This window comes from Platichthys flesus, chromosome 7, assembly GCF_949316205.1.
Source record: "Platichthys flesus chromosome 7, fPlaFle2.1, whole genome shotgun sequence".
Lineage (NCBI taxonomy): Eukaryota > Metazoa > Chordata > Actinopteri > Pleuronectiformes > Pleuronectidae > Platichthys > Platichthys flesus.
Genome location: NC_084951.1, coordinates 15,290,402 through 15,351,349, shown reverse-complemented (window position 1 = coordinate 15,351,349; position 60,948 = coordinate 15,290,402). Strand labels below are relative to the sequence as shown.

General features: G+C 43.3%; 6 protein-coding genes across 11 annotated transcripts in view; 2 read left to right on the top strand and 4 right to left on the bottom strand.

The window, feature by feature from the left end:
• Nucleotides 1-7,860: 7,860 nt before the first annotated feature.
• Nucleotides 7,861-22,608, top strand: LOC133956769 (vasopressin V2 receptor-like). Of its 2 annotated transcripts, XM_062392073.1 has the most exons (7): nt 7,861-8,248; nt 9,440-9,517; nt 16,166-16,551; nt 16,865-17,110; nt 17,316-17,465; nt 18,447-19,026; nt 20,788-22,608. In XM_062392073.1, the coding sequence occupies exons 3-7, from the start codon at nt 16,168-16,170 to the stop codon at nt 20,982-20,984; spliced, it is 1,557 nt and encodes a 518-aa protein (XP_062248057.1). In that variant the 5' UTR covers nt 7,861-8,248; nt 9,440-9,517; nt 16,166-16,167; the 3' UTR covers nt 20,985-22,608. The 2 variants fall into 2 exon arrangements, with proteins under 2 accessions (XP_062248057.1, XP_062248058.1); XM_062392074.1 differs by lacking the exon at nt 9,440-9,517.
• A 4,625-nt stretch (nt 22,609-27,233) lies between these two features.
• On the bottom strand, nt 27,234-32,954 carry ssr4 (signal sequence receptor, delta). The gene is made up of 6 exons (XM_062392086.1): nt 32,779-32,954; nt 32,438-32,556; nt 32,254-32,328; nt 28,542-28,631; nt 28,363-28,428; nt 27,234-27,628 (listed from the first exon to the last, which is right to left on the bottom strand). The coding sequence occupies exons 1-6, from the start codon at nt 32,825-32,827 to the stop codon at nt 27,524-27,526; spliced, it is 504 nt and encodes a 167-aa protein (XP_062248070.1). The 5' UTR covers nt 32,828-32,954; the 3' UTR covers nt 27,234-27,523.
• Nucleotides 32,955-33,980: 1,026 nt separating this feature from the next.
• arhgap4a (Rho GTPase activating protein 4a) lies at nt 33,981-43,609 on the bottom strand. Of its 2 annotated transcripts, none has more exons than XM_062392064.1 (22): nt 43,463-43,609; nt 41,850-41,939; nt 41,480-41,651; nt 41,210-41,372; nt 40,964-41,026; nt 40,712-40,840; nt 40,497-40,625; nt 40,099-40,320; nt 39,671-39,772; nt 38,658-38,834; nt 38,410-38,494; nt 38,200-38,227; nt 37,791-37,890; nt 37,624-37,684; nt 37,457-37,534; nt 37,221-37,349; nt 36,922-37,027; nt 35,750-35,980; nt 35,583-35,638; nt 35,275-35,503; nt 35,148-35,196; nt 33,981-34,674 (listed from the first exon to the last, which is right to left on the bottom strand). In XM_062392064.1, exons 2-22 carry the CDS (start codon nt 41,914-41,916, stop codon nt 34,501-34,503), a joined length of 2,550 nt encoding a protein of 849 aa, XP_062248048.1. In that variant the 5' UTR covers nt 41,917-41,939; nt 43,463-43,609; the 3' UTR covers nt 33,981-34,500. The 2 variants fall into 2 exon arrangements, with proteins under 2 accessions (XP_062248048.1, XP_062248049.1); XM_062392065.1 differs by lacking the exon at nt 43,463-43,609 and adding an exon at nt 42,481-42,735.
• A 1,814-nt stretch (nt 43,610-45,423) lies between these two features.
• On the bottom strand, nt 45,424-48,142 carry naa10 (N-alpha-acetyltransferase 10, NatA catalytic subuni). Of its 4 annotated transcripts, none has more exons than XM_062392083.1 (8): nt 47,944-48,142; nt 47,681-47,779; nt 47,530-47,588; nt 47,399-47,444; nt 47,181-47,295; nt 47,003-47,051; nt 46,116-46,200; nt 45,424-45,969 (listed from the first exon to the last, which is right to left on the bottom strand). In XM_062392083.1, the coding sequence occupies exons 1-8, from the start codon at nt 47,962-47,964 to the stop codon at nt 45,787-45,789; spliced, it is 657 nt and encodes a 218-aa protein (XP_062248067.1). In that variant the 5' UTR covers nt 47,965-48,142; the 3' UTR covers nt 45,424-45,786. The 4 variants fall into 4 exon arrangements, with proteins under 4 accessions (XP_062248067.1, XP_062248068.1, XP_062248065.1 ...); XM_062392084.1 differs by having other exon boundaries at nt 47,003-47,047; nt 47,180-47,295; nt 47,944-48,141; XM_062392081.1 differs by having other exon boundaries at nt 45,424-45,978; nt 47,944-48,141.
• A 701-nt stretch (nt 48,143-48,843) lies between these two features.
• zgc:158263 (ceramide kinase family protein) lies at nt 48,844-55,926 on the top strand. The gene is made up of 13 exons (XM_062392072.1): nt 48,844-49,202; nt 50,148-50,243; nt 50,482-50,619; nt 50,758-50,886; nt 51,067-51,130; nt 51,209-51,354; nt 51,440-51,514; nt 52,053-52,205; nt 52,901-53,006; nt 53,617-53,711; nt 54,773-54,969; nt 55,048-55,367; nt 55,477-55,926. Exons 1-13 carry the CDS (start codon nt 49,079-49,081, stop codon nt 55,556-55,558), a joined length of 1,725 nt encoding a protein of 574 aa, XP_062248056.1. The 5' UTR covers nt 48,844-49,078; the 3' UTR covers nt 55,559-55,926.
• Nucleotides 55,927-57,669: 1,743 nt separating this feature from the next.
• The window catches only part of LOC133956770 (glucose-6-phosphate 1-dehydrogenase-like), a 4,855-nt gene continuing 1,576 nt past the window's right edge, over nt 57,670-60,948 (bottom strand). Inside the window, exons 4-12 of the mRNA XM_062392075.1 lie at nt 60,842-60,948; nt 60,602-60,760; nt 59,899-60,024; nt 59,702-59,795; nt 59,418-59,604; nt 59,057-59,292; nt 58,279-58,355; nt 58,101-58,193; nt 57,670-57,845 (exon numbers count right to left, since the gene is read on the bottom strand). The exon at nt 60,842-60,948 is cut by the window's right edge and continues 111 nt beyond it. Of these exons, the coding sequence (XP_062248059.1) occupies nt 57,755-57,845; nt 58,101-58,193; nt 58,279-58,355; nt 59,057-59,292; nt 59,418-59,604; nt 59,702-59,795; nt 59,899-60,024; nt 60,602-60,760; nt 60,842-60,948 (1,170 nt within the window). The 3' untranslated portion in view covers nt 57,670-57,754. The remainder of the gene's footprint in view (nt 57,846-58,100; nt 58,194-58,278; nt 58,356-59,056; nt 59,293-59,417; nt 59,605-59,701; nt 59,796-59,898; nt 60,025-60,601; nt 60,761-60,841) is intronic.

Genomic DNA, 60,948 nt, shown 5'->3' with positions numbered 1-60,948 from the left:
ACCTGTGGCTACTTATTTCCATTAGGCACGTCACGTTTGCCTCATTCTCTTTTGAAGTATAACCTCCACTGGTTTCTCTCTCAGTCCAATGCAGCGTTCCGGCCAACCTTAGATTTACACTGCCTGCCACATGAGGCTGGTTTGCAGGTTTATGTCATTATAAATCACAGTGGTGGAATAACCAGGAGCAATCCCCTGAGCACAAACCCCTCTCTTAGAAGAGCTCAGACATCACTTATGGTGTTTCGAGAGTTACTAAATGAAATTACATGCGGGGGGACATATCGTGACGTGACAGTACATGATGGACAGGCCTAGGTCTCAGTGTGGGGGAAGCCTGGGTGTTTCCCTGCAGTGGAAACCCACTCAGCGACACGTGGACGCAAGCACACAGATTCGATCGATCAAGCCAGGACTAGGAACAACACTGACATGTAAACACACCACAAGAGGCTCCCCTTTTCTCCCTCTCTCTCCCCACACAGGGACTAATTCACCCTTCTTATCCCCCCCCCCCCCCCCACTCTCCCTCTTCCTCGCTCCCTCTCTCTTCCTGACTCGCACGCCGCTCTCTGCTGCCCCTGACACTGCACTCATTCAACCGCCATCTACCTTTTTTCCACCTCCACAGATAAATAAACACCATCACCGTAATCATCATTAGCACCTTGACGTCAGTGTGTACGGGGAATTGTGCGTGATAAGTGCGTACGTATGTAGAAAGCATGCACACCTTGGATTGGAGCTTTTCCCCAGTGAAGCTCTGGTTTCTTGACACGACCTAAACAAAGGGTCATTTTGATAGAAAACCAAGCACCTTTGGGGTACCATGAATGTGTGTTTTGTGAGTGTGTGTGTGTGTTCACATGTGGGCCACGTGCCATCCTCCACCTCCAGTCCTCATGCGCTGAAACATGCACACATGATTTCCAACCTGGCTTTACTCCGCCAGGATACTGTTTATGTTGCGTCCGTTCACCATAACACTCGGTTCGGAAGGTTTGTTTTTCTCCTCAGGCTTTTCTCTTTGTCTGACTCCTTGTGCTCACTTAGTGAAATTGATACGCCGCCATTGTCTGTGTGTTTTCTTTTCTCCTTTCTTTCCAGCCGAAGCATCTTTCCCTTCCAGTTTTTGACACGCTGTCTCACTCTGTCCATCTTTTGGGGTTTACGGAGGGAAGGCTCCGGTGCTCAGGGGAGATTTGTATAAACAAATAGCTGCAGCTCGTGAATCCACCTCTCTGTCATCCTTCTCTTGACTCACGGCTGTTGGTGAATGCTGAACACCTGCACTGCATCCAGATGTGAAGGTACAAATGGCCAGACTACCTGCTATAGGCGACCTCACAGCAGCACTGAGCTAATCTCCTCCCTGTTACCCCCTTCTCCTGTGTATACACCCTCCCTTTCACCTCCAAGTATCAATCAAGTGGAAAGCACACAGCCGACTACACATGGCAGCTTAATTATATTTTGCCTCGAGCACCAGAAACCAACTATTACTCCTTTGCTGGGATAGCACCTGACCCTGACCTGTTTGTTGTGTGTTTGTGGTAATTCGATTAAAGATGGATTTATTTGGGACTGTGCACCTCGTGAAACCCGATATCAATATAACTTCAAGCTTGATTTTGATGCAGGCCACCGCCGCAGAACAAACCCCGTAACATTAGGCTGTAATGAAACAATGTATACATAACATACATGTAAAAACAGACACAAAGGCAAGAGGGGGTCGACAGACATGCCAGTGGCTCCGCTGAGGCTGATGGAAACCTCTTCAGTTTGGCAGGTAGGTTATTTGGTCGTGGGTGATGTGATATTTGACCTGATGACGGCCCAGGATAAGAAATGAAAGGATGTTCCGTGATGTTACAACTCATCCTGAGGGGCACGGGAATGTCATGACCATCCATCAAATGGTACTCAAGACATCTCAGCAGTAAGTAAAAAAAAAGTTTAAAGAAATGTCATGATACATCATCTGAGGACTATAAATGTATCTGTATATGTTTATTCATATGCATATGTACATGTATGCGAAGGATGTATAAGATAGAATAGAAAATTCAACAGAGCGAAACACACACAAGACAGCTCCACTTTGCTCTTCCATTAACACAGTAATGCAGTAATAACTAGAATAGCATTCAGACGGTAGAGATGTTTGTGGTTCGATTCCTGGCTCCTCCAGTTTGCATTCCAAAGTGTCCTGAGGTAAGACACTTTACCCCAAATTGCCTCTCTGCAGTTTGGTGTGGGCTAGAAAAAGTGCTGGGTATAAAAGCACTGTATGACTGTGTGCATGAGAGGACAAATGATAGTTGTTCTGTGAAGTGCTTTGAGTGGTCAATAACCATTTGCCATTACCTTTTACCGCACATTCAAATCTACAAGATCTATACCCCATAGGACAGACTCAGAGATATCAGACACTTACATATGCTTATTTTTTAATCAAGATGAGTCAATTGTTATCTCACAAAGCTAAAGAAAGTCAAAAAATGAATCCTGAGTAACCCCCCCCGTGACCGATTTCATGCCAACATTTTATGGGTTCCCTCTCAGCCCATCCCTCCAATAAGTTTCGTGGAAATCTGTTCAGCGGCTTTTGACAAACAACCAAAGGGGAGAAATCACAATCTTCTCAGCGACAGCAACAATGTCAACAGGACCTTGATGATCACAGAAAAAGAAAAGTCATCGTTCAATGGACGAGCCAGTCGAGACAGCGTACCAGCAGCTGACCGAGCCCCTGAAGAGGAATGTGAACCAATGTGTTCGTTCATTTAAACACATTCAGAGAAACAGATCCACCATAAAGACGAAATACGTGGTCACGGTTCTACATCCTCTGTGGGATACACACACACACACACACACACACTCTGCAGGTTACGAGCCCAGTTGCCGTAGGAGTTGTTGGCTGACTTTGAGAAAGTGGAAGAAGTGCAAAAGGGCAAAAATTTGTCAGCGCTGCCAGTTTATCCCAGAGACCCCGAAGAGCACAGAGTACTATTCACCACATCTGCATCTCCATCTGCATGCTCACTACTCACACTCACACTATTCTAAACAAACTTCCAGGAAAACATGCGCCATGCTGCTCACTCGTGTACACACTCTGTGTACACACACACACACGACCACACTGCCTCCCACATCCATCAGGTTGTGTGCGTACGGTTTGTTGTTTCTGGACGACCAAGGCACCACAGGCACAATGTTCCTGATCCGTGCACTTTACTCCGTCGTGATGTCACTGGCGTCAATCAGATCTTGTTTTCTCTCTCACCGAAAACTGACAGAGGCGCCGCCCCCTCCAAAATGTACCTTTGCCCCCTTTCCTCCGCTTCCTCCTACAATCCCTCTAATTCCTTCTCCTCATGGTGTCTGTTTTTTCTTTCTCCAGGATGTAGATACAGTATTTTCATTCCACTGCAGCACATTTATCTTTTATGCTTGAATTACAGCCTACCCTGTTTTTCCTGTTCTCAAAAAGTTTGTTTACTACCGAGGAGATGCAGGATCATTCAGTGCGTGTGTGCTGAGGAGAGGAGGCAGGAACACACTCAGGCGGAGAGTTTTGAAAGTTAGTTTTTGCTTCAGCCTCCCCTGATAGATGGTTCAAATGGCACATCCCCGAACACAACTCTCTTTAGTGGATCAAAACTAAACATCTTCAAAGCAACTTCATGTTAACGTTACAAACCGGGAAAACCCTCAAATGTTTAACTGGATTGACATTCGCTGATTTTCTCTCTTTTTTCTCTTAGTTGTTTATGCCTCCCCTCTTATCTGTACCTTTGCAGTGTTTGCCGTGGACACACAGAATACACCAGCCACCTGTCAGAGCCCCTTTAAAGCAGTCAGGGCGCTCTGATGGATGAGCAGAAAAAAAAAGGGAAATAAAATCAGTGAGGGGCCACAAAGAGAAGAAGAAACAGATCAGTCTTCTTTCCCCCTTGTTTTTTTACAGCTACTCAGCAGCTTTAATATATTTGACTGTTTATTGCACCTGCCTTAAGAAAATATATATCCTACACCAAAGTTTTCCTATGACGATTTCTTACGGTATTTCATTATGAGTCTGTGAGGGATGAGGGTCTTTGCCGTGGATGATTGTGCAGGAATGTTTTGAAACTGAAAACTGAAAAGACACAAATGGAATCACGAAGGAAAACACCACGGCATGTGATGCTCTCATCGATCTTTGTCTCTGAAATGGTTCGAATATTTTGAAGGCGATCGATTTCGGCGGCCGACATGTGCAGAGCAAAAAAAAAAGAACAGCATCAGACATACAGCCTGGGTAGCAGGTATTCGTAGCAAGTAATCCATTCAAAATGCTTGGATCCCTCCAATCCCCAGGCCTGCTGTCTGGCTCCGAAATCACACGTGCATACTTTTGTTCTGTCTGTGTTTTTCATGGTGTAACTGCTCCTGCATGCCCATAAAAATATGCAGTTGGCTGTAGCTGGCCACAGGTCGGGATCACGTTCATGCAGCGCTGCTCTGTGTAACTTTTATCCTCTTTTCAACCACCTGAAAACCTCATGTGATCCATCTGTGTGCGTGAAGGCCGCTGGATCCGATTTGTCTTTGCGAGCTTCCATTAACATCCAACTTGGCAGCGGGAATCACACGTCTGCCATTCAGCTTATTCATCTCCGTCCTCCTCAGCTATTAGAATGACAGAGCACTCACAGATAATAGGCTGTGTTCCTCCATGAAAAGTGGCCGCGGCTATCGCACTGTGACCATATGCAGAGATTGCCAGGATATGATGGATTAACTCACTCGCTCCACGCTTAACGCTTTGCAAATTCGTAAACAGATTACGTTACGGACAATCTGTCTTTTGAAGCTAGCGAAAAGGTAAACAACACACATACTCATGAGGCCTGCGCTCTCGAGCGGCCGGGACTTTTTGTTTACAGGGATCATCTAGTCGCTGAAAGGCCACAATCTAGATCATAAGCACAGCTCTGCGTCCTGCCAAAGTGCTCCATTAATAAACATATCTGCACTGCCCCACATTCATCAACACCTGTAGTAAGCTACATTTTGAAACATTTGATCAGCTCTCATAGTTTAGTCTAGCCAGCGCTGCACTTTTACTTTGAAAGGGAGGAAAAACACAAGAACTTTAAAAGGCAATGTTGACATTCAAAATTCAATAGAGCACACATTTTCAGGCAGTGCTCCTTCAAATGAAGGAAGCGAATTGAACTATGTTTGTGATTCTCACAACATTAAAAAATTAATTGAATAGGTAATTAATGGTGTCACAGCGCAGTGCAACAGCTCTCTGTTAACGAACAATGAAAACTGTTCCCATTAGCAGCCAGTGTGACAACAAACTGCTTCTGGAGAGAAATAAATTCCACTTTCATCGTAGTGGAGTGGAGGCAGAGAAGAAAGGCATATATCGCACGTGAAACTTTCATGAATGAAACTAAAAAGGCAAGCTACTGCACCGCTCAAGGGAGGGGAGGAAATGTACGTGTTAAAAGTAATTTGGGTTCAAACTAAGCACTTATCTCCTGCGGTACATATACTTTCATCCAATTAAAGAATATTTCATCGCTGTGGCTTCGTGTTAATATTACCTTTACGCCCCAAATCAAGTGGAACGTGTATTTTTCACAGTCAGTGATGGGTTTGCAAACGTGAGTCATGCCTGTAGCCGCTCATGGAAAACCTCTCTGAGAATTATGACAGTAATGGGGCCTTTGATAGAAATAAAACAGCACTTTATTGGCAAAGTAATCTCCAACTGTATCTTTTGCTGGTTATTAAGAATTCACTCAAAGTTGAAATCCCACATTCTTCCTCTGTCTGTTATTCACAGTTCGACTGAGAGTTAATGTTTCTCTCAGATGTTCCTTAACTTCTGTTTGCCAGTTTTGTCCGACCAGGTGTTGTTCTGCGCTCGCTGCGTTTTCAGCCCGAGGTTTGACCCAGTTCAGGTTGTCCAGCAGGAAGACATATGGCTCTGTCGGACTTTCTGTTCCTTTTGAGTGAAACTCAGTTAAGCCTCGTCCATGCCCTTCGAGGTCGATGGTAGCCATGTTTACCGACATGAAAAGTGAGCTTGATTGAGTTACCGCTTTTGGATTCAGTGCGAAGTATTCCAGGACACTCTCCATCTTTCTCTTCTCCAGGCAGAGGAGTGCAGCGCTTTGTTGTTGTTTTTTTAATCGCCGGTGCCACAGTTCCACGAGACATACATCTGTGAGGAGAGTCTCTGAAAGGTCTTTGCAGACGAGACTCTCCCTCTCAAAGCAAAACAGCTGTCAGTTTTATTTCTGGCACAATACGAGGAGCTAGAAATAAGCCACAACATGTGGGAGAATGTCCGGCAAGAAAGCTCATGGGAAAAGTAAGGTTGTCATACATTGAGATATTTTAAGTCTCTGCATTCCAGGCCTTGGTGCCACTCTGTGACTCAACATGACACGCAAGATATTATCTACCTGATCAAACCCTGAAAATGGTTTGTTTTGTTCCATAACCTCAAGACCTAAGGTCATTTTATAATTCCTGCCATTTCTCTCAGTTGCACCTGCAGCCTCCCTTCCCTCTTCTCTTGCACATCAGTTGTCTGACCTAAGCTGTTAAACGAACAAAGTGGATTAATTTTGCTGCTTCACTGCTTCGTGTGACAAAATGTCCTCCAGGACCGGAGGAGTCAGGATAATCACATTAGAGTGATTCTCAGGGAGCTTAGGGCCCCACCTCCTCAGCTGCGGGACCAAACGGTTCCACTGATCTGATGAGAACCTGGCGCCGCGGGAGGTGTCGGCCAGGTTCGCTGACATCATGGGACAACTCCGACTGCACCAGGGATCAATGGCTTTGGGCTAGACAAACAGAGAGTGGCCCATGGGTGCAGCACGCTTTCAGTGTTTGTGTGTGTCGGTGCTGCAGGGGTGGGGGGGCACTGCATGTACATGTAATGTACTTAAAATGTACTTAGAATGTAGAACTACAGCTTCCTTGTTGGCTGCAGCCTGTAGGGAAAAAAATAAGAGGCTGCTGCAATTTACTTTTGGGTATATCATCACTATGTATTTGCGTGTTTGGCAGGATTTTTGTCAGCGTGTCTTCGGAGTGTGTGCATGTATTTATGAATTCACTCACTGTGTTTGCACCTGGGAGTGTTTGCGTGCATGCCATCTGTATTTTCTTACCGTCACGTGTGTGAGAGTCTTGACGTGAAACCCAGAAGACAGCATGTGTGTCTTTTTTCTTTCTTTCTTACACTAACCTCTGCTCTGTGTGTAGCCAAGGGCGTGACCTGCAGTCGTCCTGCTGACTCAGCCAATCGGCATTCCTGGATAGGTGGAAGTGCAGCAGCCCTTGTTCGTTGCTAACAAAGGAGATGCAAGGAGGAGAGAGCAAAACAGAAGAAAGCTGTGAATAAAAACACGAGTTGTGTGTATCGATGACTTACACACGGCATAATCATTACAGGGAGGGGATGTGCTTCTCTGTTTCTCTCTCTCTCTCTCAAACACACACACAAACACACGCAAAGGCACACAAACATGCATAAACTTCAAAACAAGTTTCCACATACATATGGACATGCACACTCACTCTACATAATACTTTCTCTTTACCTATCTGTTTATCTCTCTCTCTCTCTCTCACTCTCTCTCTCTCTGTGTCCTCTCTCACACACACAAACATGCACACACTTCATAGGTATGTATAACACCCTGCCTTCACTCCTGGCTTCACGCTCCACCCTCAGCCCTAGAGGACAGGCTGGTTGACCCAGGAGGAGGAGATAGAGGGGAAGGGAGGGAGGGGAGTAAGGTGGGAGGTAAGAGCAGACGGAGCTCAAATTCATTTCTGCTGGTGTTGGGGGCACAGCACGTTGCAAGAGCCTAACGTGACGCACGGGGAGCCGGGACACACACACGCCGGACGGCTATCGAATGGATTACCCCCCTGACACAGGCCTTTGAACTGCAACCCAGCAAGAACAATCCAGTCAGCAGATGCAGTGAGGAGCTGTTCAAACCCTTCAGAACTTCTCTGACACTTTGACCAAAAGAGGGGGAAAGTAGCTTTGATTAAGTAGCTTTGTTTTTTTTTTTTTACGAGTCTTGCCTGATTCATTCAGATTCACTGCGCAGAGGGACTTGGACTGTCAGAGCTGCTAATGGGAATATTTGTTCTGGGTTAACATTGGACATCACCTGTCACTCTGCCGTGCCACTGGAGTGGATCAGACGTAAGTAAACACGTTTTGTTGACCGTGTTGTCATTGTTTCATTTGCTGACAGAAGCCAGTGTCTTCTAATACAAAACCCTTCCATGTGTCCTCTCATCACTGAAAACACTAAGTTGGTTCAGTAGGAACACTGTGCGTCAACAGCTTTGTTTTACTGATCAATGTGGGACATCTGTGTGTTTGTATAGTATCTCATGTCCACATTGGTCACACAATTAGCCAATAAAAATCTAATAAAAATGTATTTGTACACCAACCACACACAGAAAGACGTGTAGTGAAAGGCTTTTCTAGGACTTTCCTTGACAAGAAGAAAAGATAAGATAAAAATATAAAAATACAATATGAGGAAGGAAGGAAGAGAAACATACAAATATATATAAAGTGCAGGTATTTGCAGTTAATGTGAAACCGTGGGCTGGGCATCATCATACTGAGGTAGGTGTTAGAAATAGAAAGAATAGAAAGGATATGGGATATTAAGAAATGACTGCATCAGGGAGAACAGTTCATTATTTGGGTGGCTGAGATCTTTTAACATCTACCTGGCTTCTGTGTACAACACTTTATTATTTTACCTGTTTATTTATAGGCTACATAATTGTTTCTACTGAATCTACTCCTAATCAGAAAAAACATTGTGCTAAATAATTGCCATTCATCAATTAATTCATGAATGGCATATCCTTTTATCTCATTAGAAAGAAATATAAGTGTGTAATTGTCTTTTTTCTTAGTTTTCAACAAAGGTGAAATGGAGACAAAAACAGTATAAAAAGTATTTCGGACTCTATCAGTAAACCTGTTTTGTAAAGAGGAACTTTGTATATTTGTATATTGTTGAATAAGTGTTAGGATTAAAAAAAAATCGTATATTACTTCACATCTGTTGAGCTTAAATAATTAAATTTCAACTCTAGTTTATTTTTGTGAATGAAAGACGTAACACTTTAGATCCAGTACAGATACTGACAGTGTTCTAACCATGCCCGTCTATCCTGATCTCAACATATGAAGGCTCAAACATGTTAACATATACAGTGTGTCTGGCTCAGACGGCAGGGTTGCTTCACTGGAAACGTTTCATGACATTAAGCAGAGGTGGATCTGTCCGGCTGCTAATGTAATCTGCTGTAGCGTATGATGTTCATGGACCCGGCTGGTGACGGCTGTTAATGCTTTGTCCCACAGTCACCAAGAGGAGACGCAAAACACGACCACGAGAGTTAAGGACACGCGTGAGAAAGCTTACCATGCACTGAGAACAAGGTGAGAGGAGACAGGGGCCGAAACACTATACTCACCTTGGGGGTGCTCTTCTTTGAAATGCACGTGTGTGTGTGTGTGTGTGTGTGTGTGTGTGTGTTTCTTTGGCAATGAATGTGCCCTTATTTATTTTTTTAAACCCAATTCAAAGGTCTGCAGATAATTAAAAACAGAGATTTGTGGTCCCTGCAGGCCGGCTGTGTTTTTATAGCAAACACACGTCTTTATCTTCAAAGCTCACTGATTAATTGCGTGACTTTTAAAATATTTGTATGACACAGCAGCTCGTTCTTTAGCATATAAGCAGAGATAAATAGAGGCAGCCTAACAGCGAAGCCATGGGCCGAGTTGAGCGGAAGCCTTAAACTGGACCGTCGCAGTGGCTTGTCCGGACACTTCCTGCCAACGTCATAGCAATGAAACAATTAAATAAACTCACCAGGTGGACAGTTGAATCAACAAATCACCGCTTGGCACAACCCTTTTGGTGATTGAGAGCACAAAGCTGTTTGTCTCGACCAAAGTGCTTTAAATGAGTTTTCCATTAATCATACAATTCTTCTTTTTTGTTTTTCTTCTTGCTGAGCATTTGGCACCGTCCACAACACGCTCAAAATGACTTCCTTGATTGTTGCCCCCATCAGGAAAAATCATCATCATCATCATTGCTATTATTTCCATGGTCAATTAAGCCTGGTCTCTAACAATCATTTCACCGGGTCCGTTTCCTCATGTGGCACGGATCTGAGCGCACTGACTCTGAACCTCCGGGCTGGTCCTGGCTGGGGCGGTGGCACAGTTTCCAGCCGTCAGGAGGAATACTCTGAGCTTTGTGTCAGATGCGTGAAGACGAGGAGGACGAAGAAGAAGCAGTATGGCCTGTTTTTGTTTGGGGCAGATTCTTATGGGCAGTTTGCTGGTTAATGATACATAACCAGAAAAACAGTCACTGGTCTCCTAAACAGGCTTTATCAGTGCTGATAAGGGGACTTGGACCCTCTTCCACTCCAGAGTATCCAGTGGCTGATGTATTATGGAAATAAACTCACGTTGGTATTTGTCAACATAACATTCAAAAAGCGCTGCAGCACGCACAACTGAAATGTGGGAAAGTAATGACTGTACTAGTTTGTGCAGTGAGGTGTGGTCCCACATGATTAACATTTAATGGGTTGTTTGGACAGTAATAAAACAAAGTGTTTACTTTTATTGCTCATAGGGGGTGCAGTCTGCGCTGAAGGCCAGGACCCGAAGTGACACATCCACTGAGAGAGACTCAAATAAATCATGGATACAGCGCCGTGAATCAGATTTTTAATGAGTACAGCAGGTTCCATCACACATTTAAAAGCATAAATATATGGCCGGTATCCACCTGTCATTGAAATGACTCATTCAGATGGTAAATTTATGAAGTGGTGCAAATGTGGAGGGGGATTTAATTTACCGACATATGGGCTTTGAAGAGGAAAGTGTGGTCGTATCCGCTTTATCATGCAGTCAAAATGGTGCATGGTCCAGCATGCACCAGCACATGACTCATAAAGACCCTTATTGTGCAAGGATCTATTGATTGGTATGTAAATAAAGTATTTTGCTGTGGAAAGAGCTCGTATAAATCACAGTGTGCCGATCTATTGTTTGAGTCATATTGTCATTCAGCTTAGATGCCAATTAGGCCACAGTGAATCATCAAAACCTGCTTAATGAGGATGATCATTAAAAACAAACTAAAATAATAAGCGTATCCTATATCCTATAACCTGTTTCCCAAGAGGTTTTTCATTCTTAGCGACAGAGGGGGTGGACGATTTGTTACAGGACAAAGAGAGGGTTGGAGTGGGTGGATGAATGTGAGAAAACATAGAGAAAGAGGAAGAAGAGCAGTTTACGGGGATAAATTAGTGACAGGTTTTGTGAGTGCTGTGTGCACAGGGCTGCTAATGAGGAGAGAGCGGTCCTCATTAATCAGATCAAGTCTGCTCAAAGGGAATTAATCAAAGCACTGACTTGAACACACAGATGGAGAGGGAAGTGCTAAGACTGACAAACACACTGATAAGGTGCTGTTTTTGTTGCCTAGAGAAACACATTTTAGTTCAGGATTCTTCAACCTGGACTCATCCATAACATTCCCAAATGATGAACAAGTTAAGTCTCATTCCTCTGGAATTTTCACCTGGATGATAAACCGAGATTATGAGAATTTCACACATGACGTGGTTTGTCGAAGCTAATGACCACAAACATGTGCGGACACTGAGAAGAGAGGGGTCTGACATGTTGACAGATGTGAATGGTTTGAAGCTGAAGTTTTCCAGCATACTTTTAACTACATGTTTCGCCCCCGAGGCTGTGTGGCCCTGTGTGCGGGGAAGAGCCACGCAGGGCAGAGAGGACATGAAGGATGGTTGAGGTTTGCTTCTGGAGAGGAGAGCGAGGGGAGGGATCGACTCCTTCATTAATCAGAGTGAAAGCTTTAAAGTAAAGAGAGGAAGCAGCATACTGCAGCAACTACTAAAAGCAGTATGTCCACAGTGCGTCCGGCGCGGAGAGATGGAATAATTTTAGCTTTACATTAAGGCGATCAGACGGACGGGAACACCATGTTGTGCTTGTGTTATTAAGATGAGAGCTAAGCAGAATATATTTTCAGAGTTGCGGGAATATAAAGAGATACATTAGACATCAGCAGACTCCTGCAGACAATATTGACCTCCTCCATGTATCCTTGGTTTCAGGAATTTCAGGAGCCGCCAGTGCCAGTAAGTTTTCGTGCTACCCTTGGGTCTCCTGAAGTTGAGCCACTGAGCAATTTGAAGATAATCCATGTTGATTTCTTGGATGCAGGCCCCATGCTAATGAGACATGAGCATATTTGGAGTAAATACCTCATGAGCTTCGGAGGTTCAGGCAAACAGAAGAAGAGACAGAGGAGTGATGGATGACAAGAACAGTCCTTTAGAAATCTCACACTCTTTCCCATGTGAGAAGATAAGTCAAAACCAAAGGTTCCTCCTACCAGTTAATAATCCTCTTATTACTTTTTATTGAACAGCATTGAGAGACATCATCTCAGCTTTACTGTAATGCCGCGTATTGTTTTCTTTGAGGAGGCCGTATTATAGCACCTTCCTAAGTCATTGTACTTCATCTGTTCTGAGAAACGCTGGAAAAAGGGATTTCACATTAAAAATTAATCACATGGGCATATATACATAATGAGATTATGTGGAAAGTATAAAGGACGGCAGAAGCACAAAGAATCCTCTCATGATTTATGCTGTAATTACAGAGAGGGGCACAAGGCTCCTCAGGACTCAACAAAGACAGGCCAGGAGATTCAGTGGTGGTAAAAGACCCCGTTGTCTAAAACTGTAATTGAATAACACTTGAACAAAAAAAAAAAAAAAAAAAAAGATACTAAGAAAGAATAGTATTACCTTTGTTCCGAAGGACCATCGTACATGGCAGAGGGGGGAGGATTCTAAAAACCCAGTAAAAGTAATAAAGCTTTGATTCGGTTCATCCATTTACGGCTGCATAGTGATCGCCTGGTGTGGCAGCGGAGACTCACTCAAACAAAAAGAGTGTTTTTCTGTCCTCTTAGAAACAGTTCTGCTCAGATTCACCTCCTTTCTCTCAGGGATGTACCTTCATGCTTGATGCAGAGGTCCAGCTGGCTCGGCCTGTCTTGCATTCATCTGAATACATTCCTCTGGCAAAGCCAGCATGTAAACGCCTGACAATGTGTTCAGCTGTGTTATCTCACGTGCCCAGCAGTGAGCACACTATTACTTGCAAATTGACTGTTGGGTCTCAGCAGAGCACGACCTTGTACTATCGTGTTAGTCCCACTCAATTGCTCAATACTATCACCAGAGTTTTAGTCCTATTTTTAGACATGGACATTTTCCAAAGAGTCATTCAGTGTTAAACTTGTGTACCTAAGCACTCCTTGTACATTAGTCATAATAATATACAAATGTGGTGTCAATCACCACACGCTCTGAGAACTAACCTAACAAAGGCCTCTTCAGAGCCATCAGGCCACCTCCTTCCTCCTAATCTTATCTTGCTCTTTTATTCTTTTACCTTTTCAGGCAGTTTTTTTCTTCTCCTGCCCTTTTCCCATACTGCCTTCATCACTCTCCTTTCGTCTCCATCCATTTTCCTCCTCTTCTACGTGCAGTGTATTTGACCTGGGCTGCCCACGGCATCCCAAGACTCTGCTCCTCAAATTGACATCTCAACTTTCTCTCTTCTCTTGAACCATTTATTTATAAGCATAGAAAAACAAACACAAAATTTATTGAGATTGACAGTGAGTGTGACTGAGAGAAAAGAAAAAAGAGAAGAATGCCTGGATGCATGAGAGACAGATGGAGAGGGGGGTGGTGGTGGTGGTGGGCGGTGGGGGGGGGGGGGGGGGGACAAAAACAGGGGGAAACAGGAATGTATGGGGGTAAGCATGGGATGAGAGTGATTATGAGAACGTTGGTGAAGGAATAAGAGGGGTGGGATCGAGGGGGAGAGCTGTCAAATCAACCTTGAGAAAATATGGCAGAGGAAATAAACCACGCTGGTTTTGGCGTCAATAAGAACTGGGAGCTTTGCGAGACGGACAAACGGGCACACTGACGGCTTGATAGAAACATTTTGAGACACCATGAAACACAACAACATTCACATTGCAACAGGATTCATAGAAAGTGTTTTTTTTTTGGGGGGGCTTTCTATGTTTTGGCAGTTTCCCAATAGACTCGGATTCTAGATACCCTGTTTTCACTCGTGAGTCCTCTGCAGTTGTTACTTTACAAAGGGGCCGCTATGGCCTTAGCTGACTTTTCCACTTTGCTGCCATCCGATCTCAAGGCAGACCGGCTTAAGAGAGTTTTTGTTTTCATGTTGCACAGAACATCATTTGCCAGCTCCTGAACCACAGCTGGTGCATTAGTTCATCGGAACGGCATCACAAGGTAATCCTAATGAGCTCGGGGAGTGTTAAAAGCCTGTCTTCGTCCTCCTCCTTTATTCTCAGCGGATCGTAAACATCTAAGAACTGACTCGGAAAGTCTAAAAGCTGAAGATATAAGAGGGACAGGGAACCGGTTCTTGCAGTCAATGCAGGGTACGATTTGTCTTAGTTGTCCACCAAAAAGAAATTGCTTTCTGCAGGGGAAGAGGAAAGGAGGATAAATTCGAGCTATCAAGGAGGCTGAGGTGTATTTGTCAATTGCCTCCCTCTAAGGGGAAGTTAGGTAAGAGAGATGACCTCTAGAGAGAGAAGCACCAGGGTGTAGGTCCACAGCACAGTTGTATTTGTGATGAGGTGACAGGGAGGTAGCAGAAGACCTCCTGAAGAATGTGGTAAAAGGGAGAGGACTCAAAATTCATTATAAAAAAAAAAAAACCCTCAACGACAGGGTTCAAAAAATTCGTTGCTGATTCCAAAGAAGTTGAATAACATACAGGCCAACAACTCCAAAGGGATGAGGCAGAAGTGAGGTCAAAAAACTTGTCAAAAGCAAAAGAGTATCGCACTTAGAGCAAAACCCTCAGCCCACAGCCCAAAAGCCCCTTTAATTTCAATCAAACTGCCCCAAATTTCACACAATTATAAATGTCAATCGTTTATATTTGCCAGATTTTTTCCTTCAAGATCCCTGAATAAGTCTCTGAGAAATCAGTTAAAATTGTAAAAAAAAAAAGCTTGAGGCGATAAGTAACGTGAAAAAACAATTATTGGTGCAGCCCTTAATCCGGATCCACACCAAAAATGTGTGGTTTCTTCCTTGACCCATACCACATCTTTCCACCAAGTTTCATGGTAATCTGTGCAGTCATTTTTGGGTCATCTTGCTGACAACAAACAAAGAAACAAACAACGAAGGGGACAGGGGTGAAAATATAAAGTATAAACACCTCGAATAATGTTTGCCTAAGTTAGTGGCACTGGAACTATGAGACAAAACTACACAGGGTTGTGAGCACAGAGAGTAACTTAACCAGGGGAGGGGAGACAAAGAGACAGAAAAAATACATCAGGGCTGGAAAGTGGGATCTGAAATGAGGGGAAAAGTCAATGGCACCACAATAAAACAGGATAAAGATAGAGATAGAGAGAATAATACTGCCAGCAACGGAAATAAATGAAAACATGACCTGCATGGGAGACAGAGCAGGACAGAGCACAGGGTCTGGCTCTCACTGCTTTCCCTCAGATTTAATGAAATTGCGCAACAGAAGCTATTTATAACAGTTGCTGTGAAGATGTGACAGATGCACTGAAAACAAAGAGGTTCTGTGATTCATCCCTTCGACAACACACGTCCTGAAAGGCCCGATGTGTTTGGTTTGTATTCTCAGTGGTACGATAATGAAAAACGCCCGAAAAGCTAAAAGGCTCAGCTGACACGCATGAGGGCGAATGGAGGGAGGGCAATAAAAGGATCAGACTGATATTACGATTATTCAGAACAAGTAAATTGCTTGTTGATTCAATCTGTGCTCTGCAAAATCCGAGTGTTGACTGTCTCATGATCCTGCAACCCGTTTGAGTCCTGCTGGCAAACAACGTCATGTTAACAAACCACAAAAAAACAGATTTTATGGCTTTCAACTGTAACACATTAACTGTTTGTGTTTCAGGAATGGAAAGCATCAGTGTGGACACAGACTGGGATGGGTTAGCTCTCTCCTCTCTGGTCACCACGGTAAGGAGCAGCCTCTCCTCCTCGCCCCTGCTCGTCTCCGAGCTGAACTCAGTCAACGCGTCCCACAGCGGGGGGTCCTTCTTCGGGATATTCCCTGACAATGCCTCCATCACCACACCTCACACCCTGCCCCAGCCCAGGACCAGGGACGTGGGCCTGGCCAGGGCGGAGATTGCGGTGCTTGGGCTGGTGCTGGCTTTCGCCACCCTGGGGAACAGCTTCGTGCTGTGGGTGCTGCTGAGGAGGAGGAAGCACAATGCACCCATGCACGTGTTCATGGTCAATCTGTGTGTGGCTGACCTGGTGGTGGCGCTCTTTCAGGTCAGTTCACAAAGTATTAGCTAAAGGAAAAAGAAAAGCAAGATTACAGGAGAGGGGCAAACTTTTGAAGTTTAAAAATTGTGTTTAACTGTATTAAAATGTAACATACACTGCAAAAAGACAATTAAAACAACTTAACTTAATATTTCTTTATGGCCATTATAAGGAATGGGTTGCTTAGTACAACAGTACGCCTCATTTAAGTGTTTTTGGACAACAGTGGCGGTAACATCAATAAAGGAGAAATGCTCTGCTATGTCAAGAGCTACATAATTATCATTATTTCATACCTGCCTTTGATCTGTGTGTTCAGGTTCTTCCCCAGCTGATATGGGACATCACCGAGAGGTTCCAGGGACCAGACGTGCTTTGCCGCGCCATCAAGTACTTGCAGATTGTGGGCATGTTTGCTTCGTCTTACATGATAGTTGCCATGACAGTAGACCGGCACCATGCCATCTGCTGCCCGTTGCAGGCCTACAGAGGGGGAGAGATGTCCCGCTGGAACACCCCTGTCATGGTGGCCTGGGCTCTGGCACTTGTCCTCAGCATACCGCAGGTAGGTAGGGGTCCGACGCACAAACACGTATATATGGGAAATGAGATCTCGGTGGGCATTCACACCCGGTGTTTCCACAGTAGAACTCAAGATGTGGGTCTGTTTTTAGCTCTATGAGGTCACTGAAGTTCAGCTCATCGGAGGAGGATGCTGACAGTCGTGTCTGTGGCTGTGCTGACCGCATTGCTTTTGTTCGGCCTGTCAGGTGTTCATCTTCTCTCGTGCGGAAATGGAGACTCCGGGAGACTTCGAGTGCTGGGGTCAGTTCGCTGAGCCGTGGGGGCTGAAGGCCTACGTCACCTGGATGGCTGTGGCTGTCTTCCTCCTGCCTGCCCTCATCATAACCATCTGTCAGGTAATACTGGTTGTGCTGGGCAGACTCTCTGCGTCATCCACTGAGACCACTGTCCAGGATCGCAGACTGTTACACAACATTGTACAATAAAGAAACGCGTGGCATGAATGAAATGCTGTTTTGTTTTCACGGAGGGGGCATTTGGCATTGTTTGATAACCCGTGGGGGAGTGTGGTCGGTGTTATGTAGCATCCCATGGCGTAGACGCATTCTGGGCGGCCTCCCATCAGCCCTGCTGGTCTATTTGGGGAAAGATATTTCCAGGGTCCAGCTATTTCCCCTAATTAACACAGCACTTGGAGGACCACTGCTGAGACGGGTGCTCAGAAAATCTGCCCACTGAGAAGCTACTGCCAGGAAGTGGAATGTACAAGATCTCTGCCAAACATAGAATACTGACCTTTTTTTAAATGATCAGATTTCAAGTCAAGACGACTCTTTGTCTGAAGTATCTACATACGGAAACCATTAAAATTCTATTTACTTTACTTGGATATCCTTGATGGAGTGAGAGCAATCTCATGAAGCTGTTTTTAAAAGCAAAAAATGGCAAAAGAGCAAAGTCTGGCAAAGAAAAAGGAAAAAAAAAAAGATCAAATTTAGTAGAATGAATCACCTATTACTACTTGATTCCAAATTATTGTTTTAGTTGCTCTGGAGACTGTGAAGAATTGTTTGGCTGCGATATATCTGTATGGCAGCCATTCATATTATAGCAGAGTAGTTGAATATATATGTTTAATAATGTTGTGTGTAAATGTCTGACTGGTTTATGGCTGATATTAAAGCCCAACACACATTCTCTACTTCGTACCAAATGTCCTGTCGCTGTTGCAGCTGAAACACTAAAAAAGATTGTCTGCAAAAGCAAAGCAAGGCGTCTGAGTCTGGGACAAATGTAAAACTCAATCATCAGGCCCTCAGCGTCTTGATTCACTCCTATTGCACTGTGTCATTCACAATTGTGTATTTCTCTTCCAGATAAGGATCTTCAGAGAGATTCACAACAACATCTACCTGAAGTCAGAGAGGATGGTGATGGCCGAGAATAAGAAGAGCAAAATCCTCTTCCGCTTCCACAGCTTCAAGAAGGAGGACGAGCGGGCGAAAGAGAGAGGAAGACGGGCATCCGGAGGGGGGGGCAGGGACGGGCGAGGGCCGCAGCCCTTGAAAGGTGTGAATAGCAGCCCTCACAATAACATGCTCGGCAGCCAAGCGGGAGAGTGTTACGATTATGCCCCACCTGCCATCCAGTACAACAGTTGTCGTGGTGAACAGGCGACAACAGCAACAACACAACAGCAGCAGCAGCAGCAAACAGTGAACAGCTCAGATTGCCAGGACTCCTACACCTCTTACGTGCTGGTGTCAGGCTCGCCCCGCTGCTCCCTTGACTACGTCCCCCCTCCCCGACCATCCACTCCACCTCCGAGCATCACCAGAGCCATGTCCAAGACCGTGAGGATGACTCTGGTCATTGTGCTGGTCTACACTATCTGTTGGTCCCCATTCTTCATCGTCCAGCTGTGGGCCGCCTGGGACCCCAACCCTCCTGACCAAGGTCAGTCACAAACAGGCTTCATCCATGTTAGCAGCCTGAGTCTTCTTTGGTCCATCTTTGCAACATTCCTGGTGCACATACTCACCCTGATAAAACAGCACAAACAGAAATCTGTGTTCTGAGCACGGCAAGTGAGTTTATTACCACTGCCAAGGAGGATACGTTTTGACCCCTGTCTGAGTGTTGGTTGATTGGTTTGTTTGTTTTTATAGCAGGATTACACAAAACCAACTGGAGGGATTTCCATGAAACTTGGTGGAAGGATGTGTTATGGGTCATTTTTGTCCAGATCTTGATCAGAGGCTGATCCAGGAATCTTTTCACTTTCAATATAATTTTTCCAGAGAATACTTCTTAGATCTTGATAAGAAAAAGTCACAAATTGACACAGACAGAGGATGTTGCACCGTGTTAAACCCCCTGACTAATTGTAATTTGTGAATATGGACTATACAAATAAAATCTGATTGATATTTAGGGAACTGCTATTTAGGACCGTGTGAAATCTGGTGTTGTGTGATTGAATTTAAGGAAACTGTTTGGCCAATGGTGCAGGTATTCCCACTGCTGAGTGCCATTCCAGTGTTTGTGGTTTTTCCCCAGATGTATCCACAGTCCAGTTCCAACATGTAATTGCTCTAAATGTGCAAACCCTGTCTGTTTCGACCATCCAGAAACAACAGCTAAAGGATCCGTCACAGCAGCCTCTGATCACTGCTGTTCTCCTTTTTTGTGGGTTTGAATACAGTGCGTGTCATTATTTCATAAGCACAAGCATCGTGTCGGATGGTGGGAACAGTGAGTCAAATAGAAGGTCAGAATAGCACAGGTTGTTTTAACTCACAGCGAGGAACCTCTGGATGATATCCTTTGACTCTGTACATTTTGGCACACAAACGGCATCTGATGATGTCTTTACTGGCAGCCAGGGATCGAGCTCCTGAGGCAAGTGAATCCTCAAGTGGTGGTTGATAGTATGGACCATGTGGGTGTCCTAGATCTGAAGCTAAAGATAAACACCCAGGGCCACTAAATAACCTGTTTATATCCCCGGATGGTTTTGAAACGTGGCCAGATGTTGCCATTCATTAACAATGATACGAGCCAGCAGCCTGCACACATAAAAAAAAATGATCATCAGACAAACACAGAGTGAGCCGCGTACACTCGCATGGACACAGAGACACACCCGGACATCTATAAACAGAGGGCACGTATATATGCACGTACAAGTGTGCATACACATGAATGATCCTTTCTGGCACACAAACAAACATACACACACACACACACACACACACACACACACACAAAGGGGGAGACAGAGAAGCAGGGAGAGTTGATTATAATCAAAGTTGTATTCCAAAAGGCTGTCTGTCCTTTTCAATTGTCCTCTATTGCCACAGAGAAATAATCATGTTTTGGTTAGAACATAAAAGACTTATTATTAGCCCCAAAAAAAGAAAACAGTAAAAGGAAGTATGTAGGATTTTGTCCCCTTGAGATATTTATGCCGCTGTCAAAGGAAATACAAAGAAAAACAATCCTAGTTAACCTAACCCTAGTGAATAGTTTATCTTCAAACTGAAGAATCGTGGATATTTAGGTTTGTTTAATAAGAGGAAAGAGAACAATGTGTTGTATAATGTTATGTGCTGGGAGACTGTTCCCCTATAGGTCACAAAAGCTGCACGTGAAAATTCTCATTTTATATGCACATGCATTTAAACGCACTTTTCATCTCTTGTGTGTTCACTGCAGGAGTGGCCTTCACCATCCTGATGCTGCTGGCCAATCTGAACTCGTGCACCAACCCGTGGATCTACACAGCCTTCTCCAGCAGCGTGTCCCGAGAGCTGCAGAACCTGCTGCACTGCTGGTCGCGACCCGGCCGCCGGGGCTCCCTGCCGGACGACTCCACCACAACACACACCTCCATCAAGGACAGCCAGTACTGACAGGGGCTGATGAGACAGCAACATGACATGTTTGAAAAGACACGCATGGCCGCACGTGTGCTCGTAGCAAGGACACCACCAACACCACCCCCAGCATCTCAGCCCTGACAGCAGAGAGCGCTGACCTCCACCAGATGTTTCCAGCAACAAAGGACAGCTGTACCGTCAACAGGATCCCTGCCTTAAATCACCTGTCCTCTCCCCCCCCCCCCCCCCCCAGCAGTAAAGGAGGGTGTCATTGAAGATGTCAACACCATTTTATGAGGGCAATGGAGAATATCCAGTGGAAGTCACCATCAAACAGCACCTGCAATACAAGATGCCCTTGACAGTAAAGACATGTTCAACTGTAGCTGCTTAGGATAGAGCCCTTTGCATTGCCTCACACCCTGGCCCTGTTCAGACAGAGCAGAGCAGCAGGAATGCAGAGGGTGGATCGCTGCATTGATGGCGGTTACGGCACGCCTAATGTACAAAGCTCTCGGTGGTGAGAAAACAAAGCAGCGGGCTGAAGGAAAAAAAAAGAGAAGAGCGAGACAGACAGAAGGGAAGACTGCTGTTGGACCGAGAACAGACAGGGGATGACACGGATGTTTCAGCTGCAGGAGTGGTCCTGAGAAAAAAGCTGTGGTCGAAATCTCATAATGTGAACGAACTTTGTTAAATCAAAGAAAGTGCGCTTGAGGCTGAATTCATATTCGCTCCGGACGAATCGGGAGTTCCGAGGAACAATAGTGATTTATGAGAGAGACGGACGGAGATTCACTCGTGAGAACAGTGCCCCCTCCCCCCCCCCCCCCCCCCCCCCCCTTGTGAGGAACTGGAGAACTGTGGACTGATGCAAATAAGGCATACACACACACACGCACACACACACACACACACACTCCCTCTCAAAGTAACAGACAGTGAGGGTTGAGCTCCTGGACATTTCAGGTTTCCACAACCAAGCAGGACAACAATTATGTGATTGTGTTTCATACAAACACGGCAGTGAGGTACATTAGATTACCGTCCTGTCGGTGCTCTCCTGACAGCTCGGGTCAACGCAACACCAACGCAACGCAGGAGACGCAGCACGGAAACAAACAACAGTGATTCAGCAGCATTCCAGTGATGAACAATGTACAGTATATTTATTGAAAATGTAAAGGCACATTAGATTATATGACATTTTGAGGTGAAAAGTTGAAAAGTTGAAATGTTGAATCATTCAATTGTTATGGCCGGACACCCATTTGAGGGGACGTCAATCCCAAGTTCTTTTTTTTTTGTAAAGCTGTACTGTAGAATCTTTTCAGGTCTTAAAAGTAGAGCTAATTCAAAGCTTCAGATACAGATATGCACGGACGTCTCAAGGTCAAAGAGACACTACTGCACCTCGTTCAGACTACATGTCGACTTAAGAAAAACTTAAAACAGTGAAAATACTCCCAGTTAAAGCAAAGTGCCTGTAAATGCCAGTGGACCTTTTTTTGTTAGAGGGGCCTCCCTCGCTGGATTAATCTTATTCAGAGACGAAGTCACCGCAGAGCAGGGATCACTGACTGTGTTATATTTCACCATGAGCCATGTGTTCTTCTCTCTTTCTATTTATTGTTGCATAAAAGAAACTACACACATATATCAGTTTCTGTTATTGCCTCACAGTCGCCTTTCTTGTGCATATAGAGCAGTGTGTTATGGCCCTAAACTGCATGACAGATAAAATAGTAATATAGATATATATATAGTTCTATTTGCTTGGATAAAAGTGTGATAATATAAGCTACTGCACAAACAATGGGTGTATATATATGTATGAAATGAAATTAGTCATCCCTTTAGTGCTGAGCCAGAGTAGCACATGTTTTTTTTCCGCGAGGCAGCAGTGTTATGAGAGTCTGCCGGACAATGCTTGGATGCTTTCAAGGTGTCTCAGGAATACTTGTCTGGTTCGAAGGAGAAGCCGCCTGAGCTTTTCCTCTGTGCAGCCCGGGTGTTTGGGCTGTCGGCACGCCACTGCGCGTTTGTTCCCCAGACACAAGCTTTGGACTTTGATTCTCCGCCAAATGGAGGGCCACGGCCACGTAGCGTCCCTTTTCTCACTTTGTAATATCAGGAAATAGATGAACTTCTCCCAAACCCTGTGGGTGTTCATGAATTTTCATCTTCCTGTCAGGAAGTTGAGAGGTCAGAGGATGATTCTTCTCCGCTCAGAGGGGCCAGACTTTCAGATCCATCCAGCCTTTCGGCTCTGTGGGAGAGGCCCAGCACACTCTGTCTGTGCGTTGCTCTGCCTGTAAAGCCATTAGTGCAGCATTACGATGGCTAAATAATGAATGAATTCAATATGGAGAGTTTTCTGGCACAAACACTTTTCAATATCCGCTAAAATTAGACCGATCATTGCAGAGAGTTCCCCCCGCGACTCTGTCTTGTTTCCCGAGGACAGAAGACCTGATAGTAGATATTATCTCTACCACCACCATCGCCCTCCCTACCTGTCAGAGCTTATGATGTACGGTTTGTAGGGTAGGTCGTTTTTGACATCCTGTAGTGTGTGTCGGTCAGTGTGTGTGTGTGTGTTTATGTTGAATGTCCTCCTGGTCTCCACACTGGTTTCCATACTGTAACGTGGTTGATGTCGCAGCTCAAGGTCAGGTCTTCATTACTGTGGAGCAGCGCTTCCTGCCAGTGGCCCGCAAACGGGGTATGTGAGAAACAAATGACCCAGCTGCGTGACTGTCGTATAAGGTCAGCGGAATAGGTGAACTTCCCTCTCGAAATCAAATTGAGGGTCGGCCAAGGAGAACATCTAATGGCTCTGAAGAATGACACAGCCCCCCAAGCCTTGACCAAAGTCGGTATAAATCAGACCTGGAGCCTGGAGCTTGGAGCTTTACTGCACTAAGCAATGTGTCTGCATTGCTTAACTCAAGACCCCTCCACAGATCTGAGGAGTGATGGGGCCGCCGCTAAGCTCATTCCAAGACACCGGGAGGCGTTCCTGGCCCTCGCCGACTTACACAAGCCAGGCCCAGCGTCTGTGTTTGCAGAGCGCGTTGGAGCATCGTAGTTTGTAATCACCTGAGGCAAAAAAGAAAATGAGCCTTATCGTACTCATTATTTTCTTTGTTTCACGTTTGTTTATCTTTTTCTGTTTGTGGTTGCTCCCCCCGAAATGCACCGGCCTCATCTGCCTCTATTTCCAACCCACCCTATGACTGCAGCTGTTTTCAGGGTGATTTACGCCAAATGTAGTTACGCTTCCATTTTTATTGGCTGCATTCATGATCCGAGACAAAATCTTACCTCAGCTTTGACTGTTTTAAAGGGTTTATTTCTCTGAGAGCCACAGGATCAAGGCTTTGCTTTTTTATCACTCTCACCAACCTTGTTTTCATTACTTAAAGCCTAGCTGTATTTACACCTCGACGAGAGCCCGCAATTTCATTTCCCTCGTAGTAAAAACAGGCATGTGGATGAGCGTCTGATGAAACCCATTTTATGGGAGCTCATTCCACATGCTTTCACAGGATTTAGGTACAAAGACACAGTTGGTGGTGATGTGTCTGCTCCTGTTTAACCTTTAGTGTTTCATGGGTCATGGCCGGGCATGAGACGAAGCACAAAAATGAAAAATAAATCTCGGTTGGAATGGTTGACATTTTAGTGTGAAATATGGAGAGGGTGTCTTATACGATGGAGGACGAGCCTTTTACAAAATAAAAGAGGAAAAAAAACAATTTCCTCTTAAACGGTGAAAGACTGGTACTTGACTGGAACTGCGTTAATAGGCGTAGCGGGTGAGAGGATGCACATAGAGGACAGGAGGAGGGAGATAAGAGAAAGACAGGTTTATTCACTCCAAACACAGTCAGTCTATTGTGGTCGAGGCAGCTAAACATGCCCCACTGTACATACACATCCATGTAATAACTGGAACAATAACTGTTATTATAGTGTAAGAAAGGGCGAAGCCAGCGTCTGTCGCGTCTGTTTTCTGAAGCTCGCAGTTTGTTGACCTTGTTTCTGTTATGCAAAAAGTTTTAAAGAACAAGCGGCGGACACAATGTTTATGGCAGAGACAGAGTGTGACTTCATGTGAGAATCATTTGTGCGACGCCAGTTTCCACATTGCTGCATCTCACTAAGCCCATCCGAGTCTGCCGCCGGAGCTGGTGTGTTACACACCTCTGTCAAGGCTGCTTTTCTCTGCCTCACAGCACGCACACAAACACACACACACACACACACACACACACACACACACACACACACACACACAAATGACACACACACATACACACACACACACGAGGGACAGAGATTCTGTTACAGTAACTCCTATTTCTCTGTAAAATACTATAATCATAATATTAAGCACATGTATATATGCAGCACTCCTAAAACAAAGTTACAGAGTACTTTGCTTCGGTCAATTAAGATTAAATTTACTGTTGTTGTATGAATACAAAAAATAAATGTGATTCCGATTTGTTTGCTTGCATGACCCTGTAGCTCATTGTCAGAATCCAAACATAAATAATTCACCGCTGTAAGAATAAATTGTGACTTCCTGTGAGTGCATTCATTCTGCAACAATAACAATCTCAGACTAATTCACTTCTACATCCGCAGTCATCTGCATCGATGTGCGGGTCGGAGTTAACACACACTGAACTCTCTCACAAAGAGTGTGTGAGCATTGACTCAGTGGCTCTCTTTCAAAGTTTGTTTGTTCATTCCTCCTAAATCCCATCATCCAGCCCGTCCCCCACTTAATACCCCAGCAGGGAGTGTCTGCGTCTACTGCAGATAATGTCTTTCTCTGCATTATCAACATTGTGATGTGTCAATTTTCTCCTTGACAAAAGGGGACAGGGGACAAAAGTGTGTGTTTGTGCCGACAAAGCCGCAGGAAAAGCAGACAAAAAAGATATGTCTTGTGTGCTCTGTACACCGAGAAGTGTTTACGTGAGAGGATCCAGTTACTCATGTACAGAGTTTAGATTACTCTCCTGGGAGTCGGTGAGAAGTTGCAGTTGTGCTGTGGATGAAAAAGCAGCACTCTGTGTTCTCTGCACTGTGTGTGAACGCTGTTTTGATTCGGTCCAGATACAGAAATAGACATGCTAAGTTTACATCCCCCAAATAAACTAGATTATATAAGCATGCGATTGCTCTAAGTAGCACACTAATATATGTGACAACTTGAATTAAGAGAACGTAAAAGACAACAATGGCCCGATTTGCATTATGTGCAGGAGATACATTAGGAAGAGCTGATACTGAACCAATAAAAATCATTTGCAATCTGTCTATGGGGCAATAGCTGGCGTCTCTCTCCTCCAATGTAGCAGAGAGCTGCCACAGTGTGTTCAGCTGGTGGTACTGCAGCACTGACAGGTCATGAATTAACACCTGTATCATGTTTACTCTCTGTCTCTGTGAGTAAGTGTGAGTGTGTGTGTGTGTGTGTGTGTGAAGAAAACAGGAAGTTGTGATCAGCTGCTGTGTTGAAGCACTAACTTCTCCCTGACTATCCAGGAATGCCAATAGGACATTCGCACAATGAACATGTGCACACCATCAAGTTTTTCTCTGTTGGTTCGACAACTACCATAAATCGTATTCAATTTTTGTAGATTAAGACTTTAAAGGCAACACAAGTAATTATCATATTAATCAAAGGCAGTACAGCAGTAGATTTTTCCTTCAGTACTGTTGGTGTAAATCTTTCTTAATTTTCTGAAAAAATACATAAAATTCCTAATTCTCCAACACTGCAAAAAATACTATTGGATGCAAGACAGATACTGCAACTCTTATGAATATCAGACCATCCATCTTTACACCCTCCAGCTATTAAATCTGTGAAAGCTTAGTCTCGTTTGATCTGGTTATTGTTTGATCTATGAGGTCAAGGGACTGTTCATTCATTAATGCTTTGCCAATTTAGCTCTGGCAACTAAAAATAAATAAAAAAAAACTCTGTACAGCTGCGTTTCTACAAAATAAGAGATCACGACTCTTCTCGCCTGTACAGGAGAAAAAGGGATTTATAGAAGACTAGGCTATCACATGAACCACCACATTACACAGGAAGAAAAACAAGGCTTTTATTCACTTTACTGGAAGAGACATAGCCACCGGGCCTGCTGCAGTCACTATTGATGTTCCCCACATCTGTGTCCCACTCTGGCCACGTGTATCCAGGCACAAGGACAGAGGATGACTTCACACCAGAACGAACACAGTACACAATTTGTTGTATTTGTTCACGTGGTCCAAGTTTATTAGTTTGAATTTAAGCCCCGAAAAATTACAAAATTCCATCCATACTGACAGGACAAACTCCTGCAAAAACTGTTAAGTCACAAGACAGATGGCATACAGACACAGTCTGAATAAAACAACACAAAGACCGCTCCTCTTATTCCTCATCCCGACGCAAATTCAAGTGGCAAACTCCTTCCGGCTCGCCACAACACTGGATGATGAATCATTGATCCTCCACAATTCAGTCTTTAAACACCCAGTGACTGCGGGTCCCGTTATGCTTGGATGGTGTTCTTGGCACTGAAGGCCATGTAGTAAAACAAGATACCGATGAGGCCAGCCACCACCTCAGTGGCCACCCATGGGCCGTTCCACGCACCCTGTGGGGGCACGAAAGAAAAAGGAAGATCAGTACAGGTTTAGCAAGAAAGCTAACCAACCCTATGTTAGAGCCTGATGCATTTATCTGTTCGACTATTTACAGATAGATTGGCATCAGCGTTTGCCAATATGTAACAGCATAAACACTTACTTTAAATATTAACAATGGAGCAATATGTGCATTCAATTAATTAAATCATACTAAGTTTATGGTTGAGCTTTAAAATATTAAGCTTCAATTACAAGGGTTTGATATAGATACCTGTTAGGCGATAAAGCGGTATTAGATTTTATCTCTCTCCCTAATATTGGCCTCATCTGTACGTCTCTGTCATATATTAGTTTGTCCTGAGGCAAATTACAATCAACCGTGACTTGGCTCCATGAAAATGTGTTGGAAGCGATTTACACGTCCAGCAGATAAAGAGCAGCATTAAAAATGACTTGGGGTCAAGTACTTGACTCAAAGTGATGAGAGCCATTGGATGAGCGCCATTGGATGAGAGCCATTAAACTGAAGAAGTCAAGATAAAAAAGTTGAAGGTAGGAAAACAGCAGAAGAAATGAGCAGAAAGAAAAAGCTCTGGTGTTTTTCAATGTTTATATAAAAATACTGATTACAGATGCTTTCATTCTAGAGTGTGTGGTCAGGTTTTTTTTTTTTTACAAGCTAATGGCACCATTATTGTGAACTCATACACATGTTCAACCTGAGGATCTATTAGAGACTCACCCTGTGGTCAATGTTGATGGAGAACAGAGGCTGAATGGCATTTACGTCTTCGTCGTTTCTCTGGGCCTGGAACACAAGAAACGCAGCCACATGTGGTTCAAATTAAACAGCCTTTGCAAAACAAGTGGAGCTCACCGGCAGGAAACTATGAGCTTATCGACAATACATGTAACACGAACCTTGCGCAGGGCACTGTAGGACTCCTCGTCAAAGAATTTGACCGGATAAGTTCCAGAGCTGGCCTGTTTGTGAGGCATGCTCCAGGACACCTGAGGGGAAACAGTCACATGTTGAAGAAGGGCAGATTTGTTTTGGTGTCAAAATTCTAAAGTTTAATTCTGGTAGGCTGTGCTGCCGAGGAGTGGATTCAATCCAGGGTTGAGGAAGGCGAGTACACAACAGCCTGCCGAGATTGTGCTACGTGATGAATTGTACAAATAAGGCAGTGCACGAAGTTTGCTCCTCAAATGCAGTCACAGTTACAACATGTGACGGAAGTAGCTGTATTGAGAAGGACGAGGGCTTGAGAGACGAGTTCAGATTCTGCACACTCTCCCACTCACACACACCTGACCACAAGTGGTAAGATTGGCAGAATGTCAATTCTGAACAACATCAGTCATTAACTGGATATAAGAGTTTAAATATTAGTACTCTTTGATAACTGCTGGCTTTTAAGAGATTGTGGGATTTTGGAGGGACTTTTAATTGACACATTATAAACTACCAACTGGTCCAAGATGTGTTATATATTTGAATTTTATTAGTAAAGCCCTTTCCATAGAAGTACTTGGAAAGAGCCTCACATAGAAATGGACACTGGAAAAAATAATAAAACATAGGATAAAAACATTTAACTGGACATAAAGAGGCACAATAAAGAAAGCAGGCTGAAGACAGTAGAAATACAAATTTACTTTAACTTTAACCTAGAGCCCAAGAGACCCAGACGCCAGAAGTCCTCAGGCTGTGACCTGGCTCTTTAGGGGTAAGGCTTTCAGTAATTCAATTTGAAGCCAGACCCTGTTTAGCCTGTGTGATTATTACCAAATACTTAAAAATAAATTTGTAGCCAGTGAGGAGCGGCGAAAACAGGGGAAATAATATGGAGGACCATACATGACATAAGTAAAAATAAATAAATAAATAAATGTATAAATAAATACAGAAATAAATAAATAAATGAATAAATAAAAATGGAAATAAATAAATAAATACAGAAATAAATAAATGAATATGTTAATACCAAAAGAAATGTCAAAAGAAATGTCTTAAATATATTTTAACATTTATTTTTTCCCTGATACATTTCCTTTGCATTTGCAGTGTCCTTATGCTAATGAGAAAGGCGGGCCTAGCCGCAGTCTCATGCAGGATTGGTCACAGGAGTGTAATGATCCAGCCCTACTACTTCTGCCTTTCAATGCTGGTGTCCAGTAGCTGTTTGGGACGTTGAGCCAGTTCACACTTAAAATGAACTAGTTCAAGTTCAGAGGGTTAGTTAAGGTTATTTTTTATTGGGATGATTTAGCTGTCAGTAGTCCTGACTGTGAGCGTCACGTCTCGTGTTGTACTGAGCACAAGGAGCGAGCCGAGAGGAGGAGGAAACAGAAACTCCAGCTCGGTACAAACCACCTGCCGCCTCTGCTCTGAACATGAAGCCGCTGATCTCTGAGCAGATGTGACCAGAGAAGCTCTGTGTTTTCACTGTTTCCACTGTTCCAGAGTCACTAACTGCCTGCTTCACGGTGAAGAGCTCAATCTCAGTCACTGCCCGTGTCTCTGAGCGAGTGTGTGGCGGAGCGCAGGGGCTGTGTGTGTGTAGCTCAGTTGACCAATCCTGCTCGAGACTGAGGTTAGGCCCGCCTTTCTCATTAGCATAAGGACACTGAAATGTGGAAATAAATAAATGTGGAAATAAATAAAAGTTGCAATAAAAGTGGAAATAAATAAATAAATGTGGAAATAAGTTTAAGACATTGATTTATTTAATTCTGCATTTATTTCCATATTTATTTATTTATTTCCACATTTATTCCAACTTTTATTTTTCGATTTCAGTGTCCTTATGCTAATGAGAAAGGCGGGCCTAACCTCAGTCTCCAGCAGGATTGGTCAACTGAGCTACACACACACAGCCCCTGCGCTCCGCCACACACTCGCTCAGAGACACGGGCAGTGACTGAGATTGAGCTCTTCACCGTGAAGCAGGCAGTTAGTGACTCTGTGGAACAGTGGAAACAGTGGAAACACAGAGCTTCTCTGGTCACATCTGCTCAGAGATCAGCGGCTTCATGTTCAGAGCAGAGGCGGCAGGTGGTTTGTACCGAGCTGGAGTTTCTGTTTCCTCCTCCTCTCGGCTCGCTCCTTGTGCTCAGTACAACACGAGACGTGACGCTCACAGTCAGGACTACTGACAGCTAAATCATCCCAATAAAAAATAACCTTAACTAACCCTCTGAACTTGAACTAGTTCATTTTAAGTGTGAACTGGCTCAACGTCCCAAACAGCTACTGGACACCAGCATTGAAAGGCAGAAGTAGTAGGGCTGGATCATTACACTCCTGTGACCAATCCTGCATGAGACTGCGGCTAGGCCCGCCTTTCTCATTAGCATAAGGACACTGCAAATGCAAAGGAAATGTATCAGGGAAAAAATAAATGTTAAAATATATTTAAGACATTTCTTTTGACATTTCTTTTGGTATTAACATATTCATTTATTTATTTCTGTATTTATTTATTTATTTCCATTTTTATTTATTCATTTATTTATTTATTTCTGTATTTATTTATACATTTATTTATTTATTTATTTTTACTTATGTCATGTATGGTCCTCCATAAAATAATGCATGTCCTTGAATTGCATTAAATCTTTAATTTTGTTTTTTGAAAATGCAGTCTACATACAGGAAAGAGCACTTTGGCTCAACCGAGAGTAAATTTAATTACAGCTGTCAAAACACTGAGACAAAGTGGGTGACTTTCATTAGGTAGCAGAAAATAAAAAATGACTTCAAACCATGGTTCATGTCATTTTTATGTTGTTTACATTTGATCTCTTTGACTCTGAATTACGAAAAAATTATATTTTGTATGTCATCAACAATATGGGCTGTCTATATACCTGACATTGATTGGTTTCTAGACGGGTGTGTTTGAAGTGGGGCTGTTCTTGTAGGTAATGGTCTTAACATTTCAATGGAGAAAATTATTGAAGGGATTTAATGGGATAATTTAGCATCAGTGGTAATATAATATCACCGTACTAATACTTCCAGCATCACCGGCTTCAGGTACAGTACCTGACTTGAGTTTGAATGGCCCTAATGAACAACCGTACTTTTCAAACTTTAACATCTTCGGAGGCAAAGACTATTAGTAATCCCAAGAGCAACTTCATCTTCTAGTGTTTAATGTTATCTCCACTTCCTGCCATTGAAGTGTTTTTGCACTTCAAACAAACTGAAGCATGGGCCGGTCTGATCAATACTGAGCACAACTCTTTTAGTTGAACAAAATTTGGGTCTGTTGGTCCGGCCCATGGTCCGAGGGGCCTTTCAATAGATAAAGAATGTCAATCTGATAATCTGCAATCTCAGTTTTGCTCTCATTCAAGTCTGGGAGCTTGCTGAAAACAACACATAACTTGAAACAGTAGGTACCCATCCTATTACTACATATTTTTATTAAATATGTATATAATTAATTATATACTTGTATGAATTTGAAGTGAAGCTCTTTGTTTATGTTTTATCTGCCTATCACTCGAGTACTGAATGTGACTGAGGCAGTTTGAGACTTTGACCGCTGGTGTCTGCAGATGTTCTCTGCTCATGCAGCTGGATGTCATGTCTGTACATGTGAACATGAGGACAGGGCCATACCTGGTACTTTCCGACATCCTGGCCTCTGGTCACAGGGAACTGTCTTCCATTGACATCAGCATACAGAGTCACACTCTGGACAGGACAGACACGATCACCAGTGAGTCACACAATCGATAACGCTCATACATCATCATCATCATCATCTTGTCTGTGTTGGACGTGCTGGAGGTTTGACTGGTACCTGAGCTCCGTTGCCACAAGTCAGGCTGAGTTCAACGATGAACACAGACTCTGAGGAGATGACGGCGTCAGAGGTGGTGTAGGCCGAGGGGAAGATCACTGGGTCGGTGCAGCTCTCTCCTGTCAGCGCACAGAGCACATATAAGGTTAGCTTAGGGTTAGCTTAAGGTTAGCATAGACACCAGTACAACACACGTTTCACCAACTCTTAACACCACAAACGGGAGACACCCAGAAGTGACTTGAAGAACTAGCCACTTGCTAACGCTGGTTAGCATTACAAGCTTCATTCAGGTCTTTCATTCGGGTCTCTCCTCTCCTTCCGGTTCATCGCTGACATACCCGAGCAGGCGACCACCAGCAGGGCCAGGAAGGCAGTTATCCGGATCATCGTGGCTTCCAAGCGGCTGTCTGACACGTTTCTTTATCGCTGAGCTCCGGCTCCTGAACCGCTTCTTCCAAACAGACAGAGGAAAAGAAGTCCACCTCAGCTCACAGCCGCGATCCACTGCGCCTGCGCAGGACTGACGTGGACCGTAGTACCGCGGAGCATCCTGGGAAAGTTAGTCAATCGACACGTCATCAGTCCTGCAATGAATCCTCTTTTTAATAAATACTTAAACGTTCATCATTAATCTTAAAAATAAATTGTTACAAATGTTGTAAATAGTTAAATTAACAAACAAATGAAGCCCCCTTTGAATTAATAATATTAAATAAAAGAAGAAACCTTCCTTCCAATAAGAAATTATATTCCCCTCCTTTTATCCCCTAGGTATCAAGATTCAAGACTTTATTGTCATGTGCTCAGCAATTACATTTAACAGTCTCTGTCAATTAAATGTTTGTCACATGCTGTCTTTTAGCAATGCTCCAAATATGACACAAGCAAAAAATACATATATAGTGGAAAAATAAACAACAAACCAATTTTTTTAAATAGTGCATAGTTTAGAGGAATTATGGCAGATTGGAGGAGTTTAAAAGTCTTGAGGCCTGGGGGATGAAACTGCCTCTGAGCCTAGTGGTGCGGGCCCGGATGCTGCTGTACCGTCGGCCAGATGGCAGCAGGCAGAACAGTCCATGGCGCCCTGGGGTGATCGGGGTCTTTAATGATCCAAAACTATATTTGTGTGCATATTCTGTCATTGCACAAACACTAAGTGTTCAGCAACCACAAACTACTTCCTCCAATATGAATTAACACCTCTGATTTATTGCAGAACTGTATAAACTGTGTACCAAATAAACTGTAAAGTAAAAATCCGAGGAAATCCTCTATTCTAGAATAATGCATCATATGAGCTAGGGCAATAAGGGGATCGACTATTAACTAGCATCAGTTTTCTTTTGTGAATTGGCTTTTTTTTAAAGAAAAATAAGATCAACATTCAATGTTTTTAGTCTCACAAATGTGAGGATTTGCTGCTTCTCTGTGTAATGAGTGACTTGCATGTCTTGTTTAACTCTTCATAATAACCAGGTCTTACAGTAAAATAAATGTATACACAATATCCTAAGAAAAGAGAAAATATTTGCAAATAGAATGGACAAAATATTTATTTGGCATGAATCCCATATCCAGACAGGTCCACATGTTAATAATAAAATCCTTACAATTAATCAATATATACACATTCCTTTCAGTTAGTTTTCACAGTTTTGAACTTTGTTTAATAAATGGACATTTGATGAAGAATGTATGGTTGTTTGTTTATTGACTTGGAAAGAAGAAGAAAAAAATCATTAATTGGAAATAGTTGAACACCCACACAGCATAAATTACTTTATAATAAATTTTACACAAACGCATCTTTGCACTTCAAGTAATCCACAGTTCCAACATCGGGCTGCAGGTCTGCAGTCATGACTCAGATCTGCTGAGCAAAACATGAATGAAATGCGGCCAATCACAGGGACCTCAGAAGTGACTACGGGTCAGTGAGGTCAGTTCTCTCGAAATAGATGTGCCGAAAGCTGCTGTCAGTGCACATCAGCCTTCACTTCAGATCATGTGTATCATCTCTCTCTGTGTCTCCTCTCACGATGCCAGTCCTCTCAGGCCTATGGATCGGCTGCTTTGAAGAGGCCCACTCCTCTCCCCCTGCGTCCGTCCCGTTTCCCTTTGCTCTGGGGGGCTTGGACAGAGGGAGAGGAGGCGGCGGAGGAGGAGGGATCCTGCAGAGCTTGATGCCGGAGGAGCTCCTTGAAGACCGTTTCCATCTGGCGACAGACCTCCTGTGAGATGAAATAAACATTGGTGGTGAGTGAGAGGGAAAAAAGACAAAAGAGTCTTTGTCCATCTCCCCTCTGTTCATGAGTTTGTAGCTATGTTTGTAATAAAAGACACTTTATAATTGCTGATAATTGTTTATGCCATTAGTTATTTGGTTTAGCTTGAAAAATGACACAGAAGGATTTGTAAGTTATTGTTATCATTATTATCTCCAAAGGAGGGTTCAAACACTTAACATCTGGAAAAGTGCTTCAGATCATCTAGACCAAAATCTCTTAGCAACATGTTGGATGACATCAACAGGGTTGTAAAACCCCTTAACATTTATAGCTGCAAACAAATTAGTAGAAAATCCATCCATTATCTTTAATTCACACATCAAAGCTATTTATTAGGGCCTATAAATCCTAGAGTAAAATTGTCTTTTTACACGATGGAGGAAGTTTTTAGAAACCAAAAGAGAATCAAATCAGACCTTGTCTACTTTAACACCGATATCCTCAGCAGACGAGTGTTCCCGGAGACTGAATGTAGAGAGAGACAGATTATTAATTTCTTATATTAATATTAACATATCATCTTCGACATTTAGTGGAACTTACTCTCTGCGCACCAGGCCAGGAGAGGGGGCCATCTTGGGTTTGCATTGGGGCCCAACAGGAATCTGTAACGTGAACTTTGCAGCTGAAGTGATGCTGCCCCCTGCTGGTCTACTCTGTCTCTTGTTGTCGATGGAGCCACTACTGTTAGCTCTGGGTCGTTCTGCCCTCGTCTGCAATGGGGCTGCAGGCAAGCTGGTGCTGCTGTCAGCTGACGACACTGTTTCCGACTCTGTCACACATGGCATCTATTCAATGACACCATGACAGCCTCAGAGGAATGACAACACAGGAGGAGCATGCAAACTTACCGGCTTTGCCATGAGAGCACTCTGCTTCCGCATCCACTTCTTCAAGAAGAGGTTCGCTGTGAAGAAATAACGCCCTCAGATAATCACCCTACCGCACAGTTTATCAGTGTTATGTGTGTGCTTGGTATGAACAACTTTTTTTTTCAATTTATATAATGTTTTCTTACCATTCCTCCTGTTCTAGTGTCATGCATTTCTCATACACCGGCCCCTGTACCTCACTCTGGCTGGGGAAGATGCTTTCATGATTGAGGATGATGCTCTTCACTAGGTCGTTGATCAGAGGCAGCAGGGTGACGGCATCATCATCATCTTGAGCCCCTCTGAAGACGCTGGGCCCAAAACACACGGCCAGGTTGTAAGGCTGCATCATGTTCTCGTCACTGTACTGCGACACGCTGCAGGAGCAGAGCAGAGAAACTCAATATTACACAGTGAAGGAGCCAGAAATTAAATGTTGAGATACAGAGATTGGAATTAAACTAAACTGCTATTTTTGCATTACAGACACAAACTGCTGTTCGTAAAATGAAAGACAAAACTTCATCTCAACCCATGTTGCTACATCAGTGGCTCTCAAACAGCGGGGTTCGTTCACCCTGGAGGGGCATAGAGCCAGTGCAGGTTGGGCGAAGGGAGGAGAGGGAGAATTGCAATGAAACCAAGTAGAACGGACATAATTGATGTAGAGATAATTAACAAACAAGACTTTACCGATCATCATGACCTTTATTTCACTCTCATAAGGCTTGATGATAAAATATGCATATTCAGCTACGGAAGGAAGAACCCCTTTTTACACTAACCACTTCCTTTACCATTTCCCATCATGGTATCATTTAAAAAACTGATTTTCAGTTTCAGTCTTGTCCTTCTACTTTTTCTTGTTTCGTTTTTGTTTCCATGGACACATAATGTTATGCGCTCGAAACATATTCATTTTCTAATTTTGGGTTATTTAATCTCAATCTCAACCTATTATCTCTGACAGTTTCATCATTAAATAGGTTGTTACTGTGCACAAATACATGTTAACTCTAATGATTCAGTTGTACATTGCAGTTTATATTTGTTAACATTTAGCAGATCCCCTTTTGATCAATTGTTTGTGTAAAGTATCAACTTCAGCCACTATCCTGAGGGTTGCGTCACACTATATAACATAATTCATATATAATGTAAAAATTAGTTCTATCACACTTCTTTTAAATCGGAGACATGAGCAAACTGGTTAAAAAAAAAAGTGTTCCTTAGTTTCCTCTGAATTACTGTTTGATGTAAATTAGTTTTTCTGATTCAAGTTAGAAAAGTACCAAGTGCAAAGGGTAACAATACTCACTGATGAAGGAAAGCAAAGAGGTATCGCATGACAATGATGAGCGGCTCAGGATAGGAGGAGATGACTGATTTGAACTGAGCCAATCTCTCTGAGTCGTTCTTGATCTCTAAGAAAAGGTCATGAAAAAAGAAGATTGTGTGCCCTTTACACTTTACACACACACACGACTTGATTACTCCAACTATAACTAATTCTGTTCTTGCCAAACCCGAACCATTAAATACAAATGTAACCATAAAATACAAAATTATCACATTCAATTTGTAAGGCAACTGGGCAGACAGTACACACACACTCACGAGCATGTTCCAGGAGGAGCTTGGTGCTGTCCATGGGGAAGAGTGGGTTCGCCAGACCTCGGAAGTAGAGCTTCAGCACTCCAGCCACAGAGTCCAGGTCAAACTTCTGCTCAGCGAGGGGGTCCTCTCCTGAAGCCAAGCGACATAGTGCCCCACATTATTAACGCTCCACAATGGGGGGGGGGTTCTACTCTATGATGGCTCCACACGAAAAGAAAAAAAAAACACAGACCGACCTCGCTCAAAAGCATCCCTCAGGTTGTTGACTTCCATTTGAGACCCAGGAACCCGAAATATCCCTTCATGGTGTAGACCTGAGAGACAGATTTTTAATTTAAAACTCTTAACAATTCCACAAATGTCCACCTGCTGGTTCATACTTCTGTCCATCTTGAAGACTCACCATTGAGGTTGATGAAGCGAATGCAACTTTCCACCACACGTGGAATCTGTTGTCCCGATGCCTGAATGAAACAAATTTAATGATGAATTTCACAAGCACCGTTTGGCACGTTAACGGCAACTTGAGGAGACAATCCCCATAAGTGGTGTAGAAATGATGGCAGCTACCTGTAGGAAGGACAGCATGTCTCCGCTGAACAGTTTGTGGTTGTGAAGCAAACTGGAGCTTGAGTGATTCTTCCTGACGCGCAATAGCTTCCCATTGTGTCTGCAGAGCAATGATATACCATGACACAGCACATTTTGTCACAGCAATGCAATATCTGTACAATCATATGGCTTTCGCAAATTGACAAATTAAAGGAGGTATTTTATGCTCATATTCAGGTTCATGATTTTGATTTGGGTAGCTTCTTGAAAACTGTCCATTGCTGCAGCTCCTCTTTTCAGCCTCTGTCTGAAATGCTTGTTTTTAAACGTTACAGACTTTTTACATACACAAAAACTAGAAAAAACCCAAAAGCATAATATCTCTCCTTTACGTCTATCTGAAGTATACAAATATGTATATTCCTACCTGGGTTGTAATTCATTTGATTCTTCAGCTGGGTAGAATAAGAGATTAAAATTAGCTTAACCAGGCACAAGAAATGTCCATTGGTTGCTTTCAAAAATAAAAAGGGGAAACAATTTACTGGACAATCCAACCCCCCCAGGGCACCAGATGTTCTCAAACTAGAAACTGGCTCAGCACTCTGACTCGTCTTAGAAAAAGCAGAAGTGATACCTTTTTCCACAGCCACTTTAAGCAGATCATGTTTGGCCTGCAGTTTAGATACCAGGGAGCTCCCGACAAGGTACTCCTTTACTCTCTGCGAAACAAAGCCGGTGTGAGTCAGTCTCATGTTGTCGGTCTTATTTTCACTGTCTCTTTAGCAACACCAAAACCACATCGACGTAACCACCAACTACACATCAGCAAAACCCAAACTGTCACTATGTTGGTTGAGCACAAAAAAAAGAAGAGAGGCTCACGGTGAAGTAGAGGTTTTCCGTTTCCTGCAGGTTGGCCCTGCGCCGGGCCACACTGGGCTTGACTGTAAGGTTTTCAGTGTTGACGTCCTGAGACAAACCGCCGGCGTTGGGCTCCAGATCATCATCACCAATACTCTCCAGCAGGGAACTCTGGGCTGTGGACATGTTCTTACTCGCCTGTGTATTAGTGGAACAGGTGTTAACTTAATGCTGTGCTTTTTTGCGCTTACTAATGGTCACTGGATAAGCATGGGGGGTGCAAAATATCAGAATCTGGGGTGAACTAACATGGGCAATTTATTGTAATTATTTTGCGTGTCCAAAATGACAGGATAACAAAGTTTTTCTTTTGTGAAAGACAGAAACCAGGGAGTGGTTAACCTCATCTTCAGGTTTAGGGACTTTAGGGTGTATTTTTTAAATAGGCACCTTCAAATGGGGATTTTTTTTTTTTTTTTTTTTTAATGAATCATTATGCTTTGACTGTTCTTGCTCAACTGGTTTCACCACTGCTTTGTCATCAATGCCTAAAGCACTATCTTTCTTTTTCTCTTTCCTTTCTGCATGTCGTTTCCCCTTTTCTGCTCCCTCAACTATTAACGATTTCTGCGAAGGAAACACTCGCATACACAGCTACAACAGTAAGGTCATCTAATCCAAACATTATGCCCCCCCTTCTTTACATTTTTTTGTACACCGTTTCATTTCGTTGTGGTTTATGAGGACTTGATTAATTTTCCCCCCTTGTTTGGTGCTGTGTTATGTGTCTTTGTATTGGTCACTAAACTGCATTAATAATTATTTAGAAAAAAAAGAGCATGTCCCAGCTAACGACCTAAAAACACAGCAGTCAAATTCATAAATTTCCATTCAAAATGTACACACAAAATTAGTTGGACACCTTTTTACAAGTTTACCTTTTAATCTCTATTTGTTTTTAGGGCACTTTCCCATCTACCTGAATAAATATCTGGGGGTGGGGGGGTTAGATTTGTCATGATGATGCACTCTACCTCTTCTGTCTCCTCGGTGACTGCTTTCAGTCTGGCCTGTATCTGTTTGAATCTGGTGTCCAGCTCGCGTCTCATCTCACACTCTGCACTGACCTCAGAAACCTGCGAGGAACAACACAGACCAAGAGATTATGCAAAAGTAAGAGTAATCCACTGAAAAAAACAACAACATCATTATGGATTTTCAGGGGCATACGCCAATAAAGAAATTCTGCAGCTAAATCTTATAAAAATTGGACATAAATCCTAGGATTTTCATTATCAAACCCTTATGACAAAGACATGAAATTAGGATTCATATTTTACATAAATTAATGATTAATTCTTTAGTAAACACCAGCTAAACCTGATGTGTCCGTGCCAAGGCTCATGTCGGCCAATTCTTTCAATCAGATCCCCTTTGTCCATTATTCACACAAAACCCACACCTGGTCTCCGTCGTGAGGCTGGTAGGTGAAGCGCAGGGGCATAGAGAAGCTGCTGGAATTTTCCTGCAGCTGAGCGTTTCTGTCATGAACCTGGTTCAGTCCGGACACGGCCCCCTGAAGCTGCTGCAGCCCCGTGCTCAGGTTCTCCTGAGCCCGCCACCGCCTGGACTGGTAGGCCTGCATCACCCGGCCTAAAGAGTGGTGGTAGCCCACATCTGCACACTGACAATGACATAAGAGAAATTGTCACCCACTCAGAAAATGACGCCTTCTTTAAACATGGTATTTTAGGTGATATCTCTGGCACTTCCGATCTATGTTCTCAAATGATGTGCCAGAAATCGTGGAGGACTACGTCATAGGGAAAAGAGAGATGAAACAATACTATACCAACTCACATCGATGATAGTAGAGATGTCCTGGAAGTAGTACTTATTCATGGAGGCATTGGCGGCATCCAGGTTTATGAGGTAGTCGTTTCGGGCCTTGATGCACTTCAGGTTTATCTCTTGAACCTTACCTTGTCTCTGTAGCACATAAACATTCATCAGCAAAAGAAATTCAAGTGTCACATAATCGACAGGCGCGCATAGCATGGGGGGGTGGTATTTACTTTTTCTATCAACCGCTCAAGTTTCTTTGCAGCACTCTGCTTCTGCTTTTCTTCCTGTTTCTCTGCCTCCTTCAGCTTCCCCTCTGCATACACATAGTCTGAGTGGTACTGGTGGTACGTCCGCCATGCCTGCGCACACACGCACACACACCCACGCACAAACAGAAACGCACACACACACACACAGACACAGCGCAATGCTTGGTTTGTTTGGAAAACTGAAAATGTTTGGGTGGTTGCTTTCACACTTACAGTCTGCAGCTCTGTTGTAACCTTGAGCAGACCATCTTGTAGCTGAGAACAGATGTCTTTACTCTGGAAATAAAGTGGGTGAGACAAAATACCACAAAGTCAGATTGCAGAGCAAACTTCCTGAGCCCCAACATATTTCCAACGGCCCCCAGGTCAAAAGGTGAATGTCAGAAAAGAAAATTGGTTGTATTTGTAGCACAATATCAACTGCATTGCACACAAACAGGTCAGTGTTTGTATCAGTACCTTCTTGGCGAGGCGTTGTGTGTACTCCAGACAGTGTGTGAGTGGCTGGATGAGAAGGTTGCTGCAGCTCTCGCTCAGCCCATTATGGTCCCTACTTTCCAGCCGGGTCTGGGACAGCAGAGCCAGCCAGACTTTAACCACTGAGTGACCGCTGGGATCCTTCCTGAAGTCAAAGGGACAAATTGTTTGCGGGATGTAATGCAGAACGCAGCAAAACAGCGTCCTCAAATGGATCACTTGTTTATGTTAATAAAGTTTCTTCACGGTTACCTCTTAGTTCTGGACGTAAACCTTTCAGCAAGCTTTTCCAGGGAGCGTGCATACTCGCTCTCAATCTCACCCCGTCGCCTCAGGTAGTCCGTCAGGTCCTGCAGCTGCTGGCTCTTCTGCTCAAGTTGCAGGTCCAACACCTTCAGTTGATCTGCAAGCTGGCAACGCACCTCTGAGAGGTGACGAATGAAGGGGAGAAAGAACAGCAGACGAGGGGAAGAGAAAGAATCAAGAAAATGTGACTCATTCTGAAGACTGCTGTGGCCGAGAAACAACTTTTACAAGGTTTTTCCTGCAGAGATGCCACATGTTGATCACAGTGAACATGGGCCGTTGAGAAAGTAGCACACAATAGAAGCTATTTCATTACCTTTTATTTGTGTGTCGTAGTCCACCACTCCAGGCCTGTCCTTACGGAGTCTCACATGGGAAGCCATCGTTGCTCCAACTGGGTTGAATTCTGTATAAAGAAAAAGCACATATTTTATTATCACCATCTAGCTTGAAATATCAGCATCTGCATTCACTTCGCCTCTCTTGCAAAATCCGTGTTTTTAATGTGCATGCAAGCTGTTCTGTTCTTCGCTGAACAATGCAATCAAGGCCTTTACATCCACTGTTGCACCGTTGCATCATGCCTCGCTTCAAGGTTTCACACTCTTGAGTGCTGAGACAACCCCCCTCACCCCCCCCCCTCCCCACCCCACAAATGCCACGCTGACTTCCTCCTGCCACATAAAGCGTGAAAAGAGCACGTTCATCTTACTGTAACACATCTCCTCAAACCCGGCCACCCTCTTGCTGTGCTCTGCTGAGCGGCACACAACGAGAGAACCAGCTGGCATGTGCTGCCTGCTTCACCGGACACGCTGCACAAATGCACGAGGTGCAAAAATAGCTCTAGCATCGCAGCTGCCCTGAAAATAGGATGAACCACAAGCCATACAACTCTGTGGGGATGTTTCTGCGGAAAACTACTAGCGTTTTTTAGTGATACTCACACGAGGCATACACAACAAATAACGTTGACCTTCACCCGCCACAGCACCTGACTGTCAATCTGCAATAACAAATGAACAAGTAAAGTGAATCCAATTTTAGGCTGAAAACCACTGTAGACAGGATGAACATGAGAGCCTCAGTTCCAGGTCCATTTTTATCCTGTTGTGTGCTCGTGTGACTGCAGCATGTCACTGCATGTCGGTCATGATCACTTGATGGCCTCTGTCAAAGTCAGAATCAACAGCCAAGTCTCTGATTTCTGCCAGATCTTGTTTATCCAGACGACATTCAGTGCACATCAGAAAGAGGAAGAGCTGGGTCTTTTCTTGCTGGATCATAAGCCACTGTTGAGAACTTTCACACACACACACACTCCCTCCCTCCCCTGACTTCCCTGTTTTTTTTTAGGGCAAACGTCACTCATCAGCATTCTGGTCAGCTGAAGTGTGTCCTCTCCACTCTCTCCCAACTGAGACACAACTGATCTAAAGTGCCTCAGCAACATAACAGCGAACTCAAAACTCCCCGTAGAAAGGAGCGCGTGTCATTTTTCCAGCGTATGTCTCCGTTTTCCATTAAACCTCCTCATTCCTTCTCCGTGTGATCAGACATGAATCACAACCTCCCGTCGTCACAACCTGCTGCTGTACTGTAATAAACGCTGGAGTCAAACCTCTCTGCCACGGCTTTTGCACTCGCTGTTATAACAGCCCTGTGTTTCCCCCCACAAGTACCAACACATAGAGGCTGCCTGAACTGTGAAACATCAGAAAAGGCCTCAGGGCCTTGTCTGCACCCAATAGTGACATAGTTAAAGTAATCAGGCGGATCAATGCTTCATGACAGCACGCACTGTGTATGACAAAAACATGTTTATTCCCAGCTGAATTGGCTAAATGTCCTGGCCTGGTTCTGTGGTGACATCAAGATTAATAAAAAAAGTTTTACATCCAGTCGGAAAAAAAAGAAAAGTAGTCCTACCTGATGAGGAGCAGTCCTGACAAGTCTCTTCTCCAGACTGAGGCAACTAAATGATGCCAGTTAATAGCACAATAAGCTCTCAACTGTTTCACCTCCCCCTCACATTGGACACGGATGGCTGTGGGTGGAGTAGAACTCATCTCTCTGACTCTCTCTCTCCCTTTCTCACCCCTCATCTTGCTCACACACACAGTTTTTGTGGCTTCAGTGTGTGTGTGTGTGTGTGTGTGTGTGTGTTTGTGTGATTGTGCAAGTGTGACGAGTGAGAACCTCCTCAGTCATGTCCTTCCTCTCTCTCTTTCATGCTGCCTCCTGAACCTCCACAGCAGCTTCTCAGTCCAATCACACGCCAGCTGTTTCCACTGATTAGACCCTCCTCATTGGCTACTGCAGGAAATCAGCAGCTTTACAGTCAGGTTTGTAAAAAGGAAAAGCCCTGAATGCTCGGGGGGGGATTTCAGGGCGCCCACAATCTGCCTACTTATAGTTTGTGATGAGTGATTTACAGCTACAGGAACTATTTGACTTGATAGAAATCCCCAGTCAGGTTCCTCACATGTACCAGGTGGCAGCAGACTATTGCATTGCCGTGGAGGACTCGTCTTGAATGGCAGCAGCGTTGCCGTCTTCTCACACCTCTCGCTGAAAAGTGTAACATTGGATGAAAGTGTGAAACTGAGCTATTTTCAATTTGTGACAAACAGGCCAACTCTCTGAAGGTCAGTGTGCATCAGTTGGTGCTATCTGTCATGTACTTCTCCCTTGCTCGTGTTTCCTTCCTCAAACAAACAGAAAGATGAAGTTGCATTATCCCCAAGTGAAACAAAAATCATTAAAACAGACATTTTGCCCAATAAAGAATATTAACTGTATTCATGGGGCCATAGCATGATTTTGCAGGCGCGACTTTTTAACTTTGAAACATCTTTTAGTCCAGAAGTACAGCGTGAACAACACTGGGTGGATTGGCACATCAGGACCCTAAACATCCAGTAAAAAGCTTTAAAACTCCCAATTGTTCAAGGTTTATTGAAAATGTAGCAGTCCAGGTCCAGTGAATGACATTAGATGAAAGAAAGCCCTCAGTAAAGGTTCAAACTGGGAGAGCGTGCAAGTTCAACAGCGACCAAGCAGGCCTGTTTGAGGGATTATGAAATCGGTTACCACAGAGTTTCTGCAAAAATGTGGGTAAATGTAGTCTTCAAAGTAAATACAAAGTTCATGAATTGCAAAACCCTTTGCAGTAGCTTCAAATGATGGAAGAGCAGCTCAGTCGTCAGAATTCATCATCGTGGAGCTGCTTTGGGAGGAACTGAACAGAAGGCGAAAACAAAGCAAAGTGTCACTGCCACACATTCGTGACAACGTCTGCACCAATGCTGGAAGGAACTTTCTGAGCAATGTTTTGTTCCTGCTGCACAGAAAACATTACCAGTGTTTGGTTAGTGAATGAACCCAAAATGTATATGGAAGTTAAGGTTTGAGATTCCTTTTTTCAATCTTCATTAATCGTTTGTTTGTTGTTCGTACCCCCCCAGTGAAACTTTTGACTGGTCTATTTCTAGCATAACTTCATTATTCTCCTGACATATAATTCAACGTTACATGCATGTCCAAGCTTCGATTCTGGGTTATTATTGTGCAATGCTTCATGCCTTTTTCAATGCCACCACTGGGAGTCGCCAAACTCCTATTCAAATCCTGCACATGCTGATGGAGGTGCAATACACTAATGGCAAGTTGTTTTTATGGATCTCTTTTACCTCATACATAATAGAAATGTGTTAGTGTAGACACAGCAGATACCTAATCCCTGGCTGTGTGGATGGTTTGATTTGAACTGTTCTTGACAATGTATAAATAAGTCTTGATTTGTATATATACAGTTCATCACTAAATATTTTATTCTTTGAAAACATTCAAATATTGATAAACAGAAAATAAAATAAAAAGACCAAAAGTATTATTTGAAAGATTTATTGGCAGCAATTCTGTTAAATAATTAACTGAAAAGCAGAGGTTTTTCAATGCTGTATATCACAGAGTTTGGGGACACTTTTGGAAATGACAACAGCAATTCAATAAAAATATTGACGCCATTCATTGATTAGAGCTTCTTTTAGCTTTCATCTCAAGTAATATCATTAACCAACAGTCCTTGTTTATTGCTGCAAGATTCAAGAAATACAAGCGATGGAAATGTTGGAGTGGCGTCGATGCACAGACAGTCGCAGTTGGTGAAGCCAGAGATGCTGTCAGAACATTGTCAAATAGATAAAAAGAGGAAGTGAAGGGCAAATTTAAAAATGTCTAGGACCGCAGCGTCATTGTGAATCAGAGGACGAATCTTTAACGTCTGTGCTTTCCGTCGCCTCGCTGACTTCACTCAGCTCTTTGCTCTCTCCTCCACTGTCTCTCTCGCTCTCCCTCTCCTGGTCACCAGATCCTGTCTGGCTCTGGCCAGAGGGCGCCTCCTGGCCCGTAACACGCACTCCGGGCTTCCTCAGCTGGGGGACATATAGCATTAGAAAACACATTCAGGGTTAGAATCAGTTGAGTTGAGTTCAGTAGTGGTACATGTTCACGGAGGCTAATATGGGTTTGTGAAAGTCATGTTATGTAGGCCTAACAAGTGAATACATATAATAGTTACCTCATCTGCCATGCTGGCCAGGTCTCTCTTCATGGCGTAGGCATCCTCCCCATCTGCGTAGTATTTAGGCTCTACCTCACTTATCCTGGAGACGAACAACAAAACAACACATTGGTTAAAGTCTCTCTCTATATATATTGTTCATTGTTAACAATAAGAAAAATGATAGATTTTAAACATAAAGGTGTACATCTTAATACAAATTTGACTATGAATAAATACATTGGATTAAATATGTCCTGTTTCTTGGGAATATGGAGAATATGTTCTTTAACCTTCAAATCTTAATAAATGAGTCCAAATAGTATTTAAGTCTTTGAGTCTGGATGATGAGCAATACTGACATTATTACACAGTGTTATAAGAACCCAGTTACAAAACCAACGCAATTTGGAAAAGGATCCTGTGTATTGGATTTTTTAAAGGACTTGTGACCAAGATGCAGCAGTTTTCAAAGCCTGTAAGCACTGTTTAGTGAACAATGACAGCAAAATCATCCTAAATCCCCTGATGGGATTCAATGAGACTTTTGCAGAGGTTCTGCCAACTGCTGTCGCAACAAACAGTGAGCCTGATGAAGCACTGGACAACTTGCACTGCTCTGATTGGTAAATAAAATTATATGAATCAATCCATTTGTGGGCTCATTTGTGCATTTGTTTTTCTGGCTGCAGAAATATGTAATTTCTGTGACGCAATTTCTTGTTATCCATCGTTCAACATGAATGCTGCGATAAGAGGAGAGTGGTGTCAGACTACTGTGAATTTAAATATGACCTCATCATGTCTGTAAAGCCTGTGTATGGTCAAGGAAACTGTTGTCCCCAGAGTACTAACAATGTAACAAAATAAATACTGACACAACATTTGTACTTCTAAGAACTTACTGGAACTTCAGCGTGTTGGAGTACAGGTGCAGGGCCGCCCGGTTACTGCAGTGGGGAGGAAGGAGAGGTAAAGATACACAGGGAGCACGAACAAAGACAATCAGAGCCTAACCAGGGAGCCCGACTGAACTTTGTTGAAAGGCAACACATAAAACCTGCAATAATAAATCAAGGTACCTTTTACGAACATGAAGGGAGACGTATTTAGCATTAAAGTTTTCTATCATGGCCCTGCTGGCCTGATCCATCAGCTTCTGAGCAAGTCCCAGGCGTCTGTGGGAGCGTTTCACTGCCTGGAGGACACAAAGAAGGTTTTTACCAACAACATATAACAGTAACTTATATTTCATAATACAGATAAGGGACATGTGTGAGGTGTCTCTCATCCAGACTGACCAGGGATGTGATGTGTCCATGGGGAACATCATCTGGATCCTCCTCCCTAGAAAAAAAGTCAGTGCTTTAATAGGTATAATAAAACAACTCTTTGCAAAGTAAAACAAACACGTCTGATTATAGAAACTCACATCTTTGCCAACACGTATCCAACAATTTTGCCATTCTCGTCCTCCGCGATGTATGAGAGCTGAAACGTGAAGACACCCACAGGAGAGTCAGACAGAGAAACGTATTGACAGTGAGGATCAGTGGTAGCAGGTGAAACGGGGCTAAACTGACCTGGGGCCAGGACAGACCGTGGTAGAAGTAGTACTTCATCTGGTAGTTCTCCGGAAGACACAGCAGGTTACAGTGCTGCATGTTCATCAGGTCCTCCGGCTGTGAGGAGACAAAACAAACCGAACGTCAGGAAGGAGCGTGACTCAACCCAAACCCAGTGTATCTGCGGTATTAATAGTTGAGCTAACGTGAAAGGCTGCGGTGACGAGCTAAGCTAACAGCAGGAGCAGCATGGCTGCCTGGAGGGTTTCGGAAACACTCACCCTCGCGTTTCGTATATTCATTTTGTTCGGTGGTTCGCGATGTGCTCCGTGGAAACAGAAATAAACTGCGCTGTACAAATCAATCAATTCATAATATTTACAGGATCGAGTTTAAAGGCTCGGCTCGCTACTTCAATTCACTCGCTAGCAGAGAAGGGAGGACCGGAAGAAGCGTGCCACAATAATGGCACACGTTTCCGCTTCCGGTATGTGCTGGAAGGTCAAAGTAAAAGTTGTAATCCTTGTAAATCAGAAGTGCAATGAAAAATAACCACATTATTTTTTGAAGATTTACTTGACTAAGAACTCCGATGTAGTGTTGTGCACTACATTACACTTTATGCACTTTGGGGCCAAGTATTTCAGGCAAACTGGATTATCAACCAGGTAAAGAGGAGTTCAGATCCGGGCCCCAGGCGCCCACAGAAATATGTGGTTTTCACACCAGAGTGTGCAAATATAAAGAACTCAATTTATTTGGTATATTTCCTCCTTCATATCATTGTGTTTTATCAATATTTTCATATTACTGATTAAACTATTTTGTTTTCACATTGGTCTTAATTAATCTATGCATGTATTCAAACAAGTATACAGAAAAAGAAAGACCAACTTAAACAAACTATCAAATAAACAAAAAAAAAAACAAGAAAAAGGAATAGAAAGATCGACATCTAAAGAAAAAAAATTCTAATAAAGGTTATTTACTCTAAAAACGGTGAACTCTCTCTATTGTTTATAAGTCATTTTGACGTGACTCACACATCAGTATTGGCTGATGATATGCTGCCTGTTCTTCAACTTGTGACATCCAATCAGCAGAGAGGGACGTGTGACCGAGGCAGGTGTCAGCAGGGAGGGACTGCACACTGTGTTGACAATAAAACTCATGTGTCAGGCGGCGTCTTCAACATCAGGTTCAATTTTACCTCTTCCAAAAATCCACCCAGAGCAAGATATAAAGAGAGTGTCCCGTGTCAGAGGAGGACACAGGTGAACCGCTGAGATCACACAGTCCACCTGCCGCTGCTGTCTCCGAGGGATGTAGAAAGTTGTGGGGATAAGATGTGATCAAGAGACACACGGGAGAGAGAGAGAGAGAGAGACGCCCAACGTGAGAGCGCACTGGTTCCAGATGGACACAGACCTGAGGCTGGAGTCCAGCCTGTGGGTCGGGAACAAGAGACACCGGGCGGTGCTGACGGGCTGGAACTTCAACTGGACCGAGGTGGACCAGAAGAACTGTGATAAGAAAACAAGTAGGTGGCCCCGCTTCCAGTCCTTACGTAAAATCTGTCGATCTGTGACATCTGGTCAAAGAGTACGATGGTGCCAGGGTAAGAGCAGTCAAAGGCACGTGGGTAGTCTGCGTTGTTTGTTTTTTTGCGCGTAAGTTAACTTGTTTGCGCGTTTGAAATAAAACTGAACACGTATCTGCTGCACAATACTTTGATGTTTGCCCATGTTGTGTGTAGTTTCTATAGTTGGGAGTCAGCGTTTTAATTAATTGAGCTGTGTGCAGGGAACGTGAAGAACTAGTTGAACAGCACGAACATGAAACACAACCTGTTGAGACAGTTTACTGAAAACAAAGGCTGCAGAGAACACACCCCCCCCTCAGTGTTATAATGTGGGATATGAGCATCAGCAGTTTAGTTTTTTCCTCCCGACAAACACACACAATAACAGGAAAGAGATATGAATCTGATATTGATATCACTGCACAGAAAAAAAATATTGTTTGATCTCAATATGTTTCTTCTTCAGGGGGTGTGTTGGATATCACTGGCTCTAAAGTGCATATGCCTCAAGGCCCAGTAATCCCCTCCTGACACCACATTTCAATTCACAAGATCTAGATTTATATATTTATCTGCACCCTATTCTACACACTCATACTCATCAGTCCTCCGAACGTTTCATCAGGATCCATGAATTATTCTCCAAGAAATCAACAAAATGTGCTTTTTTCTATCTCGCAACGTTAAAGAAAGTGACAGGGAAGAAAATGATGGATTGGCCCCCATATCCGTAACTTGTGTTTCTCTACAGTGAAATGATCTAATTAAGACGCAGCCATTATTACTAATATTTCCAGTTAGACTCATGCAAGTCATGTAACTCGTTGGAAAAGAGTCTTTTTAAAAATCACATTTTTTTTAGCAGCGATAACATGCATTGAAGTTGTCTCTGTGTGATTAAAGTTTCAGTCCCTGTGGCTGAGGTGGTCGGAGTGGAGGAGGGCCGGGTGGAGATCCTGCCCCAGAAGTTGGTTGAGGACAAAGACAAAGACTTCACAGGTGGGTTCTCCTGGGAGACTCAGAGATATTACAAACCCAAGGCCACATTCAATGCTTATGTCAATATCTCACAACACAGCCTGAAGCACTGCACAACTTTTTCCGGTCATAATAGAGACGAGACAGTTAATAATTTACATGCAGTCAAATACTGGAGCCGTCTGTAATCTCCCACGTTTTAACAGTTGATATTGTGGTTTTACAACACACTTCTCTCTTCCTATCATCCAACCGGTAGTTTTCTACGTGAAGCGCAGCAGCAGTGGGGGCTCTTCCGGGTTGCTATGGAGACTGGGCCGGACCCAGTTCAGCTGCCCGAGTCGCGTCCTCAGAGACCAGTGGACGGAACACCTGAGGACAGCCGTCAAAACTCACAGTAAGGGCGGATGATTAGATCAGGCACTAAACTGATATTATTAGTGTAATATCTGATAATCCTATCTTATCAGTGATGAAATCCTCTTATTATAGTTTGCTGCTCTCACCAACATGTATTTTTAAACTTTTCTTTCAGGTCCATCACGGCCCCATAAACTGTTGGTGTTTATCAATCCGTATGGAGGAAAGAAGAAAGGCAGACAGATCTACCATTCTGTGGTTGCCCCTTTGTTTGAGCTGGCTGGGATCAGCTGTCATGTAATAGGTGAACATCTACAAAATATCGAAACACTTCTTTGTTTTTTAGAAAAGTATCATTTGTTACTGAAGCAAAGACTTGGTGCAGATGCTTGATCTCGAGGTGAAGGGTTACACTGACATACCTCCATTAAAGAATGATGAATGAAATTGATTTGCAGTTTGCATGTAACCATATCTTGTTTAGTGACTGAGCGAGCGAACCAGGCCAGAGACCACCTCCTGAAGAAAGACCTGACTGGCTTTGACGGGTAAGCGATCGCTTGTGTAAACACATCGGTGCGGGAGTGCCTCCTCCTCACAGAAGCTTCTGTGTTTGTTTATAACAGGGTGGTGAGTGTGGGTGGGGATGGCATGTTCAGTGAAATACTTCACGGCTTGATTGGGCGGACACAACAGGAGTCAGGCCTTTGTGAGAATGATCCCGCTGTCACCTTGCAGCCTTGTCCTCTTCACATCGGCATCATTCCTGCAGGTAACGACACTTTCATTAAGAATTAATACGCTGACCGGTGTCTGTTCTGCAGATGTGATGTCCTGTCGTATTATGTCTATTGCAGGTTCTACGGACTGCGTGTGTTACGCCACAGTGGGAGTGATTGACCCTGTTACCTCAGCGTTGCACGTTATCATTGGTGAATAAGTATTTCCATTATGTTAAATTGGAATGGCACTCGATAGAGAGCGTATACCTCCACCAAGGACCAACAATCCCCTAAATTCAATCTGCACCAAATATCACACACTCACAGATATCTGTCCCCTTAATCTGCCTGACGTTTCCCCCTCAATATTCATTAATTAATACCTGGGGAAATTGTGACAATGATAAAAAATATAAAAACAATATCGCAATGTTAAAGAAAGTGATTAAAAAACTTGCTTCTTCCGCTCCCTGATCTTGACCCACACCAACATCTATTGGGTTCATCCCAGGCCGATACCACATCCTTCCACCAAGTTTCGTGGATATCCGTCCAGTTTTTTTTTTGCAAAAATACAAACCAACCAACAAAAAACAAACAGACAGAGGTGAAAACATAACCTCCTTGGTGGAGGTTAATATTATTTGAATCATTATTTGCACATTTTTGAAGACAATTCCCTAAAATGCCCGAACAATATATATAATATTTTGACTTTGAGCTCCTCATTTCCCACAATGCCTTGCAGGAGACTCCCAGCCGTTGGACGTGTGCTCAGTTTACCACGCCTCTGCTCTGGTGCGTTACTCGGTGTCTCTGGTGGGTTATGGCTTCTATGGGGACGTGCTGGCTGAGAGTGAAAAACACCGCTGGATGGGACCTCTGAGATATGACTACTCAGGTACAGATCATCTTTCTACACCGGGTGTGTGCGACTGATGATTCATTTCGAGAACAGGAATGACTGCATGCTTAATAGCAGAAGATATACGCCTGAATTCAAAATTCATCCTTCAACTGTCAAAAACGTGACAATGACAAAGAAGCAAGGTCTTTATATGACACATACTTTCATTCACGTGCTCCACAAGATTCCCAGTTCCCTCAATGTGAAGTCTTTGTTCGGATGTCAGTGTGTTCATGTGCTATCAAGTCGGAATTTGAAAAAAGACATGGAAACCGTAAACCAACTATGTTGTATTATGTGTTTAGAGCATTCAAACTTTACCTTGACACAGTCCAATAATTGCATGATAATGTAAAGCAATGAAAACGGAACAGGATGTGAAAGAAATGTAAAAATGCATGTATTTTTAGCTAAAAAGTCTGGTTTCAGTTCATGGTAGAATATACCACTTGCAGCTGATTGCAAAAGTATGTGAATTGGTTTCTAAGCGAAGAAACTCTGTACCAAGTCGTGTACCAAGCATCTTTCTGACCGTCTGAGTTGCTTAGACTCGATGCAGCGTTCATGTAAATTCTCTCAGTGTGGAATGAATATTTCAGATGTTTCCGACACTACGTGAATGTACAAACACAACCCCCCTGACATTGTTGGCACTTTTAACATAATTGCTCCTGCTTTGCCGTCTGCAGGTACCATGGTGTACCTGAGCAACAGGAGCTACACAGGCGTGGTTCAGTATCTGCCAGCAGACCCTATGCTCTCCAGCCCCAGAGACAAAACCCGCTGCCTCTCAGGGTAAAACACTCACAACTAATCCCATGAAGTCTGGATGTGTGGGGGGGGTTTCTGTTCTCCTTGTCATAATGTTATCTGCCAAATGCCCACTATTAACTGTGTGATTGTAATTTCATCTGTAGATTGCCTGTGTCACAGGGGATGTATCTATTCCTTGAGTATCACTGGTCATAACCTATAGTTTTCAGTGACTGTGACCAACAATGAGAAATTAGACAAACCTTCCATATTATGTCTCTCCACGAGGTCCAGGAAGGCAAACGGGACTCTTATTAGAGAAGTGTTCAAGAAAAGGATGCCAGTGCTTGATCGGTTTAACCGAATCCATTACATTACTATCATTATTATTCAAGCTCTGGTGAAACGGTTCAAATTCACAGCCTGAGACACTGTAGCAGTCACAAACTGTGGCAGGGGGCTCAGGTGTTGGGTTTACCTTAAGGAGGGTAGGAACCATGGCGAGAGGAACTTGATCTAGATGTAAGGGGAGCCTCGGTCTCCAGTAAGAGTGTACAATACCCACGTCTCTTACAGTCTCAAGGTCAAGATAAAGACAAGACAAGAGATTAAACCTTTTGTGTTGTGTGTGTGTGTGTGTGTGTATGTGTAGGTGCAGTGTCTGCTCCAGAACCACAGAAAGACATTTCCCAGATTCAGGATCCCTGTACAGCGCCTCCTACAGCCAGTCCAGTACTGAATCAGAAGGTAAAGAACCCAATTCCAATGTTTGTGCATGTATTAGCCCATATAGCACAAATCAACTTTTAGGCTGATGACACCTTAAACAAAGCTACGTCAGCCCCTAGTCAGCTCGCGCACTTTGACAACTGTGTACATTTTCTGCCTTAGATTAATGTATTTTAATTCTTTATACAGAACTGAATTGGTGACATTAGGCAGTCGTGAACCCTCGTCCCCAGAACCTACTCTTGTGTTTTTAGAACGTTAACAGCTCAGAGAGACTGAAATAGGCATTCGATCACTTCACTGTCATCGTGGAGTCAGAAACAGGCCAAACTAGTAAAGTCTGTTTGGAGAAATGGGGAGGAGTAACGTACAGAGACAAGAAAGTGTAACTGACCTATTTGGAAGTACCAGCATTCATGCATAAATTAGCCTTAAAATACAGTCAGATAGCTTGAACACAAATAATTGTATTGTTCTTGAATGCAACATATTTAGATTTCCCTCCATAGTCCTGTGTTGCCCCCCCCCCCCCCGACACGCTTGCTCAGCAAGGATGACACAGAAAGCACCAATCAGAATGATCGTAAGAGGTAAAAAAAAGAACTTCACAGTCAACTTAAGCGTTAATTGAATCTCTGTCTAAAATACACAAATCATGTAGCATGTTTGCATGCATGGGTAGAATTCCTTTATTGTGGAGGAGAAAAAGAAACAATTCTCAGGTCTCTTGCATGATAATATACCAATGTATAAATTAGAATATGACTGAAGCAGTGCTGTGACAAAAATGTTTAAAATACTTCTTGACGGTTGTGCAGGTTTGATCTGTTGCTACTGGATCTATTAGATTAAGGTTAATGCTGTCAAAGGAGGTCACTCACTTTATGTCCGTCAACACAATGGTGTGTTCAATAAAGGAAAATAATATAATTGTGTGTGTTATTAGCTTACGTTATTAGTTTGTTTTTCCATACATTCTGAAAATCCTGCAATTCCAAAGCGGGACAGAAGTACAGTCGTCAGTGAGACCTTTTATTTCTAAATGTATGATTGTCTCCCTCTTCTCTTTGTCGCTCCAGGTGATTGGGTGAGTGTGGAGGGCAGGTTCAGATGTGTGTCCCTCACATGTATGTCCAGCTCGTGTCCCAGGAGTCCTCAGGGCCTGTCTCCTTCTGCTCACCTGGCGGACGGAACAGGGGACCTCATCCTGGTGTGGGACACTCACCCGCTGAGCTTCCTCAAGTTCCTCCACCGACACACTAGCACAGAGGACCAGGTACTGTAACATTCCAACCTTGGACTTGGAATTGTGAAAACAGTTTGACCCAATTCTCCCACCCCTCTTCTCCGATAGTTTGACCTGCCGTTTGTGGAGGTCCACCGCGTGAAGGCCGTCCGTTTCTCCCTCCCCTCTTCTGGCCGAGAGGAGGAAGCGTATGGCGGGATCGCAGAGCAAAGCGTTGTGATAGATGAGGAGGACCAATCATACGTTGAGACTGTCAGCAGGTGCGGCTCTCAGCTGCGATTGGCAGAGAGCAGCGCGGGCGTTGAAATGGCGAACGGGCAGAAAAAGGCAAACGCCTTCCTGTGTGGCCTGTGCTGCAGTAAATCTCCCACTGTGTCAGTGTGGAACTGTGACGGAGAGATTCTGCCTTTTACTGAGATCCTCTGCAGGTAAGAGAGCGGAGCCACACACTTCACTGTGCTATCCTGCTGTTATCACATTGTATCATAAATCACAGCACCTTTTTTTTTTAAACTGTGTTCATATCCCCTCCTTCAGGATTCATGGCCAGCTGGTGCGTCTGTATGCCAGGGGCATCGAGGACAGCACAGAGCTGCGGTGGGGAAAGGGACAAGTGTGAAGGGACATGCATCCAGCACAAATACTCACTTAAGAAAAAGAGAGAGAGAGGAACAGTGAGGCAAGGTTAATTCATGTTACAGACTTTAGAGACTCGTCGTGGCCAAAGTGTTCCTTATATTTCAGATACTTTCATAGGTTTTCTCATTGCTGTCATGAAACAAGATTATTTATTTAAATATCTGTGTTCGTTGGAAGATATTTACTTTTTAAATAATACATACAATCATTTGTGGTGCAGCGTTTCTCTGCACAAATCAACTCATTCAACCCAACAGTATATAAACAGTGTGTGTTCATGCAGTTTTTGTCCTGTATATTTTATTTGGGATCAACTGAGCTTCCACAGAATAAAGACAAAAAAAACTGTTCTGTCCATTTATGCTTTATTGGGATCAGTATTAGTTCAACAGTCCAGTTCATCTTTGTATTAAGAGTTTCTTTTACTCAAGACAAACAAATTAATACCTCCGCCGAGGAATTTATGTTTCAACCTTGTTCAGTTTGCTTGATTGATTGTAGGCAACATTACACAAAAACAATTCTCAGAGAATTATTCATCGATCTTGCATGGTTAGAAAAATAAGGTATATTTATAGAGCTGATATTTAGGAATGTGTGGAATGTAGTGCGGCTTGATTTAATATAAGGGGATTATTGGGGGCCCTAGCGGATATGCTCTCTGCTGAGTGCAATTCTAGTATCATTATTGCATTGTGTAGATGTAAAAAAGTGGAACAAATGCAGTATTCCAGAGGAGAAGTAAAAAAAACTTCAACTTTGCTCCATGGCTCTTCGAGTGCTGGTGAGTGTGTGTGTGTGTGTGTCCAGCTAGGCCATGCACCTGGTAAAGACAGACATGGGTGATAAGAAACAACATCAGTCTGTTGCAGGAAGTTAAAAGCAAACTGACGTTATATTAAAAACCCATTCACACACTGAGAAATCCATTTTATCCAAAACCATTACTATTTGAATTTAGCTTAAAGCTACTACCTGGATCTCCGACCTGAAGCAGGAGATTAAAAATGTCTCCCCTTTCATTAGGAGAGACCCCTGAGTCTACAAACCAGACCAACACGTCCTTTTGGTATAAACACTCCTCAGGGCTGATACTTTAATGCAGTGGTTCTCAACAGGTCTGGGTTCGGGTCCCACCATCACCACCAATGGCAAGCCGTGACCGAAATTGAGGAACAATTTCAACTTCTCAAATTTATTTAATGAAAAGATGGTGCAGTTTGAACCTGAGATAGGACAGAATATCGCAGTATGCCAACACAATAAAACAAGTTAAATGATTAACCAAAACGACCAGCAGGTGGCGATCCTAGAGAGGGAAATATTCCCGTTTACATTCAATTAGGTGCACTTTTAATTAAAAACCCAAAATGTGCATCTTAAGGACCCACGGTAATACAGCTTAGATAACAATTCATTAACTTAGGCCTTGTTTAACTAATCCAACAGTGCTTTCATGCACAAACATGACATAAAAATGGCCAACTACTGAAAAGTAGTTTCAAAAAGACCCAAATTATGTAGCTTTAGCTGAGAATACTCTCACTGAATCTATAACAACCAACCGAGGTGTGTGGATAGACGGCATTCCGCTGCAATAAAAATCCCTTTCAAAATAAAAGCACAAGATTTATTTATTTTGTAACCTTTTTTTTTGTCCAGGCAAACCCACTCACCAGTTGAGAATCACTGCTTTAATGTGTATCACTCTCAGTGATGTGTTTTAGCGATGACTATAAAAGCTTTTACTCTTTGCATTCAAATGTGTTTAAATATTGAACCTTCACTCCTTCCATAACCTACAGAGTAGTAGATCTGACTGCAATGAATCATATCAAGGTAGGTTAAGATTTTTTTCTGCTGGTCACATCTCATGTGATGAGCTATTAGCTGTGGACAGTTCTGTGAAAAAATAAAGAAAAAGTGCAGACAGGGGAGTGACAGCTGATTTATTCAGAAACTGAAAATTTCCAGGTGAACACACATATCAGACTACAGCATGTAGGTTTGTTTCAACATCCATGATTGGGTATAAAAGCAGTGGGTTTCATATTGTACATGCAAACAAAATCACACAATGGTGCAGTGGGGGAAAGATTGCAGTAAACTTTATTGTCTGTAAACATTGTTACGCTGGTGTTAACGTGCTCCTGAGTGTGAGAGTGTGACAGAAGCATCATGTTGTGTGGGGCTGCACCCACTTGTATGTTCCCTCATAGCGGAATCCTGCTCTCTTCACAAGATCGTCTGCCTCGCTCGGACCACGACTTGACACAACAAATAAAACAAAGTGAGAAAAATAATATATTTGTTAAGAATCACGTGCATCATCGATTGAAATGCATTATCTTAAGATAAGAAGAAGTAAGATCATCCTTTATTGTGAAATTTGTGGTGTAACAGACACTGAAAAACCATGGAAATAGAGAAAACATGAAATATATATAAAATATGGAAAGTCTAAATTACACATGTACATTATTAAAATTTTATTGATAGAAAGAGGTGAAACGAGTAGTTACCCTCCATATGTGTAAGGTATGGGCTGTTTCTTCTCTCCCTCTATCTGGTGGAGGAGGGGGGTGAAGATTCTCCAGGCCTCCCGCAACTCATCGCTATGAAAGAGGAACAGTTTACAGATAGATTTAAAATTAAATACAACAGTATTAAAGCGATGCTGAACTAAATGTTTCCACCAACCTGCGGACAAAGTGCATCTGATTCCCACAGAAGACATCCAGTATCAGTCTCTCATAAGCATCTGGAAGCTTCACGTCCTAAAGGAAGATGGCTGCTGTTAAAGAAAACTACACACATGTTCATTCCAGATTCATCACAATCTATAGTTAGCTTCACTGAGGTAGGATTACTTTATAGAATTTTGTTAATCGCTGTACACTGTTCCCGTATACATGTAGCTATATCTATTCCATAGAATGAGAACTAATGCATCATAGCATCAATGGTAACACTACCACAACACATTATAAATGGTTTATAAAGTACTGTAATGTATTACACAGCTATTAAGATACAAGTTTTAAGTGTTTTTATAATGTATTTGTCATATATATGACAGACATGTCCCCTGAAAGTATATTTTACGAAAAACCTATCACAGCTTAGTTTATATTTTCATTCATTATCTGTTTATCTTTTCACACCAGCTTAAACGTATTAGTGCCCACAATAGATAGTTTGTAACTGATGTATAATTAAACAATTACATCTGCGGTTACAACCTATTATTATAAGTAGCTGCATCATGTCCAAGAATCAGCATCGATCTCTTATATAACATTTTATATTTGAAGCTAAAGCAGGTTTTGTTATGGACAAGTATTTGACCACTATTGTGATATAGTGACAACACCATCACATTTGTGTTGATTCAAGGAAATTCTTCAAAGAAGTACAAGTTAACTAAACGCAGTGTACGATGATGATGGATACTTTGAGTTAAGGGAGCCTGAGGCACCTTGTATCTGCTCTTGTAGGTCAGGTCCAGTTCAGTCTCCTCCGGGCTGAAGTACACCCCCGGCCTCTTGGTCACCATCTTCAGGTAAATGGCTTCGTCTGGCTGCACCCGCACCACTAGCTCATTCCTCTGACAGCGGTCGCTAAATATGTCACCTGGCACGTCTGTGAACTGCAGACGCACCTCTGCCTTCCGCTCGTTCAGAGCTTTACCACAGCGCAGAATGAAAGGAACTCCTGATGGGGGAGGGGATGGTGCATGGACAGGCATGAAAGGTGAAGAAGGTCAGAGAAGCTGTCATCCAACAGACCACAAACAGAAAAGTGTGAGAGAAGGAGAGATATAAAAGTTTTAGTCTCACCATCCCATCTTTCATTTTGAACATAGAGCACTGCCGTTGCAAAAGTTGGTGTGCAGGAGCCTTTTGGTACGGTAGGGTCGTCAAGGTAACCCAGTTTGGAGTGGCCCTCCCCCTCAGGGTCCCCGACGTACTGGCCAAGCACCACATCTGACATGGCAACCGGAGCTATACTCTTCAATACCTTCACCTGCACCATATCAAGAAGCACAGAACGACAGGCTCACGATGATGTGGATTTTCTTCACCGAATACAAACAAACGTGTTATCTAGTCATTGGTTTTACCTTCTCATCCCTCACATCATCAGGGCTGGTGGAAGCAGGTTTCTCCATTGCAACCAAACAGAGCATCTGCAGGAGATGGTTCTGCATGACGTCTCTGTCAGAAGAAAGAGCTGGAATCAGAGCAAGTGAAGGCTCCAGAGTAACAGTGCATCCACTGGATCGATAGGCTACATTTATCTCAACATGCTCCCTCTCACCGGATGATACCAAAGTCATCAAAGTATCCTCCCCGGCCCTGTGTGCCAAAAGGCTCCTTAAAGGTGAGAACCACACAGGCCACATTGTCCCTGTTCCATATAGGTCCAAAGATGCGATTTCCAAACCTGAAGTGAGATATTAAAATCTCATAAATAACATTTTGGATTATCCATCCATTCGTCTTCTATAGATATTATTACACCCTGGACAGGTCACCAGCATATCACAGGGACAACATACAGAGACAAACAAATAATCACAGCCATATTAGAGTCTCCAATTAAAGGTTCAGTGTGTAGACTTTGGTGACATCTAGAGGTGAAGTTGCATGTTGCTGAATACCCCTCACCTCACCCTCCCCTTCAAAAAATGTGGTAGCCTTCAGTTGTCATACAATCTCTAAAGTGTTAGTTTGTCCAGTTTGGACAACTGTAAAAAACATGTAGGCCTCCGTAGAGAGAACCAGTTTCTGATGTAAATATAAATATAAATATAAAAGAATATAAAGTATTTAAATATAAAGGGCCCATTCTAGGTTAAAGAAAACAACTATTCGTACAATTTAGATGAAACACACTTGTGACAACAGCACTAATATCTGCCAGTAGATCCCTTTAACTTAAATCTTACACACTGAACCTTTTAACTAAACCTAATCTGTATGTTTCGTGCTTGAAGATGTGTGTGTGTGTAGTGTGTTACCTGAGCACCATGAGGTTCTGGACCATCTCCTTGCCCAGGTAGTGGTCTATGCGGTAGATCTGATCCTCTGTGAACAGGGAGGACAGGTGGGCTGACAGCTCCTGTGAGCTCTGGAGGTCACGCCCAAACGGCTTCTCGACAATTACCCGGTTCCAGCCTCTGTTTTACAAACGCAGCGGCTCAGAATGACTTGATCAAACAGCGGCACACCATAGTTTTTACGTAACGACAGAGACTTACTTGCAGCTCATGCAGTGGCTCCTGATGTTTGTGCTGACATGGTGGTAGACGGTGGGCGGCAGAGCCAGGTAGAAGAGTCGGTTGGCATCGGCCCCTCCAGGCAGAGA

What these genes read in the sequence shown, in the direction of transcription:
- naa10 (XM_062392081.1), bottom strand. Translation starts at nt 47,964, where the DNA reads ATGAATATACGAAACGCGAGG. An exon ending in ATGGACACATCACATCCCTG is followed by an intron (nt 47,296 to 47,398) that starts GTCAGTCTGGAT and finishes TGTGTCCTCCAG; the next exon opens with GCAGTGAAACGCTCCCACAG. An exon ending in TCCAACACGCTGAAGTTCCA is followed by an intron (nt 46,201 to 47,002) that starts GTAAGTTCTTAG and finishes GTTCGTCTCCAG; the next exon opens with GATAAGTGAGGTAGAGCCTA.
- zgc:158263 (XM_062392072.1), top strand. Translation starts at nt 49,079, where the DNA reads ATGGACACAGACCTGAGGCTGGAGTCCAGCCTGTGGGTCGGGAACAAG. An exon ending in AGCGTTGCACGTTATCATTG is followed by an intron (nt 51,515 to 52,052) that starts GTGAATAAGTAT and finishes AATGCCTTGCAG; the next exon opens with GAGACTCCCAGCCGTTGGAC. An exon ending in TTTACTGAGATCCTCTGCAG is followed by an intron (nt 55,368 to 55,476) that starts GTAAGAGAGCGG and finishes CCCCTCCTTCAG; the next exon opens with GATTCATGGCCAGCTGGTGC.
- ssr4 (XM_062392086.1), bottom strand. Translation starts at nt 32,827, where the DNA reads ATGATCCGGATAACTGCCTTCCTGGCCCTGCTGGTGGTCGCCTGCTCG. An exon ending in AGGATGTCGGAAAGTACCAG is followed by an intron (nt 28,632 to 32,253) that starts GTATGGCCCTGT and finishes GTTTCCCCTCAG; the next exon opens with GTGTCCTGGAGCATGCCTCA. An exon ending in CCATCAACATTGACCACAGG is followed by an intron (nt 27,629 to 28,362) that starts GTGAGTCTCTAA and finishes GTGCCCCCACAG; the next exon opens with GGTGCGTGGAACGGCCCATG.
- arhgap4a (XM_062392064.1), bottom strand. Translation starts at nt 41,916, where the DNA reads ATGGCTTCCCATGTGAGACTCCGTAAGGACAGGCCTGGAGTGGTGGAC. An exon ending in CACAACGCCTCGCCAAGAAG is followed by an intron (nt 41,027 to 41,209) that starts GTACTGATACAA and finishes CTTTATTTCCAG; the next exon opens with AGTAAAGACATCTGTTCTCA. An exon ending in CTCTTTGCTTTCCTTCATCA is followed by an intron (nt 35,981 to 36,921) that starts GTGAGTATTGTT and finishes CTGCTCCTGCAG; the next exon opens with CGTGTCGCAGTACAGTGACG.
- LOC133956769 (XM_062392074.1), top strand. Translation starts at nt 16,168, where the DNA reads ATGGAAAGCATCAGTGTGGACACAGACTGGGATGGGTTAGCTCTCTCC. An exon ending in TGGTGGTGGCGCTCTTTCAG is followed by an intron (nt 16,552 to 16,864) that starts GTCAGTTCACAA and finishes CTGTGTGTTCAG; the next exon opens with GTTCTTCCCCAGCTGATATG. An exon ending in TCATCATAACCATCTGTCAG is followed by an intron (nt 17,466 to 18,446) that starts GTAATACTGGTT and finishes TTTCTCTTCCAG; the next exon opens with ATAAGGATCTTCAGAGAGAT.